This window comes from Gossypium hirsutum, chromosome A01, assembly GCF_007990345.1.
Source record: "Gossypium hirsutum isolate 1008001.06 chromosome A01, Gossypium_hirsutum_v2.1, whole genome shotgun sequence".
NCBI lineage: Eukaryota > Viridiplantae > Streptophyta > Magnoliopsida > Malvales > Malvaceae > Gossypium > Gossypium hirsutum.
Window position 1 is genome coordinate 8,242,134 of NC_053424.1, and position 72,089 is coordinate 8,314,222.

General features: G+C 30.3%; 6 protein-coding genes and 2 long non-coding RNA genes across 11 annotated transcripts; 5 read left to right on the top strand and 3 right to left on the bottom strand.

Moving 5' to 3' along the window:
• Positions 1-7,915: 7,915 nt before the first annotated feature.
• LOC107917951 (stem-specific protein TSJT1) lies at positions 7,916-9,255 on the top strand. Its single transcript, XM_016847392.2, has 3 exons — positions 7,916-8,296; positions 8,376-8,737; positions 8,835-9,255. Exons 1-3 carry the CDS (start codon positions 8,085-8,087, stop codon positions 9,026-9,028), a joined length of 768 nt encoding a protein of 255 aa, XP_016702881.1. The 5' UTR covers positions 7,916-8,084; the 3' UTR covers positions 9,029-9,255.
• Positions 9,256-10,006: 751 nt separating this feature from the next.
• On the top strand, positions 10,007-14,215 carry LOC107917814 (uncharacterized). Its single transcript, XM_016847148.2, has 4 exons — positions 10,007-10,667; positions 11,917-12,399; positions 13,059-13,559; positions 13,736-14,215. Exons 1-4 carry the CDS (start codon positions 10,122-10,124, stop codon positions 13,817-13,819), a joined length of 1,614 nt encoding a protein of 537 aa, XP_016702637.2. The 5' UTR covers positions 10,007-10,121; the 3' UTR covers positions 13,820-14,215.
• A 2,664-nt stretch (positions 14,216-16,879) lies between these two features.
• LOC107916953 (uncharacterized) lies at positions 16,880-18,256 on the top strand. The gene is made up of 2 exons (XR_001689651.2): positions 16,880-17,230; positions 17,636-18,256. It is a non-coding gene; the product is annotated as an uncharacterized lncRNA (long non-coding RNA).
• Positions 18,257-20,593: 2,337 nt separating this feature from the next.
• LOC107916874 (uncharacterized) lies at positions 20,594-21,871 on the top strand. Its single transcript, XR_001689627.2, has 2 exons — positions 20,594-21,290; positions 21,601-21,871. It is a non-coding gene; the product is annotated as an uncharacterized lncRNA (long non-coding RNA).
• Positions 21,872-26,943: 5,072 nt separating this feature from the next.
• LOC107917590 (norbelladine synthase) lies at positions 26,944-27,785 on the bottom strand. Its single transcript, XM_016846913.2, has 2 exons — positions 27,450-27,785; positions 26,944-27,354 (listed from the first exon to the last, which is right to left on the bottom strand). The coding sequence occupies exons 1-2, from the start codon at positions 27,697-27,699 to the stop codon at positions 27,071-27,073; spliced, it is 534 nt and encodes a 177-aa protein (XP_016702402.2). The 5' UTR covers positions 27,700-27,785; the 3' UTR covers positions 26,944-27,070.
• Positions 27,786-32,784: 4,999 nt separating this feature from the next.
• Positions 32,785-33,658, bottom strand: LOC107917608 (norbelladine synthase). Its single transcript, XM_016846929.2, has 2 exons — positions 33,333-33,658; positions 32,785-33,231 (listed from the first exon to the last, which is right to left on the bottom strand). The coding sequence occupies exons 1-2, from the start codon at positions 33,580-33,582 to the stop codon at positions 32,948-32,950; spliced, it is 534 nt and encodes a 177-aa protein (XP_016702418.1). The 5' UTR covers positions 33,583-33,658; the 3' UTR covers positions 32,785-32,947.
• Positions 33,659-45,018: 11,360 nt separating this feature from the next.
• On the top strand, positions 45,019-47,699 carry LOC107917762 (lanC-like protein GCR2). The gene is made up of 6 exons (XM_016847066.2): positions 45,019-45,364; positions 45,729-45,907; positions 46,381-46,492; positions 46,603-46,719; positions 46,821-47,135; positions 47,229-47,699. Exons 1-6 carry the CDS (start codon positions 45,203-45,205, stop codon positions 47,565-47,567), a joined length of 1,224 nt encoding a protein of 407 aa, XP_016702555.2. The 5' UTR covers positions 45,019-45,202; the 3' UTR covers positions 47,568-47,699.
• A 133-nt stretch (positions 47,700-47,832) lies between these two features.
• Positions 47,833-53,801, bottom strand: LOC107917763 (WD repeat-containing protein 44). 4 transcript variants are annotated; one of them, XR_005900033.1, is made up of 8 exons: positions 51,676-53,766; positions 50,180-50,270; positions 49,726-49,934; positions 49,592-49,643; positions 49,395-49,477; positions 49,165-49,258; positions 49,006-49,085; positions 48,776-48,823 (listed from the first exon to the last, which is right to left on the bottom strand). XR_005900033.1 is itself a non-coding variant. In XM_041075631.1 (7 exons), exons 1-7 carry the CDS (start codon positions 53,437-53,439, stop codon positions 48,225-48,227), a joined length of 2,841 nt encoding a protein of 946 aa, XP_040931565.1. In that variant the 5' UTR covers positions 53,440-53,801; the 3' UTR covers positions 47,833-48,224. The 4 variants fall into 4 exon arrangements, 3 of the variants coding, with proteins under 3 accessions (XP_040931565.1, XP_040931562.1, XP_040931568.1); XM_041075631.1 differs by lacking the exon at positions 49,006-49,085 and having other exon boundaries at positions 47,833-48,823; positions 49,726-49,883; positions 51,676-53,801; XM_041075628.1 differs by lacking the exon at positions 49,006-49,085 and having other exon boundaries at positions 47,833-48,823.
• Positions 53,802-72,089: the final 18,288 nt, after the last annotated feature.

Below are 72,089 nucleotides of genomic sequence, written 5' to 3' on the forward strand. Positions count from 1 at the left end.
TTTTTATAATTTAATCCCTAACTATAGTTATTAATCAATTCATGCTAATTCTACTAAATAATTTAATCTATCACTATCGCAGATGATATGTAAATATTTACTTTTCAATCGGGTTTTTTTAACACCATTGAAAATTGAATCGTTACAATGGATTAGTACTCATCGACAAGTAGAAGAATATACCTTAGAACCATGTCGATCTGACTATTAGTGTTAAAGATCGAAGAAGAAAATTATTTAGATTTTAGTTTATAGATTCGTGACATTCAAAGTTGTTTCATAAAAAAACTAAATAGTAGAAAAGAAGGGTAATAAGAGCTTTCGATTGACATATGACGACGACTTTAACAACCCAGTGTCCTAAATAAAAACTTGAGAATAATTCAATGATTATTTTGTAACTTTTTAAAATTAAATGACTAAAATATAAAACTTACATAATAATATAATGAGCTTAGATACAATTTACCCTAAACTCAATAATGAACAAAAACACAAAAAGTCGACAAGACAAGACAAGTAACAAGTGAGGAGTGACAAGCACACATGAAAATCCAGTGATAATTGAGCTGTCATGATCCGTACGTTTCACCATGTGACATATAAGTACACATATGTAACAACGACAAATACGATAAGACCTAACCCTTTTTTTCGAAATAAAAATGATAGGAAAGAAAGAAAAAGACATAGCATATTATTAGATTTTTATATAGTTTTAAATTAGATACAATTTGTATAGAAAGTAATATATTTGATAAAATTAGAGATTATGAAATGTGAACATACCCTTTATTTTTTCATACAATGTTTGGATTATACGGTTTTTTGTACTTTGTATTTGGTGAGAAAATTCAACATTTTCTGCGGAGATTATGGCAAAATTGATAGAAACCTTATACCCACTTTCTCTTTTATTTTATATATATATATATATATATATATTATTCCCTTTTATGTATCATGGGGAATCTCAACGACCATACATGAATATATATATTTTTTGAATAATTTAATTTTTTTTCTTCTCATTTAGTTTTAGTAAATGAAAAACATTGAAAAATTATATTAAAAAAATGGAGAAGGGATGATAACATAAGGAGAAGCAAATGAAAAAAATTAAAAAGAATATAAAAAAAATTAAATTGTTCAAAATGAAAAATATGTGGACTAACTGTATAATTTAACCTAAATTTTTTATTTAAAATGATGATTTAACATGTCTCGTCACATTAGCTTACCGTTACACCATTAACAACAATTAACGTCTCAGTGATTAAAATGTTACAACATATTTATGTAAATTGACGAAATGTAATATTTTAAACATAAGTGATTAAAATTTAACCAGAGGTAAACAAAAATGACTATTTTAATAATTTACTCTAAAAATTACAATTATAATTAATATATATCAAATATGCAGTCCCTCCTATGAATTAGGGGTGCTTGAATAACTATAACCGTACCAACCATTATAAATTATAATTAATTGAAATGAAATTAGATATAAAATTGAATATCATCAGCAGAAAATAAAATTTAAACTAAAATTTTATATAATTTATACGAATAAACTCGAATTTAAAATTTCTAAATTTTAAAAGTTTTAATTTTGTCATTAAATTAATTTACTTTTTATGATGATTTTGTTATAAGCATAATCACTGATTTAATATGTGAGAGTGCTCAAAAATAAAGTGAGCATGTAATTATAGTAATTAATATTTACCGATTGAGTTTTAATTTGATTGGTATGAATATTATTATTAATATAAAATAATATAAGTTTGAGCGCGTTGAAACATATTATTTTCTTTTATATATTAAATTGTGGCACATGTGATCGCTGTATTTTGTGTGAATTTTATGTTTTCAAATGGAATCTCGAATTTTCTTCATAACTTAATTTTTTTTTCTTCATTTACTTTTATGGGTATTTGGCAAAGCCCGATTGGTACTGATGATGGGCTAAAATTATTTACCGAATACTAGTTTAACTTGTGGGGTTTTTATGTACTTAATTTTTTAAAATTATCTTTGATTGTGTTTGTATCAATTATTAATCAGGTTTTAATTTAGTTGTAAAACAAAAATTATTATTTTATAAAATAAAATATATTATTTTGAATGTATTTTTATCATTTTTATCTTTTACATAAAAATAACAATATATACATAATAAAATTTGAATCCATACCTTTATAATTTTCAACAAAATTATTTTTCAGTTTAACCAAAGTTTAATTTATTATTTGTATAATTTTTTATGAATATATTTGTTCCATAATATTATTTTTTTACTCATAAGTATGCTATAATAATTATTATTCAAATTTGTAATTTGTATGTCTTTTGTTTGTATGAATATACTCTCAACAAATGAGCATGATCATCTTGTTTTGTACTCCATGCTTAGCAACTAGAAATCTTACAATTTATTATAAAAATATTGTATTTAAAAAAATATTTAGAAAAATATAATAATTTTTATTTATTTAAAAAAAATATAATATTTTTTTCTCTCTAAAAAAGTGATCCCATCATGTCAAACGATGGGTTCACTATACATGTGACATATACCACACTTTATATGGTTTTTTTAATACAAATGGTCAAATTTTCATGTGTCAACTTCTTGGCCAGATATTATTACTTTTAAAGTTTAAAGTGTGACATGTGTCACATGTATAATGAATTTACTATCGAGCATAACGAAATCACTTTTTGATGAGAAAAATTTATCATATTTTTTCAAATAATTAAAACTCACCTTATTATTCTAAATATATTTTTATAAACTACTCAAAATCTTAAAATGTTATTGCACTTAAAATTTCGGTTGTCTGATTCTATCATGAAGAAAAGTGTCTTAGAATCTAGATACTTTACGTTTGGCTATAGTCCATATGCATTTGATTGTTGTTTGACTATTGATTCATCTGCGTTGTTTATGTAAACTTTTATGTGTTTAGATTTTTTTTATCGTAATTAAGGTATTCACCATTAGTAATAGTTATTAAAGAAGTGAACGGTTGTTTATGAATGAATTTTATTATCATGAGTGGAGATCAAACACCTGACCATATGACTAAAGAATTAGGTGAGTAACCGTGACAAGTTGTTTGTCATGTTATGTTGCAAATTGTTTTGCTTTACCTGCTTTGGTCTTTGTTTGGCATGGATATGCATAAAAATTGAAGTCTTCAAACTTGATTATGGCATAAAAGTAGGAACTTTATATGAAATTCATGCATGGATTAAAAATGGATACTCTAAAAGCATGACAAATGTTGTTAAGTATGAAAATGAGTTTACTTGTAAAGGCTAAAGGTTTTAAATTAAGCATGAAAAATGTTTATACACTATGATGAACACGAGATTTCCATGCAAGGTATTTGAGTTTAATTTCTTTATTTCATTAATTTAGTTAGTGGGTATTTTGTGGATTGATTAATCTATGTATTTTATCAACTTAGTTGCTCTCTTCAACACGTGTGTATCTCTGTATGAATATGTGCATGAGTATGTATAATTATGGTTATGTGGTGTGTTTGTTGGACATAATTATATGTATGTGTTTTGAATTTGTATTATGTTTTTATGTGTGCTTTAGATTATGTCCTATGCCAATATATATCGCGTATGTGTGTGAGGGGAAATTATATTATGGATTTTTTTATTATATTATTTATGGATTATTTTTAATTATTTAATGATATTTCAGTAAATTTTTTTCTATGTTATTAATATATAACTTTGGAAATTTTTTTTACCCTTAACCTTAAACCTTAAACCTTAAACTTCAAACTCTGAATCCTAAATCATGAACTTGAACCCTAAACTTTGAACCTGAACTCTAAACCTTAAATTTTAAACTCTAAACTTGAATCTCAAACTTAGAAACCCTAAACCCCAAATCGAATCAAGTTTGAGTTCAGGATTCTGGTTTTGAGATTCGAGATTCAGGGTAAAAAATTTACCAAAATTATGAGTCAATGACATGAAAAAAATTATTGAAATGTCATTAAATAATTAAAAAAATTATAAATAATATGATAAGAATAGTCCATTAAATAATTTCTGATGTGAGGGTGCTTAAAATTTATGTGTTATGTTGTGATAATGTTGTAATTTAAATTTGTAGTTTTTTTTCATATTTTAGTTTAATTTCATATTACCATTGATATTAGTTTATTTAATTATATTATTGCTTTCATGCATGTTCATTAAAGGGTTTTAAGTAATTTTAAAAAATAAAGCAATATTTTAGCATTAGGGAGATTGTTGAGATCATTGCCTAATAATAATAATAATAATAATAATAATAATAATAATAATAATAATAATAATAATTATTGTGTTTAGAATCTTTTGCGCTTTAAAATTATATTCACTCGGATTAATAAAATTTGTGTTCATATTTTAATTTTATGAGATCATAATTAAAAGAAATTTAATAATTTGTTTTTAAAAAGAAAATTTATAAGTGATCAATTACACTTAGCCATTGTTAATAAAAAATGTTGTTTTAAAAAGTAAAAATTTTCATATATGCTCATGTTAATCAAGTTAATTTTCATTTAAAAATAATTTTAATGTCATAAAAAATGTATTTTAAAAAATTATGCAAAAAATTAATATGATTTTTAGTCGAAAAAGTAAAATTAAAATTTTGGGATTTTGAAGTATTCAATATTCAAAATATACAATTTATTTAGATTTTTAATTTGTTAAGTTTGATTAAATTGAAGGTTTTATCTATTTCCTATTGACTTTTTCTACTAAACATTATATTGGACCTTTAATAGATTTTGCAATGAAATTAAATTGCGAGATTTCGTTATTATTGGAGATATATATATTGGTAATATTTAAGAAGTGACTAATATCCTAGAAATCCTTAAACTAATATACATTATTCAATTAAGTCTTTCAGCTGTTTTTAATTAAATAAGCCTTTATTGATAAAAGTCCTGATTTTATTTAAGAGTATCTTTTGAAACATGAAAGTGTCTATATTATATTTAAGTATTTGTATTGTTTTGATAACTCAAAAATAATTTAGTCACATTATTAAGAATTAATTATATTTTTATTGCCAATAAATTTGTGAAATGTCTCGAACTAAAATAATAATAATAATAATAATAATAATAATAATAATAATAATAATAATCTTGATGTGTTGGTCCAAATCACAAAAAAAAAAGAAAAGAAAAGAAAAAAAAACTATTTTCCTGATTATTATTTAAATTCAACATACCAATTTTACCCGGCAATAGACCTATTTATCCCTATCTATTTAAAGGAATAAAAGTATAAAGGTTTTATTTTTATTATTATTAGAGTTTTCGACTAAATTAATATTATATGTTAACTGAATGTAACTCAATTGAGAGACAATAAAAATATATTTATAAACAAATTTAACATTCATATAAAATAGAGTCAGTGGCAGAAAATTTATTTTTGGAGAATCGAAATTAAATTATATATTTTTACGATAGTAAAAATATAATTTCATCATTTTAATAATTTATATCTTTGTAATTTTTTAAGAATTAAATCAATTTTTTTATTTTTTTAGGTCAAAGTGAAATTTACCATTATTAATTTAAAATTTTATAAATTATAAAAAGCCTAAATGGAAAAGTTTCCATTTTAGGGGGACCGACCCCCTGGCTCTAGGGGTGTTTAAACTTCAATTAAAACTGAATCAACTGACCAAACTGATCTAATTTGGTTAATCAATCGGTTAACCGATCTAGTTCGGTCAGAAGTCGGTTAAAAGTTTTTTGGAATTTAGGTTAATGGTTAATTTGGTTCAAAATTGGGTAATTAACCGAATTAACTGAATTAACCGAACTTAATAAATAATATTATATATTATATGTATTAAGCTATTACTAGTCTGATTAATTCGATTAATTTGGTCAAATGAACATTATAAAATTTTTTTGATATGTTTTATACTTGTTTTAACAAAAAAAAAAGTGAAACATATTGATTCAGTTAACTGATCGATTAACCCATTTAACACCCTGCCTGATTCCACGACTGAATAAGGAGTATAAATGTCATTAAAAAAATTTAAATATTTTTGTTAATTAAAATATAATTATTTTATTTATAAAAAACCACCCACTTCATATAAACAAATCTCTTTAACCTAAAATTTTATGAGAAAAGAAACTAAGATTGGGCCCAAACATATGTCTCTCCATGAACCTTGATTTAGTACATGTTTTGAACAAAGCTTAAAAAAAGCCCAACAATGGTTCTCCAAAACTCGATGGCCTTTTTATTATCCTTTCAAAACTAGAGGCCCATGTTTTATTATTGGACTATTTATTACGTCATTATAACCCAAAACCAACGGGACTAAAGACCACAGGGACACAGCAAATGGATGATGTCGTTTCTACTGTCAAGTCATACTTTTTTATTTCATTTCCTTGGACTTCTCAAAGTTACCCAACGTTTTAGTTAGCTTGTTCAAAGGTGTCATTCAGGGGAGGTGGCTTCCATCTAATTTAATCTGATTTATTATTTAACAATAAATTATTAATTAAATTTTAGATACATACATAAATGTTGGGTTTTTTTTTACATAATTTAATATTTTTTAAATAGTTAAATTGTTGACAGAAAATTGATTCATTCTCTGAGTCTGATAGTCGGAAAAATAGGAGAATGGGAGTTTAGTATGTTAGGATTTTGATAGGGGAGAAGAATCTTCATTCTATGTTGTATTTTGGAGGTATTTTAGTGACTTCTAGATGGTCCTCTCTCGAGGAGAATGCACCTATTAATAGTGGTAACCTAATAGAAGGTTTAACTGGATAGTAAAGGATGAATGGTCCCCCCCTCCCTCCTTTTCAATTAGTGACATGAGGCATGCGAGTAGTCGATTACTGAGTGATCATTATGACTATTTAAGGTGGAGGGTCATTCACAGTTGCCTCTTTGTCTGCTTCTCATGATGTTACGTGTCCCAATCAAGGTAGAAGTATAATAATTTTCTTCTTAATTGAGAGGTAGGTTATAAAGTGACATGGGTCGAGACCGTCTGTAGATTGTTTTTGTGAGTGGTAGCTATTGAAGATAAAGTATCAGGTGCCAGCTTGGAACGGTTCACCCTTACAAGGCGAAGAGCAAATGACCTAATTTTAATTTGATTTTTGAATTAAATAATTTGAAATTTAATGATAATTAAAATAATATATTTTTCTAAATCCATCTACTTAAATATCCAAGTATGATCATTAAAATTTTAAAATTAGATTAATGATTAAATTGATTATATTATATTCTTTAGTTTAATCGGTGTGATTAATTCAATTAAATAAATTATTAAAGATAAAAGAAACATGATAATACATAAATGAGTACCCACTATGTGTAAAAATAAAAGGAAAAGAGATAAGGTTTATTGTTTTTTCCACAGAATTAAACCAATGAAAAAAAAGTGAAATACAGTGTGCCATTAATGATTAATCCACAGATCACCATAAATAAATACATTTCTTTTTCCTAGCTGCAACATATGGTTTTACTAAGTCTTCCCTTGCCAAACCATGTCCTACTTTTCCCAATATTTTAACATTTTAATACATTAAATCTTGAAATTCATTGAAAAATGCAAGAATTAAGACACAAACAGAATGAAGGAAGGAACACAGTTTGAGCTCATCCACTTAAGGTGTTATTTTGCTTCTGGAAAATCAACAAAAAAATTTCTCAATAATAGAAGTTTAACATCAACTACTAGTCAAATTAGATAGAAAAGGACAAAAGAAGCCCTCAATGATGGCAGCTAGGAAAAGAAAGCAGCAGTTTTCCACATTCAGACAAAATATAATAATTGTTGTCAGTAAAACAACTAAAACTAGAGAAATTTCAGAACAAGATAAGAATACATTGGGGTCCGAGAATCCTTATCCATCACCAGTTTAACTTTTACCACTTCCATTTAATGTTCCCCACAAAGTGATGAGAATTCACACTATAAATTGTTATTCAACCCTTCAAACTCCCATCTCTACTTCCATTTCATCTGCCATCAATTTGCTTTGAAGATCATGTTGGCTATTTTTCACAAGGCATTTGCTAATCCACCAGAGGAGCTGAATAGTCCAGCTTCTCATAAATCTACTAAGAAGCCTAAACAGCCTGAAGAAACCCTAAATGATTTCCTATCTCATCACCCTCACAACACTTTCTCCATGAGCTTTGGCAACGCTGCTGTTTTGGCTTATGTCCGCCATGAACGTGCTGCTTCAGTTCATCAGAGGTAAAGTTTTGTATGGAAAATTAATTGCTGGTATTATTATGAAAGAAAAGATATCAATAGTTTACAGTTTTGTTTGCAGGTTGTTTTGTGGGTTTGATGACATATACTGCCTTTTCTTAGGGAGCTTGAACAATCTATTTATGCTGAATAGACAGTATGGTCTTTCCAAAGGGAGCAATGAGGCGATGTTTGTGATTGAAGCATATAGGACACTAAGGGATAGGGGTCCATACCCTGCTGATCAGGTTGTTAAGGATCTTGAAGGAAGCTTTGCCTTTGTGATCTATGACAGCAAGACTGGAACCGTGTTTGCTGCACTGGGGTCTGATGGTGGAGTGAAGCTGTATTGGGGGATTGCAGCTGATGGCTCTGTGGTCATATCTGATGATTTAGATGTCATTAAAGAAGGGTGTGCCAAATCCTTTGCTCCTTTCCCAACTGGTACTTCACAGGCTCTTTTTTTTTTTTTAATTTCTGTTTTGGTTGAATTTAGTTAACCTAAGAAAGGATTGATTGGGGATGTTTGTGTGGGTTGCAGGATTCATGTTCCACAGTGAAGGGGGGCTGATGAGCTTTGAGCATCCAATGAACAAAATCAGGGCAATGCCGAGGGTAGACAGTGAAGGAGTGATTTGTGGTGCTAATTTCAAGGTTGATGTTTACAGTAGAGTTAATAGCATTCCACGAGTGGGCAGTGCAACCAATTGGACTGATCACTGGGATTCCCATTAATTAGTATTTAAAAAGAGGAGAGAGAAGCAAAATTAAACATAAGAGAGATGCCATGAATATGCTCTAGACAAACACCGGGGTTTCTTCTGTTTTTCATCCTAGTTGTTGGTTTTTCTTTTGGTACTTTTCTATGTTATATGTTGGTTGTGTTGGTTTAATTTCTTTGGGATATTATAGTTTCAATCTTAATTCCAATTTATAAATGTTGTACCCAATATCCAAATCAATGCGTTTGTGATCCAAACTGTCCTTTGGTCCCAATACATATTATGATTTTCCAATTTAAACATTATCATTATTTCACATCACAATCAATTTCATTTAATCATTATCACACTTCCGACTTGTTTTTGATTTATGTACGTACCTTTAGCTTACCTCCATAAAATTGTTTATGACGTGTACCAAAAACAAAATTGTTCGTCGAGTGTCGAGTGGCTGTTCAATTTATCCACTGATCATGGGTTTAATTTCTGTCCATAGAATATATTTTATGACTAGTTAGTTGTAAAGGATATGTGATTTAAATCACCTTATTGTTAAGTTTTTTTTTTTTTAACTTTCGCCTAGGTAACTTCAATTAATGTTCGATGACCAGGACAGATTAGAATCTAATAATAAGTAGAATATAAATAAGTTAATTTAATAGTTAAGGTAAAAAATTAGAAAAAAAATTATTCGAATTTTAGTTTGTGATGATTAAGCTGTTTCATAGGAAAGAAATTAAATTGTAGAAAAGAATTGGTGTTTAGAGTGTGAACATAAATAGTCATATAATATTAATTTTAACAATTTAATAATTTAATTAAAAATTTTTAAATAGTTTGATAATTAAATTATAAATTTTTTAAATAAATGATTAAAATAAAAATTTACTCATAATTTAATATTAATAATATTTTAATTCACCCAAAAAAATGTAAAAATCTTTTTAAAATTAAGAAATATATATAAAATAAAAGTGAATCTTAAAAAGAAAATAAAAAAGAATCAAGGAAAAAAAAAACGCATGATTGGCAATGGGCCAGTAATACTATCTTTCAGCCCCCAATTCCTCACTCGCGCTTCGTTTCGGTTCTTGTAATTACCACCAATGCCCGGAAGTGACCCGATACCCGACCCGGAAACCCTACAACCCGGCAATGCCATTGATCTCGATGGTGAAGATTACGATGACGATGAAGACGATGCTATTGAAGAAGACGGTGAAGATGAAGATGAAGATGAAGACGAATACGAAGAAGACGAAGATGAAGATGAAAACGACGACGTCCTGTTTGAACCCGCCACTCCCCGCGCGGTGAAGCTGAAAATGGACACACTAGTCCGACGTATGTTGACCGGCCCCGTTCCGATTCACGTTCACAACGTGATCATCAAAGGGAACACGAAGACCAAAGGCTACATAATCGAAACCCAGGCGTCAGAGGCTTTGAAGAAAGCCACCACGATGCAGGACCTGTTGCGAGCATCGGACGCTGTGAATTCGAGGCTGAAATCCCTCGGTCTCTTCGATTCGGTTGCGATCACGCTCGATTCAGGTCCGCCGGAGATTCCCGGGAGCGTCAACGTTATTATTAAGGTCGAGGAAGCGAGGAATCGGGTATCTGGAGAGATTGGAGCTTATACGAATGCTGAGGTACATCTGCTTAGCTTTTCTTTTGCTGGTGATTGAGTTATTGTGAATATATTAATGTAATTGGGTAGAATTTTAGATGCATAAGGCGATAAAAATTATTAAAATTGTTTCTTGCCTTAGAAAAAAATGCTTGCCGTTGCATTTTAATTGGGATAAAAGAGCCAAATTTTGGTCTAAACTAAGGTAGAAGTAAGCTTAAGCTCTTAAATCTTAAAATTTAGGTCTTCTGAGTTTGGTGTTGAGATGTGTTACAGAGATAAAATGAGTGTTGCTGCGCCTAAGTATTACTCAAGAAAAACACCTCAGACTTATCCAGGCGAGGCTCTTTCAATCAGGCGTGTGCCTAGGTGTGCCTTTTTGTAAGGTGATAGGCGTGTAAAAAAGGCCCGGCTGATTGAATTCCTCTTTAAATCCTTTTATTTTTCACTGTTTTCATTTGATATTACGTTTACTAGTAAGAAAGGGATCATATCGAACTCTATACTTCTCAATGTATGAGCATTCAACAACAGACACTGACTAAAAGGATATCATGTATAGTGACCAATAGAAAAACTGCATGTTTCATAGATAAACTAAACCACACTTTAGAGTTTACTATATGTCTTAAGCTTTGTATATTATATATACACACAGACTTGTAAAAAGTAAACTCACGCATATATGTATTGCGCTCTACTTCACTCAGGCTAGCACTTTTTGTTGCACCTTGTGCCTGAGGCAATGTTAGAGTTCTGCTGCCTAGTGCGCTTTGTGGCCTTGACAACACTGTTCAACAGCAAACATTGACCATAAGGAAATCATGCATATTGACCCACAAAAAAATTGCATGTTTCATGGATAAACTAGATAACATTTTAGAGTTTACTATATATCTTAAGTTTTAAATATATACACGCACAGACTTGCAAAAACTCGTACATATACGTATTGTGCTTTACTCCACTCAGGCTAACGCCTTTTTTTTTTTTGTCTTGCACCTGAGGCAATATAAGGATTCTAGCACCTTGTGTGCGCCTTGTGCCGTTGACAACACTTGAATCTGGATTTCTGATTTAGTCTTATTGTTGAATTCTTACTTTGTGATATGCTCACTCTTTAGCATTTTCTTAGCCACTCTAGTTTGGGAATTCTTAGCTAATTTATATTTGCAGAAGGTTACGAATAAAAGAAACATATGTTATGGAATATATACATATATTGCTGTATTTCTGTTTTGTTGAATTATAATTGTCTGATCTTTTTGTAGGCTAAATCTTCCTCAGTTGAAGGATCCATTAAGTACAAGAATTTGTTAGGGTTTGGGGATCTATGGGATGGTTCAATTGCTTACGGTTTTGACCGCACAGCGGAGGTAAGTGCTGGTGTATATTTGCCCAGATTGAAAACGTTGGTAGCTCCTGTGACGGTTCGCGCATACTTGTTGACCCAAGATTTGCTGACCTTTTCTTCTTACAAAGAGCGTTCCATTGGACTTTCTCTTGGCTTATTTTCGAATAGATTTCACAACTTGGAGTACCACCTTGCATGGCGTAACTTGGTAGATCCATCTCAAATGTCCTCATCTGTAAAGATGCAGCTTGGACATGATTATCTTTCATCCTTGACGTATACATTAAAAATTGACAAGAGAAATTCTCCTGTGAGGCCAACTAAAGGATATGCTTTTATTGCTAAAACTCATATTGGTGGCCTTGCACCTGATAGTCAAAGCTTAAGATTCCTGCGCCAGGTTTGATACTAAGCATGGACTTCTTATTGCAGGTTAAGTTGAATGTATATTGTCATACTGTTATCAGTTTGGAGTTTAGACTTTGATGTAGAATAGCTTTTGTGTGCTATGTTTTCATGTGAAGTAGACGGAAGAGTGTTAGGCTTAGGAATTATTATCTATCCTTGTATATGCATGTTCTTTTATTTGTGTGCATGAATTCCATATTTTTATTCGAAACCTTCAGGAAGCTTATTTCCAGAAGTGTGAGCATTAATGGTGCAATTGACTGCTAGATGGAAGTTTAGTGCAATTGACTGCCAGATGGAAGTTTACGTATTGTGGGGCTTTTCTTCTTTAATGTGCTAAGTTAGTTTATTTTTATGAGGAAATAATGTCTTATTTTGTTTCCCTTGATGTGGAATACTGGCTTTGCCATTTAATCACAGGCATAAAAGCATCTTATCTAAACTCGGCTTATCTTTCTGGGTCTCTAGTATCTGAATTTTGTGTATGAATACAAATGACCATGTGAATTTGCCACTGTTTTTCATGATTATATTTGGTTTCTTTTTGTTGTAGACCTTTCATGTTATCATTGTTGTTATATAGACTAGCTGTTAGCTATTGTACAATTTTGCTGTCAATTTACTTCTACAACTCACCTGATTTTCTAACAGGAGTTCGATCTTCGATGTGCTATCCCACTTAGATTTTATCATGCAGCTCTTAATTTTGAGATTTGTAGTGGTGTTATTTTTCCATGGGGGAGTGGGTTCTTAAACAGGACTACATCCATACCAGAAAGATTCTTCTTAGGTGGCAATCTATCTCCAGTTTGTGCTTTAGGGGGGCCAAAAGCATCATGGGGATTTAAGACAAGGGCAACGAGTTCCTATGAACCTAAAAGTCAGATTGATGATGAGATCGCTGATGTTGCTAGTAGGGATTCTCTTGGAGGAAACTTTACTGTTACTGCTCTAGCAGACCTTTCATTTGACCTTCCAACTAGGTGGTTTAGAGAAAGGGGAATCCATGCACATGTCTTTGCTTATGCTGGAAATGTTGCCATGTTAACAGAGAATGAGTTCCGAAGTTTCTCCATGCAGAAGTTCATAGGCTCATTAAGAAGTTCAGCTGGAATTGGCATTGTCATTCCTACAAACCGATTTTGCATGGAGGTTAATTTTTTTGGCCCTTTTATTTAAAATTTTAAACCTAAGCAGCAGAGAATTGGATAGAAAGAATGGCTTAGAATTCAAAATGTGTACATTTCTATTAGCCAACTCTTTTGGGTTTTTGATTGTCATTTTTGACATGGTATATGTGCTGCTGACATTCTTGATTCATTTGCCAGCTTAATTATTGCTACATACTGAAGAAATTTGCTAATGACCATGCAAAGGCTGGCTTTTGGCTAACCTTCTCTCGGCCATCGTAGAACGTTGAACTTTTCTGCTAGGTTGGCATCTGGTAACATTGGTTGCACACGGTATTACACTGAAGCCTGCCATTTGAAGCAGTTAAGTTATTTGGAGACCTTGGCAGTTCTGCTTCTTCAACAGTTACTCGTGTTTCCCTTTTTTTCCTCAATAATGGGAGGGATTATAACTGCATTTCAGTGATAGAACTGATAGGTTTGCTTTGGTTACTGATGACATGGTTTTCTTTTGGGAGCATTACTCTTTTCTTTCCTCATTTGTCCAGATATCTTGTTTATCATTGTGTTATCTGACGTTTCGATGGCCGGTTTGTACGGCTTTGGATAATGATTTTATGTTGTTGAGCTGAAAACAAAGGAATAAATAGAAAGAATCCCTATTGTTTTTGCTGTAAAGGTTTTTTTTTTTTTTTTGAATACCATAATTTGATATTTATGCTGAAAATTGAAATGAGGTGAATCCATGTGAAGGTTCTTTAATGATAAACACCGCTCACAACATACACCATCTATACCATACAATTCACAATCATTAGATTAGATGAATTAACTGCTATTTAATAAATTGAAAATTTTACCTAACTTTTCTTGTTTCTTTTTTGAGTTAAATTTAACTCTTAAAAAGAATTCTATTTTTAATAAAAATATTAATTAAAACTTGAATTTTTAAACATGGTAATTCATGTTAATTTTTATACGACAAATAGTATTATGTCATTATGAAGTACATGTGAGTCATGAAAATTAATGTTTTAGTTAGCATTTCGGTTAAAATTATGATTCGACACTTTTTGAAAAGTTAATGATTAACTAAATTGACAAAAAATATAAACATCAAGGGATAAATTTATCATTATACTATTATTTTATTTTGTATAGTTTTAAATAAAAGTTAAATATAAAAATTTGGATATCTAATAATTTAGCAAATAAAGAAGAGATAATTGATTTCAAATATATTGTTTTAAATAAAATTAACTTAACATTTTTAACCTATAACAATCGGCCTACTTATTTTATTCAAAATATGAGAAAAAATATATATATCAATTAAAAAGCTAATGGAATTATAAGCACATTTTTAAAAAAATTAAATATTAAAAAATTTCATTAAATCAAATACACCCTAAATCTGTACAGGTTTAATTGGCAGCCATGAGGAGGATAGGCGTCAATTAATGTTTCATAAAAATGTGAGAAAGATTAAAATGCAAAAGAAAAGGAGAAAGGCAATCATCTCCTTCACAAGAAAGTTGGTTTTAATATTATGAATCAAGTGATTAGTTAATTAAGTAACAAAATACTTTTGTTTAATTAAAGTTTTAATTCACATAAGATTCAATTAAGTAACAAAATGTAATCCTGGATTTGATATTGTAAACAAATTCAACTTGAATTGGCTTTATATTATCCAACAAGCTTCCCATTTGGTCATGGCCATTAAAAGTGTCTGTCCCAAAGCAATAAAATTGCTTATTTAATCCATTAGATGACAAATGATTTCAAGGGAGATTTTTAATCTCTATTTTATAATTTAAAGGATTGATTGAATTATTATCCCTCACTTCAAATTTTGTTGTGAAATTATCATAAATTATTTAAAGTAAAATTTAAAAGGGACAAACAATGAAAAACATACGAAAGGACATTTGAAGTAAATACTCATTTTTATTATTGAAAATCCCTTTTCAATTTTTTTTTTCGATTTGCATGCCGTTATTTCATTGAGCACAGAGATTTTAAATAAATCTCTTTAATTTTTCTCGAAAATCAGGAACAATGATTAAAAATTTTATATTTTTATCAAAAATCTGAATAATTTTCAATAAAAATAGTACTTTATGGGTTTCAAGACCCTTGCACCAAAGAGGTCGTGCGTTTCCGAGTATTTGAAGGAAATGATGCAAGCAAAGGGGCATGATGACTTTCTTCCATTTCTTATTTTTTGGTAGGGTTTTATTTTTTAAAAAAGAGGGAGAACGAATGTTTTTGCTTGTTAGTTCCAGATATTAGGTGAAACCATAAGAATTGAGAGAACACGAAAGAAGAAATTAGGAAGAGTTGAAAGAAATATATATTTTTTTAAAATATTATTAAAAAATAAAATTTCAATTATGTAAGAATAAATTTATAATTAATTGAATAATAATTTTTAATCCAGTTTTTTTTTAAGATTAGAAATTATTATTTAATTAATTCATTAATTTATTGACACGTTTAGAAAAAAAATTATAAGAATTTATAATTAGTGAATAATTTTATAATTTTTATTAGAAAATTATCGAGGAAATAAACATAATACAACAAAACGTGATGCGCTAATATACAGTACATCAACATTTCTTTTTTGTCTTTCCTTGAAGTTGCCTTACGTTCTTTTTAACCTTTAATTATTGTTTATAAAGTATTTTAACCCATACCTAATACCTTTAATTAAAATGTCTCAAATTTTAATAATTCTAGCTACACATATTAGCTTTTATTGTCGTCCGCAAATATTTCTTGATACCAACATTTTTTAATATTGAGAAATTCTAGGATGTGTTTCGATTTGCTTTGTTTTAAGCTTTTCAATGTTTAAAAATTATTTTATTTAGGTAAAAGTTTTGAAATATTTCAAAATTTGTAAATTGTTTTAAAATGGGATTTCAGCAACTCAATTTCTTGGATGAATTTCATTTGTTTAATAGTTTTTTTTTACTTATACAAGTTATGACAAATCAAATCTGACTTATTATTCACTGTAACGTGTTTAGGTGAAAATTTATATTTGAATATGAAGTTTATAGCAAAACCCAAAACCCTAAAATGTAAATCATAAACCTTATGCTAAATCATATAACCTAGACTTCTTTAACCTTGCATCTTAAACAAGTAATCCAAACCTTTAAATTAGGAAAAAGAAGAAACCAAAATACAAAAAAACTTGTACAATTTGTAGATCAAACATGAATCACAAACCAACTTTTAAAATTTTAATATTTATATAAATTTATTGATAACAAAATTAATTACAAAATATGATTCAATTTAATTATGGCTCCCCACCGGATTTTTGGTCTAACTTTTGATCCCATTGAAGACATTGATACTAGGGCTCCTTTTGTTTGGTTGTAAAAGCTTTTCTGAAAAATATTTTTAACCTTTTCCACCATTTGTTTGGTGGAAAATAAATTCTCACCGTAAAAGCTTTTCCAAAACACGGGAAAATGATGCCTTCTTCTGGGAAAATGTTTTACACTTTTTTTTTTCCCGGTAAGACATTTTCCAATCGATTTTCCCTTCACATTCCAACACTCTGCTAAATCTTCTCCCCTTTCCTCTTCCCCTTCCCCTTCCCCTTCCCCTTCCCCTTTCCCTTTCCCTTTCCCTTTCCCTTCCCCTTGGGTTGCAAATCAGTGCCATTGTCAGGTACCCTCCTTTATATTCTCTCTAGTCTACCCATTTTTATCTCTTGGATGATTCTGATCTTTGTTATCTATCTTTCTTTTTTTTTTTCAATCTCTTAGCAAATTTGCATAACGATCCAAGAATTATTTGTCCTGTTTAAGCAGTACAACTAGTGCAGTAGGAATTTACAGATTGCGCCTATTATCACCCTCATTGATATGCACTTTTTTTGAGTTGATCTCCATTCTTGTTTTTGTTTTTATCTTTTAATTCTTTTTCTCGCTATTCTCATTTTACTGTAGTTGATTTGGGTAAATATTATGGTTAGGCTTGAGTGGTGTAATCCTTACCTAGAAATCAACATTTCCTGTAGTTCTTATATAATTGAGAAGCAGAAAGGAATGAGCAAAGCATCCTTGGTTTTAGTCTTGCAGATTCTTGTCAAATGCCCATTGACACGCTGCCATCCATGACCCAAAGTATGAGAGCAAGTAGGTCTTCCTTTAGCTCTAGCAATGGGCATGAAGAAGTTCATTTTCACAGTGTTGCTTCTATTTCAAATGGGGATGACTATGATATGTGAGCAAATAAACCTATGATATTTTCTGACCAATTGTGATTGTATAATATTTTCATGTGTGTTTTATCGTGCACTAATTGACTTGTAAGATTGGTTTATATGATGCAAAGTAATTGCACCTTTGTCTATTCAGTTGAAGTATAATATTTCACAGAAATGATGTATACAAGATGGCTGATTAGGTTGTGAAAAGTTATATTGACTTTGTTCACTTCTAATCTTGGTTTACAGGTTCATAGGTTGGAGAATTTGTATTATGAAACATAGGGTTTTGTGAGGAGTAATGTAATTTTGTTGTAGGCTATATTAATATAGATGTAATGTAATTTAGCTAATGACAAAGAAGATGGTTCAAATTTGAACTAGTTTTGCATATTCATTTTGATTTTATTAATATAGATGTAATGTAATTCAGTTGATGCCAGAGAAGATGGTTCAAATTTGAACTGGTTTTGCATCTTCATTTTGATTCTATTGGCAATAATAGATGGTCCCATTTACCTCCTTTTAAATAGAATGGAAGATTATTTGACCATTTTTCAACAAAATTTTATTTGTTCTCTAATTGACATGGAATCTTTTACTGTGTATTTTTAGAATAAAGAACAAACAGAGCCATTACCAAAGAAGCATAGGAGATACTAAGGCCATTGAAGTTTGGATTTTAAGTATACCATCTTTCATTGGTCACTAACAACAAGATGATAATGCTAATACAGGAATGCTCCTTTCCTTGTGGGCATAACCTGTGTATTAATGGATTTTTGTAATTTTTTTTACCTTTTCCTTGTGCAAGTGCCTTGTGTAACATGGTTATATTTATGTATGTATATGTACATGTAAAAAAATTGTGAATTCAGTCATAATGTTGTAGTTTGGTTTACACACTTTGTTTAGTGAACTTAGCTAAACAATTAAATGAAAAGAAAAACTCAAATATATGTTTGTTTCATTTAAAATAGTTTTTTTTAAATAGTTTTTTTTTTGAAATATTTTCAAGAAAGTGAATTTAGCTAAACAATTAACAGACAAGAAAAATTCAAATGTATGTTTGTTTCGTTTAAAATAGTTTTTTTAAAATAGTTTTTTTGAAATATTTTTAGGAAATCTACCAAACAATAGAAAATATTTTACATAGATTCAACCAAACACTAGAAAATATTAGCTTTTTCAGAAAAGAAAATTATTTTCTAGAAATTATTTTCCGGAAGCCATTTTCAGTCAAACAAACGGAGCCTAGGTGTGGTCTACATTTCTACATAATCCAATACATTTTGGTTGACTGATGTCCCTGAGGTTTGGTTGACTGATGTCCCTGAGGTCTATTTCATTGTGTATTCTAATTGGTTGAGATTGACTTTTTAAATCTTCACATTGTTTCAATTTTGACACAATTTGTAAATCTTATGTTGTTCTTAACACTCCTCATATCAATAAACTATGAATATAGAATCAAATTCTATAGAAATTATCAACATATTTTGTGCAATAGACGTGAACCTTATTTCGTGCATCAACAATAACAATGTATAGACATGGGTATTGTAGCAGTTAAAAGTGCCTACTATCGAAACCATTTTTTTTGAAAATGGGAGTCCGCTTTGTTTGAAAATGAAAATTAAAATGGGAGTCACCACTGATCTTTATTATTTAAGTGTGATCGAATCACCTAGAAATTTGGTTATTTTAATAAAATATTTGATTCACTAAAACAATGATTTTTGGTCTACAAAAATTAAGAAAATGGATTCGGGAGTCGGTTACGTGCGAGGAAGGATTAGCGCCCTCGTCACTCCCAAAATTGATACTTAGTCAATTAATTAATGTCTTAATGCCGAGAGTTGAAATTTTAAAAGAGTTTTAAAAAGCACAATCCCTTCTTTATTCACGTTCATACAAAATAGGCTTGAATTAAGTAGAAACGAGCATCAAAGGCATACTCGTCCCGAGATAGCAAGATGCCACATCCTGTAAGTTAGGATGTGACGTTTGAACCCTCGAGAACAAGTTTGCCTTTAATTTTTATCGCAACTTTGTATACTTTGAAATTTAAAAGGATATTTAGCTATTTAGGTTTAACAAGAAAATCGAAACCTCGTAAGTTAGAGTGCGATTTCTTGAATTCTCGAAACACGAAATATTGCCTTACTTTGAGGATTTTCCTTTTGAATAATAACGAGCATGACGTTTAACGATGTGCGTTTATTTTATTTGGAATAAAAATAAAACGGTCTATATTGGATAAATACATTTGAGTTTAATACGCGATATGATTTAAACGAAATAAAATAAAATGTAATATAGAGCATGGCAAAAATCACACAACACATATTATCTAGACACCAACAATAATAATTAAAGGAATGAAATAAATAACATTAAGCCATTTAAAATGAATAATGAAACAATTTTAAATAAGTAATACATAAAAAATGTTTAAAATGGATACTATAAAAAAGCAACTTAAAGGAAAGAGTATAAAACAACTAAAAATCATTAATTTACCAAATAATAAAATAATATATATATATGGCAACTTAAAATAAATAATTTAATAAACAATTTAAAATGTATAAAAAGTTTAACAAAACTAATATGTGAAAAATAAATTTAAAATAATATATATAAAAAATATATATAAAACAATTTAATATAAGTAATATATGAAATCTTAAAGTAAATAATAATAGAACGATTTAAAATAAGTAATATAAAAAACTTAGAATAAATAATAGTTACAAACAGTTTTATTAAAAAGAATGAATAAATAAATGAAAAAAAAGAGATTAGGGACTAGATTGAAATCAAACTCAAACTTAGGGTACAAATTGGAAATAAAAAAAACTAAAGAGGATCAAAATGAGATGCGCCGAAACAAGTGGGGGACAAATGGACAAATAGTCCAATTTTAGGACACGTGTCCCTTCCCCATAGCTTGGCGTACTCGAGACTAAATCGAACTATGCGAGAAATATTTGGGCAAAATTTAAAAGAAAATAAAAGGTAAGTAAAAGGACTAAATTACAGCGTACTGTGAAGGTAGAGGGAACAAAGGGACAAATATCCCAAAAGGGCAAAACGCGCGGATCCCCTCTGAAGAGGGTGGGTCGCGCGCGGGTATGCCAAAAACGACGCTGTTTCAACGTTGGTGTCCCAGGTGCAAAACAGCACCGTTTTGCCTTATTATTTACGTTAAAAAATTTCATTTTTTTTTTCATTTGCTTCTTTTTCTTTAAAAAAGAACAACAAACACCTCCTTTTCCCATTTCTCTCTTCGGCTAGGGTTTTGAAACCCATCATCGCCGCCGTCGTCACGGCGCCACCATGGGCGGTGGTTGAGGCAGTGCGAGACGGGCTTTCTGGCCCTTTTTTAAGACACCCCCGAAGGCCATGCCTTCTCAGTCCAAAAAGTGCGGAAGAAAAGGGTCTCTTCCCTCCCTATTTGATCCGATCCCGACGACGGAGGAGAGACCTCCAGCTACGTAACCACAGGCGATTCCGGTGAGATCCTCTTCTCTTTCCTTTTATTTATTTTATGCCTTTCTTTTTAGAAATAATTTTGTTCAAAAAATAAATAAAAATAAAAGGAAAACAGGAAATGAAAAGAACAACAAAAATAAAAAATCAACCTTGTTAAACTTCTGTTTTTTCTTTTTGATTTACTCGTGCGCGTAAAAAAGTACAAATGGGAAGAATCGAGCTCTTATAACCGATTAAGATGACTATTCACTTCATATTTTTGTTGTTTTTTGCTTGGTTTCTTCTACTGCTTGTGTATTGCTCTTTGTTTCACATTTACTTCTTGTTGCAGGTGTCAGAGAGGCGTGGGACGCGTGAAGGGGTGGCGTGCTTGGAGAAATGGTACTGGTCAGGGGCGTGGTGGCCGAGGGGAGGCCAAACATTCGGCGGCAGCATGCTTGGGTGCTAGGGCTACTACTGTTTTATTTTCTTTGTAATGGGTTAGGGTTAGCTTTTTAGGTTTTGGGCTGGTAGTTTGGTCTTGATTGGGCTGTGTTATTTGTTGTAATTGCACTCTTAATTTGGACATTTTATTTATAGGTTTGGGTTTTAATTTTGTTTTATTGACCTGAGTCAAAATTGGTTATTACACCTACATTCACATTGCTCCTTATTTAGATTAACTTTAAACGACCTTAGTGGTACTTATCATATTGGATCAACTAACTCTTCAACTATATATGTGTTATTCGAATGAGAGAATTCAATGTCAAGAAGGTATTGGTAGTGTTCATAAGATATTAAAGTATTGAGAATTTGAGTATCGAAGTTGAAGCCCATCTTACAAAAGATTATGTAGCAAGTTGTTAATAATTGATTATTTAGAGTAGGAAATTTGTCCATATATATATATATATATATATATTTTTTTTTTGGTTTTTAATTAAACTAGGAATTCGACTATTGGTTTTTATTATTATTTTAATATAAAAACATTTCTCTTATAATTCATTAATTATATTTTATAATTAAATATGCATGACTAGAACATGATTAAATCATGTCAAGAAACGGAAAACCGCGTGAAAGATTTATGATGGATATAAATATTCTTCAATATATACTATTATTATGCCTCGGTCAAATTAAATTTCGATAAAAAATTTAAAATGAGAAACCCAGTAAAATAAAATAAAATAAAAATTATTTTAGATAAATTTTAGATGAAAAATATAAAAAATACAATAAAAAATTAAACTCATAACTATTAAAATAATAAAATACTTACCTATAATTAAAAATGCAAGTTATTGAAAATAAATAAAACATGTAATGTAATACCCTGAAAATTTTTACAGTAAGATATTATCATTGATATAGTAAAATAAGGAAATAAAGTGACATAAAGGGAAACTTTGAGTTATGTCAATATTAAGAAGTATATTATGATATATTAATTCAAGAAAGGACTAAATTGTAAAAGAGAGAAAAGTTTTGTTGCACAAGAGTAAATACTCAAAATTTAAGGGGTTAAGTGTAAATATGAAAAAGTTGAAGGACCAATAGTGTAAATATTTTAAGAGTGGAATGATCTAGAAACTAAGGAAAATGGATGAATTAGGACCAAATTGAATAGGTGAAGAACTATGAGGGACTAAATTGCAATTTTACCAAAATTAAATGATGACTCAAGGATGGAATTTTAAAAGATAATAAAGGGCAAAATGGTCAATTGGAAGAGAGAGAAATCTAGAAAGTAATGATGATGTTGATGACATTTTATGATTATTTAATTAGATATATATTATTTTAATGAGATATTTTATTATTATTTTATTATTAATTATATAGTATAAAAGGAAGGAAAGATGAAGAATTTTCATCATCTTTCCATGCATGCAGCCAAAGTTAGAAGAGAAGGAAAAGAAAGAAATTTTCTTTTTTTTACAATTTGGTCCTTCCACCAAAAATTCACCATTTCCACCTAGAAATCAAAAGAATTTCCATTGCTACTAAGAGAGAGAAATGTTAAGGAGACCATGGGGAGTTAGAATATCAAGTTGAATTCAAGAAATAGAAGCTGGAGGAGAGAGAAAATAAGTTAAAGATTAGTATCAATAGAACGAGGTAAGTATATCAAGATTTCAATATGTTTTTAAGTTTGTTATTATTGATAAAACATGGAAATAATGTTATAGTAGAGTTTTCTTACATAAGGTCTTATGTTCTTGATATGTTAGTGAAGAGAAAATAAGAGAAAGTGATGAGAAATGGTGAAGAAAAAGAAAATAAGGATGTTATAACATGGTAATTAATATCTTGTATTAAAACAGTTTTGGACAGCAGCAGTAGTCTAAGTTTGAAAAATCATCAAATATTATAGAAATCTAATTATAGGATGAATAAAATATGAAATTAAATCTTATTAAGTCTAGTTTCTTATAGAAGAAATGATGTAAGCAATGGAATTGTAAATCATGAGATATGATGAATTTTGTGAGACAAGGTCAGAATGATTTCGGGTTTCCCTGTTCTGAATTTGTAAAATCATAAAAAATGGATAAAAATAATTAGTGGCTTAAATTTATATTTTTAGAATCCTGAATGAGTCTATTTTCAATAGAAACAAACATGAACATCATTCGAATTCTGTACGAGGAGATAATTAATTTTTAGTGAAGAAGGGTCAGAACTGTCAGACAGCAGAACAGGGGTAACTTTAAAGAATAAACTGTACTTATTGGCTGAACCAAAAATTCTGAAAATTTTATGGTAATAAGATATATGAGTCTAGTTTCAGGTAAAATTAGCGGATCTTAATTTTGAGTTCTATAGCTCCAGATATAAATAATTTAGTGACTATGACACAGATGGACAGCTTGAATATTCATAAAAGTAAATAATAAAAATTATGGATAATGTTACTTACAAGTGTGTTATCTACATTAAGGATGTGGAATGGAGAGGAGGAGGAGGAAAAATATGTATGAATATTCATCTAGCATGACTAATTTGCATATTTTAGGCTCAGGGACTAAATTGAATAAAAGTAAAACTTTATAGGCAATTTTGTAAAAATGTCAAAAATGACCAAATTGCATGAAATGCATTATTTTATTATTTAAATTACAAAATTGAATGAAATTATTAATTTAGTTCAAGATCGGGGGGAAAACATGTTTTAGGGATTAAATTGAAAAGTGTTGAAATTATGGAAAATTCTGATATTTTATAGAATTCATGGACTGTTATCAATATATATGAGAATAATAGCTGGAAATAAGGATTAAATTGCAAGAATTTTATTTTCCTGACCCTAAGGAAGAAATCGTCATTAATTAAAAGTTTAGGGGCAAAATGGTAATTTTACCTAGAGCATTAATTAAATGCATTAGAATATGAAATGAATGAAAATGATGATCAAATTTATTTATAAAGATCCGGACGACTCAAATATGAGATTTGATCGTGGAAAAGAAAAGATATCGGATTAATGAAATTATAAACACAAACAAGCAATGAGGTAAGTTTGTGTAACTTGAATTGTATTTTAAATACTTGAAATATGTGATTATGTGATGAAAATATGATTTGAATGTTCAATTCATGATATTTGATAAAATATTGATAATACTCGATATAAATTGAAAATAAATCCCGGTTGAATGAAAGGAAAATTCGATGGATCTCTGAAAAGGAATTGACGGTAAAAAGGATCTAGCCCGGACGGGTGATCCTATCCTGATATAGCCCTCCCGAAGAATACGTGTAAATGGATTTAGCCCGGACGGGTAATCCGAATTAGGGTCTAAATTTAGCCTGGACTGGTAATTCAGATCCAAGCTCATTAGAGTAATTGTCGTTGCAGGGGATTTAGCCTGGACTGGTAATCCTGACAATACTCTATGAGTTTATATTATAGGGGTTTAGCCTGGACTGGTAATCCCACTGTAAGGATGAGGTTCGCGGGAGTGTGCTCTCTGATATGAAATGTGTAAGACCATGGTTGAAAGATACCATGGCAACCTGATATGAAATGTGTAAGACCATGGTTGAAAGATACCATGGCAGCCTGATATGAAACGTGTAAAATCATGGTTGAAAGATACCATGGCAGCCTGATATGAAACGTGTAAGACCATGGTTGAAAGATACCATGGCAACATGACGGGAAATAAATAAGACCATGGTTGAAAGATACCATGGCAGCGTGACATGAAATGAATAAGACCATGATTGAAAGATACCATGGCAACATGACAGAAAATGAGTAAGACCATAGTTGAAAGACACTATGGCATCATGTCAAAGATAAATAAGACCGTGGATGGGAGACGCTATGACATCTGTTGAACAATTGATATTCAGGTAATATGTATCAGATGACGAATGGTTATATGAAATAATTATAAAGATAGATAAACGAAATAAGTATAAGTACATGGAATATAATTTATGTTAAGTTTGATATAAACTATTACCGGAATAAATATACATAAAATATATGGAAATGATAGAGCATGAAATATTGATATAATGAAATGAATGATATATGCTTATGAAGAAACGGTAAGTATTTAAATTTTTTTTTAGTGATCTATAAATGGTAGTAATTCTCCAAAACCCTGTTCTGGCAACGGATACGGGTTAGAGGTGTTACATGTAACATTCAAAGAAATTTAAAAACATGTAATATATATATCTATACTATATATAAAGTGACTGATTGAGTTAGTATCACGAGTTAATTCAACATTAATTTAGTTATGAAATTACTAAAATTTTGGACTCCAAAATTTATGATTTTTTTCGTTGAATACCTGCCTTTGCCTTGTACTTTTCTTAGTGTCCCCCTAAATTCCTCAAAATCAAACGTAATGAAAAAGAGGTTTTTTTTATTTTAAATGTATACAGGATTATTATTTTATCCATCCTTAGTTAAATAAAAAACCCTTCTCCAATTAGGTATAGGATAATATCATATATATTTTTAGAGTGTAATAATAAAAATACTTAGCACCACTCTCGTTTTATTTATGGAATTTTTTGTTCTACTGTGGTGAAAAGAATAATTATCCATACTAAATTATAGTCTACATTTATTCATACTAGATGATGGTGCATTTGAGTGAAAATATATGCATAAAAAATTATATAAAAATTAAATGAAATTAAGTAGAAAAAAATTTAGGATTGTGCCTTATATCCAAATTCTATTGTAATAATAATTTATATAAAATATAAAAATATTTAATATAAATACATTCAAATTAAGTAAACTTTTTTAATTTTTTTCAATAATTGACTCGTGGCATCAACTAATTTAGAAGCTTAAATAACAATATAAATACATTTATATATAAAGAAAAATCTCAAAACTATGAATGAACTTTGATCTAATGTATAATGTTTTCATAATTTTATACATGAAATTTTGGTTTAATTCAATTTTCACAATTCACTCACATAATTATTAATATAACATCATTTTAAGTTTATATATTATATAAACAAATACTTATATTTACCCAATATAATGAAATATATATTTTTTAAAATATGCTAGATTAAATCAAAATTAAAGTTATTATATATATATATGAACCACAATTAAATTTCATGTTTATCATTATATCAAATCAAAATTCATATATCCAAAGTTCATATGTATTTTTAAAATTTATCACTATGTATATGTTGAAAACTCATAATTTTTTTTAATATTTTTTTAATTATACATAGTGAGGGCAAAATTTTCTAGCACAATGAAAATTCAACCCTCCATCACCATCAGTCTGTTAAATTAAACTGATATTATAATCTTAAGCATCATTTTTTGAACTTTCTAGATATCTTTTAGCAATTTGTGCAGCAGCTGCTAAGAGTTGGATATTAGGCTTTGGATCATTAGCTTCAAACTCTTCCTTCACAGCATAACCGATGTCTGATCTGATAATGCATGAATCACTGGTTTTCTCAATGATGTCAAGTCGAACAATTTGAACCGAGCAACCAATTGCAAGACACCCTCCTTCCAATCCCTTTGCCACTTTCACCTTCTTTTCATCATCAATCTTAATGAATCTTTCAGTATAGCTTGAGTTGCCTGGTTAGATTGATATAAAAAATGGGTTTTAAAAAGACTTGATCATATACTAACTTAGGTAAAAAAGAAGGGAATTGGTAGAATATATAGAGTACCTGGAACAAAAGTGAGTTTGAGGATAGTTCCAACACCACCATCACCTTTCAAAACTTGAACACTTTGGATCACAGTTTTGAGCTCTCGAGCAGTAAGCATGGAAATCCCAAGGTGCCTATAAAGCTCCCAAACCCTACTTGCTGCCACATTTACTTCAAGTTCATTGGTAAGATGCTTCAAATCTTTGGACTCAACTCCCATATAACAAGAGAAAATAAGAAAGCAAATCAAAGAAACTTGCTTCAACATTTCTGCAAATCTGTGTTTACTTTTTATATATGGACTTTGGCTTGCCTTTCGAACCTTGGGTTAATAAGTTTTAACCCTGTAAGAATGATATTCAATGGGTGCAAGTAACGGGGTTTAAATAGAATTAGAGTGGAGATGAGGATGGGCCAAGCTAAATGCATTAAATGTGCATGGTTTGATTGACAAGTTGAAGTCATTGATGATAACATTAATGCAAACCCAATAAGGTCAGGTCTCCAGTGGAACAGGTCTTGGCCAATAATAACGGCTGCTGTCTGCCTATTACACTAAATTCATGAACCATTCTACCCAAATTAAGCAGATAGAATTCAAGAACCTTACGTTGTACAAGATCTCTCTTTTTGGATTCATCAAAGGGATTATGATATTCAAAACCCAGCTTTTTGACTAATTAATTCAAATGTTTGTTGGCATTTACCTAAAGTTATTTAGATGTTACGAAAAAACCAAATGAAATGGTTGATATTTGATGATTATATTCTGCGTGTAAATTGTTGACACCTTGAGAAGTTTGATAAGAAAATTTAAATCCAAGTTCTTTTTTCTCCACAAAACTTGTAATTTATTGAAAAGGTAAGAAGAATCTTAACCTAAGGCTTAATTAATTAAAAAGGATTGGATCAATAACCGTAGTCTAAACAAAGGTAAAAAAATCCATTAATTTTTAAATTGATATATGATTGAATTGGATTAAGAAATTGCTTAAATTAATTTTTATAATTTTTTAATAATTTATTTGTTTTGAATAAATGAATAAGTCAAATCAATTGAATTAAAAATCAATGGTCTAATTAATTTGACCATCAATTCTATCCCAAAACATTGGGTTTACCTCAAATGGGTATCAAGTTCATTTAATGCATTTATTAGATTTAGATTTTTTAAATGATTAAAATTTTAATTAAATAACTCGATTTCTACGGGTGTGAAGGTTTTTTTGTATTTATTTTTGGTGCATGGTCTTTTTGTATTTAGTAGGGTTAAAATCCTCAACAATTAAAATTAAATGCAAATAATCATATTAAATATGAGTATCAAGTTGATTTGAGTATGAGTCGAGCCGGGTTTGGGTCGAGTTGATACAAAATTTTAGGTCTGTTTTCTCAACATGGGCTTCAGTGAACTAAAAAATGGGCTTAAAATTTTGTTCAAGCTCGACCCAAATTACGAATGCTAAACTTGAGCCCAACCCACACTGTATTAATTCTTTATATTATTTTTTATATAAAAACAAATTTAAAAAATATAATATATCAAATACACTAAAAATATTAAAATAAATGTTCCTCAACAAATTGAAAATACATTAAAAAAATTTATACTTAAATAACATTAAAATAGTCGTAACTTAGCAAATAAATGCCTCTAAAATAGTAGCAAAATTAACAATAAAACAAGAGTTATACAATATCCAAACAATAACAACAAAATAGTAGCAATCTAATAGCAAAACTACAACAAAATTTTTTTTTAGGTTGATTCGGGTAGGCCTGTGCCAAGAAAATCTTACTCGATGCTCAGCCAGTTTATAAAGCGGACCTTATTTTTGTCAAAACCCATTTTTTGAACTTATATTTTTGCCCAAACCCTCCCACTTTTTGAGCGGACCTTTGGGCTTAGACAAATGACCCGACCCATGATCATGTCTAGTATCAATGTCCTCTTACATTAGTTACAATTTACACCATTAATTGTTTTAAAAAACCGAGCAGTAAGCTTGACACATGTGAGTGTTGAAATCTTTGAATTTGCACAAGATGCACTTTTTGTACTTATCAAGAATCTTAGGCTTAGAAAAAAATGACAACTATATTACTAATAATAGAACTCAAGCCATCTATGGTATTGAGATGTTCTTCTAAAAAAAATGTATTTTGATAGATAAATTTTAAAGATATTTATTTTGATAATTAATTAAAAGTTTCACTAGATTGAAAATAAAAGGAGCTATCGTTTGTATGTATATATAAAATATATTTTATTAAGAAGTGTTGAGGGGAGCTAGTTCTCAAATACTCAATGGAAGGTATTGCCCCACTCGAGGGAGGGGGTTATTCCTCACACTCTGAGGAAAGCCCAATCAGGTTCACGGAGTTTAAGGGTGCCTCGGTTAATGTTGATATGACTTGCAAGCTCACGGGAGAGGTGTCAGCTTTGTTAGAAATTAATATACCTGACTAGGAATGCTAAGATAAGGCATATGAGTGTACTTGCAAGGGATACCCTCCAAGTGGGACAATACTTTTCGTTGAGGTTCCAAGACTTAATTCCCCTTAACATAAAATGCGCAAATTGTTAGAAATTAATTATATAAAGTGCGCATGTGGGGGATCGAATCATCAACCAAGGCCATATATGCCTTACCTGGTTCCATTATTAATTTCTAATAATATTGACACCTCTCTTGTGAGCTTGTAGATCGTACCTACATCAATCGATGTGCTCCCTAAATTTCATGACTTGGTTGATCTCTCCTTAGAATGCGAGCGACAAAACTCCCCGAGTGGGACAATACCTTTCGTTGAGGGTCTGAGACTCAACTCCCTTTAACAAGAAGCTAGAAATCAATTATTATATTAAAATATTCTTAAGAAACATCGATAAACTTGAAACGAAACATCATAACTAACCCATACCATAAATATCGATATCAAAATTTTAAATATATTTTTGTAAATATATAATCATCCGTGATATTGACAATTTTAACCGTAGATATATTTTTTGGGGTTAATGACATAAATGACTCCTATACTTTAGGGTTTGTTCTAATGTAGTAATAAAATTAAACTACAAGTATTTAATTTAACATTTTAAAAGTGTAGGTATCACCTACAAATTAACAAAGTATAGGAGTCATTTATATCATTAACCCAATTTTTTTCATGATTTTTTTTAAAAGAATGAAGTGGGGCATTTTCTAGTATTATTAATAATTAATGAAACTGTAGAATGATTAAGGTTGTAGGCAGTGGTGGTTGACTCATTAAGCATTTGAAACAAAAGCTTGAATTGGTCCTTCAGAAACAAAATTAAAAAAAAAAAAGTTGACCACAATAATAGATTGCTTATTATTACATCATTTTTTATTCTTGAGAAATACTTTTCTTTCTTCATTTTCCAGATATCTTATTAATCATGATGTTATTTGATGTTACATCCATGTTTAACTTGGGTGGCTTATTATTACATAATGATTTTATGTTCTGGAATTGTTTGAATGCCTTAAATTTGATATTTATGCTGAAAATTATAATGAAGCGAATCCATGTGAAGGTTCTTCAATACTAAACACCTCTCACAACATACACCATCCATACCATACAATTCACAATCATTAGATTAGGTTAGATGTATCAACTAAGTATCCATGGGTTTAATAGCTAGAGTTGAAAGAAAATTGGAATGATAGAAATTTGAGGGTAGGATATTAAAAATATGAAAAATATAAATTTTCTTTTCACATGTGTGCTTAATAGGAAGGATGGAAGGATGGAAAGATGAAAAGAAAATGTTCATTGCTTGATAGAATTGAAAAAAAACATTTGAAAATTCATATTTTGAACTAACATACATCTTTTTCTCATTTTCTCTCCTCTCTTCGCTTCAATTTGGAATGATTGATTTTTATGCATTAAGATGAAAAATGCTCATTTATCCTATTTTATTTTCTAACACTTTTCTCCACAACCAAGCACACTCAAATTTTATTTTATTTCCACTTTTTCACTCCCTTCTCTCATCCATTCACTTTTCTACCCAACTAAACACACTCTTAATGTTTCATCTATATTTGAGCAAGATTAAAATGAAAGTCATTTTAGAAAGGGAAAAATTAATACCATTAAATAAAAGCAAAAGGTATAAAAGCTCGTAATAAAAAATAAAAAATTAATTGAGCTCTTATAGAAAAAGTGTATCTATTTTTTCATTAACAGAAATTATTAGTTGGCCTTTTTTTTTGTACTTTCCATTTCTATTTTACGAGTTATATTTAAAGTTTTTGATGTTAGTTGAATCGCTAATTAACTAATTTGACTATTAACAACATTGTTGTGATTAATGGAGCTAACAGATAACATGCCATGTGGGCAAATTACCTATGGGATGAATGAAAATCCTTTGCCCCTTTATTGTAACCTTTTGTGCCCCACCTATAATATTTCAACACACGTCTTTTTATTTAAAAAATAACCGATTAACATCTAAATTTTTATGTTGACCTGATGGTCAGATGTTTTTGGGTTTGAATCGTGCTGATCATGTTATTATTAGAGTTTTATCCTCATCTTTTAATTCAACAAAAAAAAATTATGTGTATTTTCTCTTTCATAAAAGCCTATCAGATTCCCTATTCATCTTCTTCCTCATGAATACCTCTTTTTCTTTGTAATCCATTATTATTATCGGTAATGTATGCAAATGAAAAAATACCAATATTACAGAAATGTAAAATTCCAAAATTAAATGTAGGCATTTTTAAAGAAGGTGACTTTTTATTTAGGTTTGAATAAATCTAAAGATTTACTTCTGAATTAAGGTTCTAAACAAACCTAATCTAATGTATCAAAAAATTTCTTTAAATAAATAAATAAAAAGAGTGTGAGTTGTTTATGAAGTATCAAAATAGAAGATAATTTTTTATCTTTAAACAATCAATCAAACATTATTTTTCAGTGTTATGAAAAATAACTTTGTTTGAAATTAAAGAGTGATGAATGCAAAGCTAAAGAAGACATGTGCAGCATATATCTTCAAGGGATTTCAGGGTTAACAACTTGGAAGAAAAACCAGAGTTTCCTTGGCCATTTCAAAAAAGTTTTGGCTGTGGTAGACTGGAAGATGTACGACAGAGGGCTTTTTACATCTATTTACCTGGCTTAAATAGACATTTTAAAATCATCTCCTTCGATAAGCTTCCAATGAGCATCTTCTTCGAAATGCCAGAATCAAGTAACTATTTTATAGGGTTGGATTTGATATTGTAAAGATATTCAACATGAATTTGATTATATTATACATAAGATTCCAAATTTTGTCAAAGTCATAAATAACAAGGAGATATATATATTTTTATGTATTAAAAACTCTTAAAGCTCTTATCTCAGTCTACTTTTCAAATTATACAAAGGTGAAGGCAATCTTTTCCAACACAAGAAAAGATTAAAAAGAGAAAATTCAACCCTCCGTCCCCATCAGTCTGTTAAATTAAACTGATATTATAATCTTAAGCATCATTTTTTGAACTTTCTAGATATCTTTTAGCAATTTGTGCACCAGCTGCTAAGATTTGGATATTAGGTTTTGGGTCATTAGCTTCAAACTCTTCCTTCACAGCATAAGCAATGTCTGATTTAATAATGCATGAATCATTGGTTTTTTCAACGATATCAAATCGAACAATTTGAACTGAGCAACCAATTGCTAGACATCCTCCTTCCAATCCCTTCGCCACTTTCACCTTCTTTTCATCATTAACCTCAATGAATCTTTCAGTATAGCTTAAATTGCCTGGTTCAATTGATATCAAAAATGGGTTTTAAAAGACTTGATTATATACTAAATTTAAAAGAAAAAAAAAGGAATTAGTAGAATATATATATATATAATACCTGGAGCAAAAGTGAATTTGAGCATAGTTCCAACACCACCATCACCTTCCAAAACTTGTACATTTTGGATCACATTTTTGAGTTGTTGAGCAGTAAGCGTTGAAATCCCAAGGTGCCTATAAAGCTTCCAAACCCTACTAGCTGCCACATTCACTTCAAGCTCATTGGTGAGATGCTTCAAATCTTGGGACTCAGCTCTCATATAAGAAGAGAAAATAAGAAAGAAAATCAAAGAAACTTGCTTCAACATTTCTGCAAATCTGGGTGTCTTTTTTATGAACTTTTGCTTGCCCTTTAAACCTTGGTTTTTTAAGTTTTAACTCTCTAAGAATGATATTCAATAGGTGCAGTTGTCACGGTTTATATAGAACTGGAGAGGAGGATGACACAAGATAACTGCATTAAATGCGCATGGTTTGATTAACGGTTTAAAGTCATAGATAACATTAATGCAACCCCCCAGTAAGGTTATCTTTGAAGTTGAACAAGTCTTGGCCAATAATCAACAGCTGCGATAACGACGTACTTAAACCTTTTTTTAATCAAAATTATACCTAAATTATACTTAATTATCCCAAATGGTACCTAAACTATATTTTGTTACCCAATTACCTTAACCATTATTGGGTACTTAAAAAAATCTCTTAAGGGATCATTTTGTGACACATGTCAATTTTTAACTAAAAGAAGTTAAATATTATCTCCTTAAGCATTTAAAAAAAATTATAAAACATATTCATTTCTTTTGTTCTTCACCCAAGAACGCCGGTGACAAAAAATTCAACAACCCGTTGAAAAACTCATCTAAACCCAATTTCTGATGACAAAACCTAAATTCCAGTAGTCTTTTCACCCTTATTCAAAAGTCATGTATTATTTTTCTTAAAAATAACTTTCTTCGTTCTTTTCTATATACTTTGCATAAAATAGTTAATATTGGGCGTGTAACAGCCTAATTTTCAGTGGTGTCGAAGATTGTGATTCGAGATCACTAAATCCAACGATTGAGTTTAAAAACATAATAAATTAATATGTGTTAGTTAAGTGTGGTTTTAGAAATATGCTTGGATTAGCGAATTTTGTGATTTAAAAGAATTTATTAGGTAAATTGGGTAGAAAACGAAGTATCGAGACTCGATTTCATAAACCGAGTCGTAAATATTTTTATAAACATTTATGGAGTGCTATTGAGTTAGTGTTAAAGTTTCATTAGATAATTTTAACGTTTTGATTGTTAATTAATTAAAAAGGACTAAATTGAAAAATATGCAAAACTTGCTAAAATGACTAAATAGCTCAAGTTTTAAATGAAAGAGGACTTAAAAGAAAAATTAGCCTAAAGTGAATGGCTAAAACGGTGAAGGCAGAAAAAAACAAAGAATTTGGGTGAAATAAGGGTAAAATTGGAAATTTTGCAAAATAAACAAATAAAACAAAGACTTAATTGAAAATCTAGACAATTCTTCATTTTTCTTCAGCCAAAAACACCATAGGAGGTTTCTTAAGCTGGTTTTTCATATTTTTGCACCATGTAAGTTCAATTCTTGCTCTTTTCTTGAAATTTTTGTGTTTTTGAGACTTTTACAACTAGGTCCAACTATTGAATTCATTAGTTTTTTGATTTTATGAGTGATTTTGAAAGTTTTCATGAATGAGTGATGGAATTTTATGATGAATAAGCATGGATTTGAAGTTCTAATTTTGTTATGTGATGATTTTATTAAGTGATTTCAATATAAATTGATTTTTAGGACCTAATTGTGAAAAAGTCAAGAATTAGGATTTAGTGTTGAAATTTTTTATTTTCAAAGATTGTGTAGTATTTTAAAATGATGGAATAAAGTGTTAATTGAGAAAAATAAGCTCAATCGATAAGTTAATTGATTAGGGACTGAAGTGTAAAAAAATGTAAATTTTAGGGTAAATGCTTAATTTAAAAAATTAAAGGGTATAAATTTTGAATTGGAATGAGGCTGAAATATATGTTCTATTTAATGAATAAATTTTATATTATAGATCAAGAGTCCAAAGAGAATCAAGGAAAAGAGAAATTATCCGAATAGTTCCTCAGCTACAACAAATTTTACAAACTAGTCCAGGTAAGTTTGTATGGTTAAATTTTAGTGTTATTTATTTAACTAATGATTAGTATTTATGCTTAATGTTGAAAGTAAAATTATTGCTAAACTGTATGTATTAAAGTGAAAGTACGAAGAGATCGGGACACAGGATTGAGTACATTCGTTCAGTGCAAGAAAAAAATTGACAGCAAAACTACCCAAGTAAACCGTGGTTCAGAATTTGTTGCGAACTTCTGTGTTTGCTTTCCGTTTAGCTCACATGAGCTTCAGTTAACTTGTATGAGTTTCAGTTTAACCCTATTGGGTTTCCGTTCAGCTCTTATGAGCTTCCGTTTAACCCTTACGGGTTTCTATTTAGCACTTATGTCTTTAGTGCAGCCTTCGTACTCAAATCCATAAGTCGTTCTTTGATTTACAAGAAGTGGTAAGTGCTATATGGAATTAATGTGGAAAATTTAAGTTAATGATATCAAGTTCAAATAAGTGAATTCATCGATTGAAGTTGTGTTTGGCAGGAATAATATATTGTATGAATTACTTAAATGAGTTGTTTTAGTATGTTACGTAAGATTTATGTTTACAGCCAACAAAATTTCTAAGCTTCATTAAGCTTACTTTAGTTGTTCAATGCTCTCTGTAGATTTTTAAGAAGTTTGGAGGATCGGATCAACACATCGGTTCACACTATCCAGGTAACTCCGGTAGATTTTGTCATACAACTTAAGGTTTATATGGCATATATAGGATAAACTTAAAAGAAGTAAACTTGTAATATGGTTGAGAATAGCACATATATACATATATGTATGTTTGTATGTTTATACTTAGTAATAGTTTATAGTAATCAATGAATGGAGTTTATATGGTAAGTTAATGAAAATGAGTTGTTTGATGACATAATAAGTCTAAAACTTGACTTATGGCTTGAATTGGTTGTTTGGTTGGGTTGTAATGGAATATGAGAGTGTTGTATGCAGGTTGTTTGTAAAAAGGGTGAGAAAAGTGGCCTTTAAATGGTCTATTTTTGTCCACACGGGCGTGTGTCTCAGTCGTGTGTGACATATGGCCATGCACATGGACGTGTAGTCTGGCCGTGTGTCCCCCACATCTCAAAATTTAGAAACAGAATGCTCAGAATTGAGCACACGGCCTAGCACACGGGTGTGTGGCTTTGCCGTGTAAAAACTGCACCTAATTTTGGGAAAATAAATTGGCCACACGGCCTAGCACACGGGCGTGTGAACTGGCTGTGTGACCTAAGTTAGGGAGTTACACGGGGTAAGACACGGCCTAAAGCACGGGCATGTCATGGGACCACACGGGCGTGTCCATTAGCCACACGGGTGTGACGACGAATATAGGTTAGGAGTATTACAGGGCGATCCTTTATAACGAAAAAGGAAAACCCAATTAAATAATGAAATCTAAATATTAAGAAGAAGTTGAGTAAAAGAAAATAGTAAGAGGATTAAAAAAAAGTTATGTAATAGTTAAAAAATATGCATTAAAAAAGAAGAAAGAATCGTGAAGAAAGAGAAGAAGGAGAGAGCGTAAACAAATTGAAAGTTTAAATTCAATTTTTTTTTTTATAATTTAATGTCATTCTATTCTTTTAATTTAAAAATGTCACATGTCATAAAATGATTGACTAAGTGATATTTTTTTCACAATTGGGATAATTTAATTTAGATATTACTTTAGTTTAAATAATGTAATTTAAATACTACTTATGTCAAAAAAGAAAAAATCAAATACCAACTTAAAAGAATATAATTTAAATATCATTATGTGATTTAAGTTTTCTTTTTTTAATATTTTTCTTATAACATATATACTCATCCATTTTACCGTCCCAATCATTCTAGGATTACGGGATTGAAAATCCGTATTTTTTGACTAAATCATTCCAATGTTTGCATGCATTTACGTAAAGTTGTTTAGATGTTAGGAAAGAAAACAAAATGATAATGATAGATGTTTGCCAATAATATTATGTGTGTAAATTGTTGACCCCAGCATAACTTTTGCCCTCTCTTAGCTGTTAATATGCGTAATACATTCCCCCTTTTCAAGACAAAGAGATGCGAGGACAGCGTAATTACCCCAAATATCTTAACTTATTAAAGTGTGATACAACATTTTCATTATTCACATTATAAAAAAAAAAAATTATTTTTACCAGCATTTATAAGAGCCGGTAAAAGATAAGATAATCGCCGGTTGACTGCTGGCCAGGCAGATGCCAGTGAAAAGTTTCCGACGGACTGACTACAGGTGCCGGTAAAGTGTGAACATGTTTCGGTTAAAGTTTTTCCGACACTTTAAACTCCATTATAAGTAAGATACTTTTTAAGGCAACTTAAAAGATGTACAAAAGTCATGTTTATATTCAAATTTGAAATTTCAATTTAAAATTTTTGAAGTGTTTATAAGTGACGGTGAAATTCATATTCACATTCTATTTAAAAATTCAAAACTATTATTAATTGCTTTAGCCCAAATTCATAAAAAGCACATCAAAGCTATAAGAAAAACCTTTCATCCTTATTTGCTCGTATGAACCGATGTGAACTTGATGCATCTGAAACCTGCATGATAAAAAACATCAAGCAAGCAAATTAAAAATTAGACAATTACACTCTACACAAGTAGAATAGTAATACATTTGCTACATGCAAGATGACTACTGTAACGATTCGATTTTCGTCGGTGTCGAAAAACTCGATTCAGAGTTGATTTTAATCAAATTGATTTGAAATGTGTCAATTGCGAAATTTTGGGGTCAATTAATTAAATTTGAATTTGATTAGTAAAGGGATTAAATTAAGGAGTGTGGATAAAATAGAAGAATTTGATTAAAAGAAATTAAAAGGGGCTTAATGTGTAATTTTATTAAGGACCTTAGAGTAATTAAACTATTTATAATTTATGTTAGTGTTAAGTGCAAGCTACATCATCATTTTCTACAGCCCATTATTAATATTAGACTTCAATTAATCATTAGATTAGTGAACTAAGTTAATTAAGTTAAACATTATGTTAATTATTCTTATAAATATGAAAGGTAGTGGAATGAAAAAGAAAATTTATTTCTCTTCTTCATCGTTCGGTTTAGCCAAACAAAAGAAAATAAAATTCCCTCAAACTTTTCACCATTGCCGTAGCTTGAATAAGGAATTTGGCAAGTTTTCTTTATAAAATTTTGATGAATTATTAGTTAAGTTTAGATCTTTTAATCCCAGTTTATGGTTTGTAGAATTAATGAAAATATGACTCAATTTCCATTGTAGAAAGTTTAAGAATTTTAGATGTTTAGAGATTAAATTTATGCATGTTTAATATTAGATAAAATCATGGCAATAATAGATTAAAAATGTGATAAAAAGTGTTGATTGAAGTTTGAATTGTGTTGAGAAGTTTAGCTAATTATGTGTTAATGGGGACCTAATTGTAATGAATAATAATTTTGAGGTTGAATAGTGAATAATGGTAGAATAAGGTCCATGTAATATATTTATGTAGTCAAAATTAGATTTGATTGAGTAAATCATAAGATACAAACATTACAAACATTAAGAATTCAAGGAATCAAATTGGAATAAATATATTCATGTGTAAATTATTGTAACCTATGTTCACAATGTTTAACTAATTAATTTTTCGTATTCGAATTTACTTTACACAGCTAAAAACAACATGGGTATAGGGGCAATCCTTGGAAGTCAATTACCACCACCACAATTGTAAGATAATAAGGTAGTCATTTATTTCAATGTTCCCCACATTACACATCTTGTAGGCATACCAAAATCACAAACCCTAACTATATGTTCCAACTACTTTGAAATTATTATTGTCAATTCACTACAAGTGAGATGAAACATAAGAGATTCATCTCCATTGTTCAACTAGAACAAAGATGAAGGACAAAACAAAAATAAAATTCTCAATTTAGTTGGTATGATAGAAATTAACATTTCTTAAGTGAATAATGATCCCATTGTCAGGCCAATTAATTTTCATATTATTGTGAGCTTGAGCAACTAGATAATACTTTAATGTTGTTGCATTATAACCTACATGTCCTTCTTCAAACCCCCAAAAAGGGGTAGCCACTATGGAGAAAAATGGGGAATTTGGACTTAGAAACACTTAAGTATGTAGGATGGTATATAATGTAAAGGTTTTAAGATTAAAGTTGTTTCAGTGTTTTTCCATGGAACTCAAAAACCATGGGTATCGACCTTAATTTAAATAATTGTTTTGATCTCAATGGGGTGCGAAAAAATTTGGTGTTGCAATCGATGTAATAAACCTGAAAAAATAATTTTTTTACTCAATTTTTAAAAAAAAAACTATTATAATAAATAATAAATAATTTTACAATAACGAAGTAAAAAATTATGTCTATAAGCATTTAGTAATTAGATCTTTACCCAAAAAAATTAAGACTATAATAATTAAGGGTATTAAATGTTATTAATAATTAAAGACATTGCGAAATAAATATATGATTGACTAAGGTTTTTTGGGTGAAGGTATTATTGGTAATTAGTTTGATTTTTCCTTCAAAAGTTGACCGCAAGAATGGAACCCATAAATATGAAAGAGATTTTTTTTTCATTGATTTATTTGACCCAATCAAATACAGACCTTAATCTAGCATGCAAAACAAAACAAACTTCTAAACAAAGCTACAATTAAGGTCACAAAAGGCGCCGATTAATTCTTAATTCGGTTGGTATGGACATTATTATTAATGCAGGAGGATATGAATTAGATTGCATTAGAGCGAATTATCCTCCTATTTATGAGTTAATGAGAAGATATTGATATTTTTACACATTGTGTTAAAAAAACAGATATAATTAGAATGTATAATAAAATTATGCAAAAGGATGAACTATCTAGATCGAATCTTGTACAAACTTTTTAATAATTTTGATTGACCTGAATATTTAAGCTTAATTACAAAATATATAATATATATTTTTGTTACATAATTCATTAATATATGAGTTATGGAACCTAACTTGGGTTTGGGTATAGATTTCAAAGATTTTTGGGCTGCAACCAATTAAACCTATAATCACATACTTATTAATTTCAAAGATTATACAATTAGTCTTAACAACCACAGCCAACTAAATATATGCAATTAATTATATAATTAATTAGCTTGACTTTGTCCTTCAAAAGCAATTATCCTTTTTTTTTTTTTTGAAAAAGAAAGTTGACCACAAGAATTGAAGCAGTCACAAGTACCTTCATCAATTACATAGAAAATGAAATTAAAAAAAAAAAGTTTTTCATGGATTTTGATGGACTCAATTAGATTGAAACCTTATCCAAAACTAGAAAAGCAAAATAAAGTTGTAAGATATCCACAAGTTTGACATAATGCAAATTATTCACTCTGACAATTAAATTATATTGACAAAACTTACTATTTTCCTCTAAATCAGGTATATTCATGAATCTTGAATTTGATCCCAGTGGAGGAAAATTTTCATTTTATGGCTATGAATTTGGAAGAGTTGAAGTTCATCTTTACATGTTGTTTTTATCGAAGAGATGACAAAGCTAATCCATTGTCCTATAGGAAGGTAGAGCAATTAACAAAAGGTCTCCCAATTTACTCTCAACAAAATCTAAGTAATTTATTGATATACATCTTGATAGGGTTAAAGTATAATCTAAATTTAATTGAAGTTAATGACTTATTATCGATCATAATGTAATAAATCATAATATTTGTGATCAATGATTAAAACATAAATTTACACAAAATTTAAAAATAATTTGATCTATCTTGAAATAAATTAAATAATTTAATCCCTATCCCGATAGAAAATGAGAAAAAAGAAATATAGTGTTAACTATTTTCTAAAATAAACTATTAAGATAAGGAGAACTATAATGAAATTATATGGGACAATTTTAGTCTAAGTTAGTAAGGGCAACACTGATTATTTCCATTGATAAAAGTTTATATTATCTTGATTTGCATGCGTATTGATTAAAATTTTTGTCAAACATTTATCTAATATGAGTTCAATCAGTATGATCTTCATCCCTATCATTAATATTATATAAAAAAATAAAAATATAACTACAATAATGATAAAAAAAAAAGCTAAATGCATAATTGGTTGAACTCCAAAAATTTAATAAAAATAAAAAATTATTAAATATTCTAAACATATAATAGGAAAATTTTTAAAGAGTGTTTTTTTAAACATTATAAGAATTCAAATTTTAGAGAAAGATAAATTCTCTTTTAAAATTAGAAAAATTTCTTTAAAGAGTTATAAAAGAATGTTGTAATTTTTGTTCAATATATATATATTTCAAAATTTATATATTTAGAATTTTATAATTTTTAGAATACCATATTTTTTTGTATTTTTTTTAATTTTTAAAATTCAACCAACTAAGGATGAACTAGTATAAATGTTTTTTGTCGAAACTATTTTTTTGAAAAGAAAAAGGGTTGACTTTTGTTTTGAAAACAAAAAATTGGAGTCGCCACTAATCCTTTTTTATGAGGTGTGATCGGGTCACCTTGTGATTGATCGTTTTAATAAAACATTTTGATTTACTAAAACAACAGTTTTGGTCTACAAAATTCGAGAAAACGGGTTCGGGAGTCGGTTACGCACGAGAAAGGATTAGCACCCTCGTAACACCCAAAATTGATACCTAATTGATTAATTAATGTCTTAACATCGAAAGTTGAAAACCCGAAAAGAATTTAAAATACGATCCTCTCTTTTTTATTAATGTTAATTTTACAAAAAATATTTGGATAAATCGAAGCGGATGCTAAAGACCTTTTTGTCCCAAAATAATAAAATGTCACATCCAGTACGTTAGGACACGACATTTTAAACCTTCGAGAATAAGCTTGTCTTTTGATTTTCAAAACTCATGCATTTTAATTTTAAAAGGACATTCGGTCATTTGAGTCAAACGAGAAAAATCGAAACTCAGTACGTTAGGGCACGATCTCTTGAGTTTTCAAATACGGAACATTGCCTTATTTTGAAATTTTTCTTTTTATGAAATAATAGCAAATATGAAATTTAAAACGATGTGTATTTGTTTTGTTTGAAGTATAATAAAACAGCACATTATGAATAAATACGTTAGGACCTGATTCTCGATATGATTTGAACGAAACAAACTAAAATGGCAATATGAATATGGGATAATAATGTACGAATAAAATGCTATGTTAATGAATGTCTATAATATGGAAATACTAGCAAATCCTAGTATACATAATGCAATAACCGCATACTATCACTTTAATACCAACACGAACAATCGAAGGGAAATAAGGTAAAATAAACAACAAATAATTTCAATGATAACAAAAATAAAATAGACACTGAACAAGACAAAACCGATTTTTATGGTACAATAAGGACTAGTGAATACATAAATAGATATACAAACAGATATTGAAGAAAGTAGTTTGTAAAATATTAAAAATAGAAGAGTAAATTAAAATATAAAATAAAATTAAGGGAGCAATTTGTGAATAAATATACTATAAATAATAATAATAGAAAATAATAATAGTACTAATAGTAATAATAATGATGATAATAATATATAATATATAAAAAAAATAAAAAATAATGATATTAATACATAAATATAATAATAATAATAATAATAATAGTAGTAAAAGTTTTAAAATTATATAAGAGGACATAAATAAATAAATAACCACACGATATAAATAAATAAATAAAATGTTAATAACAAGAGTAAAAAAACATATATAAGAAAAATAATAATGAAAATAATATTAGTATATAAATAGAAATAGAAATATAATAATAGTAGAAATAAAAATAGATAAATAAAAATTAGATAAATAATAATAGTATTAGAATAACAAAATAAATATAAATAGAAACATAATAATAATAGCAATAATATATTAAATTAGTTAATTTGATAATAAAATAGCGAAAATAAAAAAAGGATTAAATCGAACCTTAAAGCAAAATTTGGGGCAAATAAAAAATAAATAAAAGGAAATGAATCAATTTGAATGTGCGAATAACAAGGAGGGACCAAAAGGGAAATAATCCCTTCCCTCCAAAACGCACAGCTTTAAGGAGGACCAAAATGAAGTAAAAAAATTTAAGGGCCAAAATTAAAAATAATAAAAACTTAATTGCAAAACAATAAAAAAACGGAAGGGCTAAAAGCAATTGGACGAATTTAAAAAAAATAAAGAAATTGAAATGAAATGGACAAAATTCACACGTCAAATTGAAAGAGAAAATAAAATAATTCAATTCCAATAAAAATAGGAAAAGTGAGAATAATTCAATTTCAAATTGAAGTAGGAATACAAAAGTAATTGCTTTTCAAAGAACAAAATACCCATATTTATATACATGGTGTTTATTAAAAATAGCCTAATTAATTTAATAAATTAAAATAAAATAAAAATAAAATAATATCTTCCTATTTTTAGCTTTTTACAATGTTAGTAAAATTTGATAACTCATTGGCTTTCTCCATCTTTTTTATTTGACCTCAATTTAGTGATTGTCTTTCAATTTGGTCCTTTTTAGCTTGTTTTCGACCGGTTACATATTTATTCGGTTATTATTTTTCTTTTTCAGGCCCAGACTAAAATTGGCCTATTACATTTTTATTTTTAATTTTTCCACCATATAAACTTTTAAAAATGTAAATAGTTAAATAATTTGCTTGATTTTAATAAGCAAGTAGTTTCTTATTTTTCTTTTGTTTCTTGAGAATATGATAAAAACCCCTGAGTTGTTTAAGCACTCCCTTAGTCCCTTTCTCAACTCAATGACTAATTTATCAATTTTCTCATTTCCGATTACATCAATTCTCTTAATATCGCCATCTTTTTAAAATTATAATAAAGTTGTTAAATAATTCCTTAACATATAATTTAATATTAATATTTTAAAGTTTGTAAGTTCAAGTCCCATCATACATGAAACCCTTTAACAATAATAGTTTTAGTTGTTCATGTATCGAAATAAAACTTTGAGAATGTGCTGCTCTTAAATGATAAATTTTCAATGCAATGACACTTAAAAAAAAAACAATTCTTAGCTTTGTATGATGTTTTGCACACTAAACCACCACTTCTAATCCATTGTCTTATTTAAAATACTAAAGTGTATTCATATTAATGTTTTAACTCATAATTAATTTTAGATGTTGGAAAATTATTTAAATAATATTTTAGTGCAATTAGTAATATTGAGATAAGCATGGTTAATTTTATAACACACGCATTGGTAATACAATAATGAAATATATATTTATAACTTTAAATTTTAACTTATAATTAAATTATCAGTTATATTTTTTAAAACTGTTGCATTAAATTAGTTAATTAAAATTTTATTATAAGTATTCTAGTTTTAATACAAATATAGATAAAAATAAAATAATTAAATATTATATAATTAAATTTTGTTGATATTATGCTTAACTTGCAGAGGAAAATAGTGATATTCAATTATTTTATCATTTTTATAAGAATTATTAAATTAATTTGATAATTATAAAAAAGATTATTTAAAATTATCAAAGATGTATGGGAAAAAAGGAGAATCGAACATTTTGATGTGATGAATGATTCAGGTGGATTTTTAAACGACACTTGTATTTGGAACCTGCTCGAAAGGTTCTTTCTTGCTCTTCCTTTTATATTATTCCTGGGAATTCAGTGAAACAGGTTTTATTCACAAAGACGAAGCTTGCAAGACGGGAAAAGAAATGGCTGATCGTTTCTTTCCAAATGAAATGCCTACTTTTGTGGCGGAATCAACTGTCTCTACAGGAACTGCCGGCGGTGACTCACTCACCACCTTCCTTTCTTTACCTTACAAATCTCTCTCTGATCACCTCAAATCCGCTGCTTTGGCCCTCAAAGAAACCGTATTCTCTCTTCAAAACTCTGTTTTTGATTTATTCAAATTTCCTTTTTTTTTAGCTTCATTTCATGCATAAATCTGTGGGATTCTGCATAGAGAAATAAATTTGGTAACTTTGCTGTATTTTTTATGTTCTGGGTATGTTGAGATTTTCTAATTTAACACCCCCTCCCCTTTTTGCTTCATTGATGTATTTGCATGTTAATTATGCGTATAGGCATTGCAATTGGCGACTTTAATGTATATTCTGTTCTGGGTTTGTTGAGATTTTATGAAATAACCAACTTTTACTTTAAGAAAAGGGGAAAACTTTTTTTTTTATCTTTCTTTCGTTTACTAAGTTTGGGAATTGTTTGGTCTGGAGTCAGGTGGTGAGGGAGACTTGGGGTTTGAGTGGAAAGAGAGTGCAAGATTATACTTTGTACACAGGAGCTCTTGGGACTGCTTATTTGGTCTTTAAAGCATACCAAGTTACCAAGAATGACAATGATCTTAAATTATGCTCTGACATTGTTAAAGCTTGTGATTCTGCTTCTAAAGACTCTGGGTAATCTCTTTTTCTTTATCTTTACAACAAGTACTGTCATATGCATTTATGTGTTTAATTTTGGACTGGATAAGTTGCTAGGTTTATCTGAGATTGTTTCAATTTGATGGATGGACTGCATAAACTTTGTTGGAGTTTGTAGATGAATATGTTTAGCTTACAATTCAAGTAATTTAGTTATTTGATTCTTGCAATAGCCAAAAAGTTTAGTTCTTGAATGCTTATGTTATTCTTAATGATAGTCTATTGCTAAAACAAGCAAGGTTTTGGAATCATTGATCTGAGTTTTGTTAATGAGAATTTTAACTTGATTAGTTTTCTGTTTTCTACTCCAAAGTGACCAACCTTGTCAGAATGGTAGCTTTCACACCGACGGGAACTCGTGAATCAGTATGGTGGACATAAGATTGCATTGGAAGTGAGTATTTCAAACTTGACCCGACCTCATATGTGATGAGATTGCATGGGTGCAGGCGTGTGACGTTCATTTGTGGACGGGCTGGTGTTTATGCTCTTGGTGCTGTCATAGCAAAGCAGTCCGGTGATACAAGTTTAGAACAGCGCTACTTGGCAAAATTCAATGAGGTGGTTCATTTTTGCTTTTCGTCTTTTAACTTTTAATTATCTTTGTTTTATTTTCTGTGTTCACTGTTCCAGTGGGTTATGTTCTGATATTAGTTTGGCTCTGAGAGCAGATCAGATTCCCCAGCGACTTGCCACATGAATTATTATATGGGAGAGCAGGGTTCTTGTGGGCCTGTTCATTCTTAAATAAGCATATTGGCAAAGACACGATATCTACCGCTCACATTGTAAGACATGTTTTTCATCTTCTCAGCCTGAATTTTCTTGTTTAAGAGAATAAAACACAATCAATTGTATTTATTTGTGCTTGGACTTGGAAATTGCGCAGCGAGCAGTTGTAGATGAAATTATTGAGTCCGGTAAACGGCTGGCGGGCAAGGGAAGATGTCCATTGATGTATGAATGGCATGGGAAGAAGTACTGGGGAGCTGCACATGGACTGGCAGGAATTATGCATGTTTTGATGGACACAGAATTGAAACCGGATGAGGTGGAGTATGTCAAGGGTACTCTTCGCTACATGATCAAAAACCGTTTCCCCAGTGGGAATTATCCATCAAGTGAGGGAAGTGAATCTGATCGTCTTGTACATTGGTGCCATGGTGCTCCTGGCATCACACTCACCCTTGCAAAAGCAGCCGAGGTACTCCACGTCACCGTACTTTTTTTTCCCCCTGCAAATTGCTTGGAAAAGAATTGCTGTATCTGAAAACCCTTATTTGCTGTAAATCAACAGGTGTTTGGGGACAAGGAATTTCTACAAGCAGCATTGGATGCCGGAGAGATAGTTTGGAAGCGAGGTCTGCTTAAGCGAGTTGGAATCTGTCATGGTATAAGCGGGAATGCGTATGTATTCCTTTCACTGTACCGATTGACTGGCAATGTGGAGTACTTATATAGAGCCAAAGCATTTGCTTCCTTCTTGTCCGATAGAGCAGAGAAACTTATATCTCAAGGAAAGATGCATGGAGGTGATCGTCCGTATTCCCTCTTTGAAGGTATTGGGGGAATGGCGCATCTCTTTCTGGACATGGTCAAAGCGTCTGAGGCCAGATTCCCTGCTTATGAAATTTAATAAGTTATGTGATAAACTTAGAATGTTATATGACATTAGCAAGTGGACCTTATGAAATCCATTCAGCATTAGAATGTTATATGACATTAGCAAGTGGACCTTATGAAATCCATTCAGCATGATTGGTGGTGAGTTTGTGGCTCCCAGCTTAAGTAAATGAGTGGTTTATATTTATTTATTTTACGTAAAATTGAATCCAAACCTTACGAAAGAGCTAAAAAACCATAAATTACATATGATGATGTTCAAGAACGTAAGAAATGAGTGAAGAAAACGAATAGTAAAAGAATTTCATTTTCAATTCAATAGGCTTTTCGCCCTATCATCTTAACTCTACAATTTCCGACATCAGAAAATACATCGGTATCTAAATTCATGGTGTAGTTCTTTTTTCTTTTTTTTTTCTCTGAACAAATCTATACTTTCCTCAATGCTCAAATGGAGTGGCTTTCCATTGCCCCCCACATCCAATGGGCAGAGGAACAAAGAAAGAAATGAAACTCAGCTAATATTACAAATCTCAACCAATATCTCACTCTCTGTACACAATTTTAACCAAAGGGAGGGAAAGGATTGTATTGACACATTATCAACTCATTCCCCCTCCCCAACCCCCAACCCTTTGATGCTACCTACCATTTTCTTTTTTTTGGTTCATCAAATTCGAACCGGTAATCCAAAATTTTGGTAAGTTCTGATCTCACCTCGTAGGCCAGCAGTCACGATCACCATACCCCAGGCTGAAATGTTTGGATTAACCCCTGAGGTATAGTCCAAACTGATCCTGGGGCTCCTGGTCCGAGTTGCCAAAAGAAGTTTTTCCTCTGGCCATGTAGGTGAGATTCTGTCAAAGAAGTAGCTATTGGTTGCACTGGAAATGGTTCCGTGGAGAGGGCTATTGGTGCACCCGGATGCTAATAAAGAACCCTCGTTTCCACTGTAATCCTCATCAGGTGTAGGAGGATGATTGGCTGTTGAAACTTCATCGATAGTGTCATCAAAACAATTTTGATCATTCAATTGCGTATCTCTTACTCCCCATGTGTCACACATGCCCGGCCAAGGGATGGCCACAGATACATCTTTACAATGGAAATGCTCATAAGAGTATGTTACAGTGACTCCTTTGTTTCTGCTAGGCCGCGATTCTGCTTCTTGTTTCCACACGTAAACATAGGAGTCCTCACTGGCAGAGACGACATATTTTCCATTTGTCGTAACAGAAGCTGAGATTTGGCTGTTTGTGTTCCGAAATCCTGTCAAAATTAACAATAGCAACTTCAGCTGAATCAGCACAACTCCAGAATTTTATATCGAGAGATACTAAACGACAACTCTGCAACTTTTTGTCATGCAACCAGGAAATTTAGGATCCAAATCTAAAACCAGAACACCAACTTTAAGAGTTGAACTCGGACCATGATACACCAGTACATACCATCACTTAGTTGAGGTAAGTGGAATATGAAGAAGAGTCAGCTTCAGTCTCCCTTACTTCCTAACTCTCAGCAAAAATCACTATCATCTATGGTCAATCCTTTCAAAATCCAACCAACCCTGTATTTTATGTTTATATCATGCAAATATGAAGAATTACCTTTAAACTTGTGAATTAAATCAGACTCATCAACAAGCCGAATTCGTGAATCTGCAGATGTGATGAGTACTTCTGATGAACTTCCAGGTGCAAACTGTTTTAAGAAAGCAACCAACGGGGGAAGAATAAAGTGAATACATGGCAGGCAAGAAATATGCAATAGGTTCCAAGTAAGGAATATCAAATTCAACTAGAACAAGGATTTATGCTTTCCTTTCCATATGGATTACCTGGAAACCTGTAATTTTCTTTTGATGAGCTTTCTTCTTTTTATTCTGCAAATTGATTTGACTTTTCGGTTGTAACTTGTTCTCTGGAGAAAGTGTAAAAATGCAAAAGTTTAACAAAAATTTCTGTGGCAAATAAATTATATAATATAGCATGAATATGCAGACACAAGGTAGAGAGAGAATGAGTAAACTTGTACCAGAAGTATCGTATAAATGGCAGCTTCCTTTGTAAGAGCCAACAAGTGCACCCTTCAAAACAATCAAAACTTCCATGAGCTAGAAAGACTTCATATATCATATAGAATGAACTCGAAATTGACCATTGCCTAACCTGGCCATCAGGTGTATAACAAGCAGCAGTGACCATTTCATGCAGATCATTCCAATCGACAACTTTACGATCAGGAATGCTCCATATGCGAACTTTAGCATCTAGGGACCCACTAATGAAGTATTTATCATCAACTGGATTAAACTGGATGCAAGTCACTGTGTCAAGGCAGATCCACAAGAATAATGCATGATTAGCAATACGTAAACCTATTTCAAGAAACAAAAAATGATATATATAAATATATTACTTTTATGTTGGATCTTTGAATTAGCGATCCCATTGAATCTAAACCAAGCACACTCAAAGACACTTTAATGTTATTTTAACTGATATGCAGCTTATTACGACTATGAAGACAGAAGGAAATTTAATAACATTCACCAATTCTAGAGAGAACGGTTACTATTTTATCAAAAAAAAAATGAAGACATGAAATTTACGATTTACTTACCATAATCACTGTGTGAAAATATTCTCAAACAAGTCTTGCTAATCAAGTCCCAAAGCCTCACTGTTTTGTCCATTGAAGATGAGAGCAATTGCTGAAAAGAACAAATAGAAAAATCTTACCAAAATATCCTCCAGCAATTTATGGGTTCATGATTCTAAAAGAGGCTAGCAGTGAAGCTGGAAATGAACATTCATTTCTAACAATAACATTCATGAGCGCCTTGAAAAAACTGGTGGTGGTAGAGAAAAAAAAAAAATTCTAATCTTTTAACTCAATGTGCACACTCAAAGTTGGTCCTATGATGATCTGAAAGACTATCATCAGGAACGGTAACATGAATGAGCGCTTTATATAAGGTACATTAAGGGCATCATCGGGAACCTTGACCAAAATCCCTGGCAAGGAAGAAGGCGTCAAAGAAACATCAAAGACAGTAACAAAACCATCGAAAAGGAATAAAGACACATCCAATAGAAAGATCAAGCTTCTCACCCGATAACTCACTCTTTGAACAAATAGAAAGCTATATGTAAGTTAACAATAATGTGAAAGTACTTTTCACTAATACTCATGTTGCACGTGGCAAAATAAATGCACGTTGAACTTGTTAGATCATTTCCTTCATGAGCCAAGATACAGCCTACTCAAATTGATTATGTTTACTAGATTCTCTAAGGCCTTGCAAAATTCCTTTACTGTTTGCTGTCCTGTTGCATCAGAATGCATGCAGGTCATTTAGCAGCCGTCTCTAGACCTAAATAGGCAATGCCAAATTAAAGAACTGGCAATAAATCACCTACAGTTTGGGAAATCAAACCTAAAAATATTTAAAATTTCACCACTAAGATCCACCAATTTCTACTTCTTGTTTGCCAACCAATTTAGAAGAATATTTACTTCATTTTTGCATTTCATAGATCCTTTGCAGCTGAAGATGACAAATATACAATTTTGCCAAGCATGGAGACAAGTGCATCGCATGCTGCGATGACAATGGTTATTATATTTTGATTAAATTTAGATTTACTTGTATCAATTATGCCTGCATTTCGTTGAATGCATTGCAGGCAGGCACCCTCTCTCTTCGTTCTCTTCAAAGTGAAACATAGTTCCATAACAAAATTCAGTTCTTCCAAAAAATCGATAAAATGTTATACAACTCTGAACTTCATCTTGCCACTAAAAACTTGATAAAAAAAGCATCTCATAGAGCACAATTTAGAAGAGTAGAAATAAAAATGCATTCCTTTGCCTACTTTGGGCTAGCAGAAAAATATAACATAAACCCTCAGTATAAGAAAAATCAACAGATCAATTTAACAGTTCAACTAAATGAAAGTAAATAGACAACAACAATATGTCTGGAGATTATGTGTTAAAAGTATTCCAAAGGTTAAGAAAAGAAAAAATGGAACACTCAATGATGATCAAACTAATAACTCTATATTTTTACATAATTCTCAAATACCTGACAGGATTGAAGAATGATGACTAACCTGAGATTTGGACCATGAGAGGTCAAGCACATCATCCGAATGTCCTTGAAAAGAACAAAAAGGTTTATCTGAAAGTGCAAAAACAGTATCTGGCACCACAATGGGGTCCAGGCTCAATGACTTGCGGCTTAGGGAAGACCTTCCTCTTCTCTTCTTCTCAGGATGGTGATCTGCAATTGGGGACAACATAGTTGTTTCTGGAGATCCATTAGCGACAAGCAAGAAGTTCAAATTCCCATCATCAACCTTTTCCATCAACTCCCCTCTCTTCTCCGAGGCAACTACCTTCCATACATGAATTTCACAATCCTCACCTGCACTAGCAAGGTATTTTCCATCCAAACTGAACTTAATACTCCAAATGGACCCATTGTGCGCTTGAATCTCTTGGCTCTTGTAAAGAGCAGTGAGTTCTTTACAAGATTTTCCATACTGCTTCACCCTCACACGCTCCGGCCCATGAAAAGAAACATCCTGGCTATCATCCGTGGCAGAACTCGATCTCCTTCCACCCTTCTCAGATGAGGTATCCCTTTCTTCGCTACTTCGCCTTTCCTTATGACCCTTTACAGTGACACTACTCGCAACGCTCTTTATGCTCTTAAACCAACTCCCTTTCTTCTTAAACTTCGAAACATCACCACCACCACCACTGCCATTGGCATCCAAATCTGCACTATCCTTATCACCCTCTTCCACATTCTGTCTCCTCATCAGTTCGTGAACAATCGGAGAATGCCCAACGCACATCTCGAACTCCTCCATGGTCAACTGCCTCCCAGTCCCAACTTCCTTCAACTTGTTCCACATCCCATCTTCTCTAATCTCTTTTACTACAAACTCTTTCCCATTATCAAGGTTCTTAATGGTACATACCTGTTCACTAGAATCCACCTCATTCCCCGCCGCATCGTCTCCACCATCAAATGATTTAGACCCAAGTTCCCCATTCACACTCTTGCTACTCCGCCCAGTGGGCGGCTTATTACAAGTAGATCCATTGCTTTCGCAGGTTCTTAAGTTAGGAGCCGCAACATTAATACGATCGCATTCGGTATTATTATTGTTATTTACAAAAGATAAACCAACAGAAAGAATCGAAGAGGAATTCGGACAGACAGATAAACAAGGAGAAGAAGAAACAGCAAGCACATTACAATCACCGTTTGATTTCGATCGTACAATTCCAGAGGAACTACTTCCCTTTTCAACTCCACGATCTTGCTCCTCTGACTCTCTTTTTACCAACCGATCCGAAGAAACTGATCTTCTCTCAAGCTGCACTCCTCTTCCTCCAGCATCACCGGCACCCATTTCCCGTCCCAGACCCAGTTCCGTTTCTGAGCCGGGTATTGACCGGGAAAGACCGGGGTCGCGGCTAAGACCCATTTCACGGTGCAGCCGAGTTCTTCTCTCGGAAACGGAGGCGGGTTCTGAGATCCAGATGTCGAACTTGGAAACGGCCATGGGGAATTTCGGGACGGGAAATGGGTGGCGGGCATTGCTGGAACGGGTAACTGGGTCGGAATCCGAGTCAGACGAAGGAGTAGTTGAGTTGGAACAAGAACAAGAATTAGAAGAAGCAATGCGATCAAGGGATTCGTAAAAGTACTCTTCTTCTTCTTCTTTTTCTTCCTCTTCTTCTTCTTCGACTACTTGAACAACTACTTGCCCTTGACCTTTGTTTCCTTCTGTCCCCTCTTCTCCTTGGGTCGAATCCTCGTCTTTCTGGTTGTTGCTTCTATCAATGGGGTTTTTGCTCATGCTTTCTTTATGAGCATTCCCATTTCAAATTGGACAAATGAACCATCAAAACCAAGCCAAACAAAATCTGGGTTTGGATTGGATCAAAGGATGGGAAGGGGGAAAACAGTGTTTGGAGGGAAGGAAACGGAGAGAAAATCAGATCCAAAGGAAAGAAAAAGAAGGCATGGGTTAGGGGAAGGAAGGAAAGAGAGTTGGGGTTTGGTGATGTCTTTGTGTGGGAGATGGTTTTGTTGGTTTTTGGTTTTTTGGGGGATGGGGCTCTATTGAAATGTGAAAGGTGAAAGGTGAAAGGTGAATGGATCATTTCTCTCTTCCAAATAAAATATTCCTACTAATCAAACAAATGGAAACATTTTGAGAGCTTAAAGAAAAGTATTTTATAGATATATATACATTTGCTTTCTTTAATGAAATTCCATTTTCCTTCTCTCTTTTTTTCACTTTCCTTCCTCATAAAACATCCCATTTCCATTTTTTTAATTATTTTTTAGTAAATTACAATAATAAATAAAACTCGAACAGTAAATATAATAAATATAATTAATACGATTTGAATCTAGACTACACTTAAAACGATAAACACTTTTAATCATATGAGATTTATTTTTATTTTTAATTATTATTACATCAAAATTAATATATTTGAATAAAATTCACATATGATATATCCGTAAATTAAATAGACAAAAAGTCTATTCTATAAGATGCCGTGGTCAATTCAAAAGTTGGAAAAGAAAAAGGAAACAAAGGTGTATCACTATCAACTATGAAGCAAAAGTTCATATATTTAACAAAATATATATTTATTTTTATTATAAAAATATTTTTTTCATAACTAAGACATAATTTAGTATTTAACAAATAAAATAAAATTAGAAGATAAAAAATTTTATATACCAATTCAAGAATCATGTAAAATTTTTTTTTATAATATGTTGATGTATTTTTAAAATATTTATTTGATCTCTTTTGATATCATTAACATATTCTTAGTTGAAAGAAGAAAGCAAATTGGGCCTAAAGCTAAAACCATGAAAGCCCAAAAAATTGGCATTTGTTGACTTGTTAGAAAAAGAAGAGCTAAATGTAAGCAACTACCAACTGTTTGTACATGGTACCCAGCCCATTACTATTAAGTGAAGATGACATCCCATAGCTTAAATTTCAACCACTTTTTGGGACCATTTTTATTAATATTTCTCACATTCTCTTTTTTGGGGGGTTTCAAAATTTCACCTTTTTTGCTTTTATAGTAAGCTAAGATGATGATGTTTTTTTCAACATGTAGGTGGATATTTTTTTTCTTTCTTTATTTCTGCTAGATTTCATGTGGTAGAAACATTAATAAGTATGAAGGGTCATTATCTATGCTTTGATAACCCCAAAACAAAACATATATATGTACTAACAATCTTTTGACTTCTCTCACCTTAAAATTTAAATAACACACAAAATTAAATAGCATTTTTCAATAAATAAAGTTGATTTTTAGTACTTTCTACTAAGTTTGATGTAGTGGAAGTTCACCTAGTCTTTTAATTGCGCCATCAGAATCTGATGTCTGCTCATGAGAATGAAATACATTTCATGATTAATTGTTTATCTTTTCGGAGAGCTTCCATGACGAAGGGATTAATAATTATGACGATAATGAGTATCATAATTTCAATAAAATAAAATTTTCTACTATATGATAATGTTAGGTTACATTTTACTATATTTTAATTCACTATAAAATTTGGGTAAACTACACCATTAGTCATTAAATTATTGATAAATTTTTATTTTAGTCAATTAAAAAAATTGCAATTTTATCATTGAATTATTCAAAAGTTTTTTATTTGAGTTAATGGGTTGTTACGTTTTTTTTGTTTAAATTCTGCCAACGAGCTCCGAGCAACTATTTGACAATCGATACAATTGATCAGTACCCATCGACGAGTAGAAGAACATACATTGACCCAAGTCGATTTGACGGTCAATGTCAATATTGGAGAAAATAGTTGTTTAAATTATGGTTTACAAATTCGTGACATCTAAAGTTGTTTCACAAAAAAAACTGAATTATAGAAGAGAAAGAGAGCTTTCGATTGGTGCATGCAGGGCAAACAGAGAAATCCATATAACATTAATTTTAATAGCACAATAACTTAAATGAAAACTTTTGAATAGTTCAAAGACCAAAATGAAAACTTATCCATAATTTAATGACTAACTGTGTAAGTCGACCTTTAAAATTTTAGAACTTTCTAGTAAGGTAGCATTGTGTTTTGGCCATTTAGGCATGAGAGAATGAATGGCAAATGCTAAAGAGAAGAGGCTTGCTATAATTTGAGCATAGGAGTGTTTTAGGTATACATAAATTTGAGGGTGTTAATGGGGGTGGTGGAGTAGTCTTAGAGACCTAAGCCGTAGGGTGTGGGGATTATGTTTGTCAACACAACACATTGAAGAAAAAAGATAGGGCAAGTCAAAGACAGAAAAAGGTTTCCTTTTCTTGATTTTAATCATCATATAATACCTTTAATCACGTGTTACTTGTAAATGCCTTTGGTTTCCACTCCAACCCCAACCATGCCTATATTGCTAGACTTATTCAATATATACATGAATTTTGAAATGCAATTTTAAAGTTTATAATCCTTATTTTATCTTCAAGTTGGGAAGTAGTTAATGTTTTTGGATAATGTCAATAACAAGGGACATAAATTTATGAATGCGAAGTTGAGTTATCTTAAAAGCATAATAAATTAACCATTTAATCTCGATATTAATAATCTTTTTCATATTCGAAAAATGAGGTGTTGTTTGTAAAAAAAGGGTTAATGTAATTTTTGGTCCCTAAATTTTGTACATTAACTTAAGTGAGTTCATTTTAGTTTCCAAATTTGAAAAAACAAATATAAAAGTTTAATGATCTAATATTTTAATATTGTGCCACATCATCACGTAAAAAAAGTTGACCTAATGACATGGTACAATCCCATAATATAAGATTATCAAACTTGTACGTTTTTTCAAGTTCAGGCATTAAAGATTTAGATACTAAAGTGAATAAAAAAATATAAATATCAAAGTAAACCTAATTGTAAAATTTAAAAATAAAAAATTGCATTAACCCTAAAAAAATAAATTTTTAAATTACAAAATTCAATTTAGTATTGTGTATTTTTTTGAATTATTAGATGTAAATATAGAGTTTTAAAATATTTTTTCCATGAAAAATGGGGTGACTTTTGAAACCTAATTAACAACTTGCAAAACAAAATTAAAGAAATGATTCATTACCGAAACAATAATAGAGGACTACATGTATGTATATATATACACATATGACCTTGAAAAATGAACCCCCAAACACATACAAACATGCTTAGGACTAATATTGTTTTTAAACCTACATAACATAGCTATCAAAATCCCATTTTTTTTTTAAAAAACCCTATAAAGAAGAAATGTCTTATCTTTTACCCCTTTCAAATCTTCAGCAAAAAGGGTACAATTACAACTCATTGTTGAACATTAAGCATGAGGAGCTCGTGCATGAATTTTTATAATATAATTATTAGCCAAATGAGAAGAACCCTAGAAGCTAAACCCTAAAAAGCCTTTAGATCATCAGTCGGTGGATTTAGCCTATATCCACCTAATTAACTATTAAATAATTGTCTGAGAATTAATCACAAGGAAATTAACCATCTATGGGGGGTGGTACTGTTTTGTTTTGTTTTTATATATATATATAATTGCATGTGCAAAACAACATAGAAGGAGTCAAGTATGGCAGGTGAGTTCAAAATGAAAATTATATGCATCCATTTCCAGGAGTTTTACAGTTTTTTTTTAACATATATGTGACAATTTTGTTTATATTATAACAACAAAAGCGTTAAAAATATATTATCCTCTTATTTATAGACTGAGAATAAATTATGAGTAATTTTAATTATGTCAAGAAAAATAAATATAATTAAAATTTATAATAAAATTGTTAAAATATATATATATAACTTTCTCCCTCAAATATGTTTAGAGTCCTTATAATTAAAAAATATATGTTTTTACATGCAAATTAAAAAAGTTTCAATAAAAAACAATAACCTGAGACAATAAAAAGAAAATGCAAGAAAATGAAGAATGAAACATAGGATAGTGGGAGAAGTGTAAGAAAAAAATAAAGAAGGAAGAAGGTGGAAGCCAACTAAGCATATAAGGGAATGGAATGGATGGTCCAAAATACAAAGGCAAGTGGGGGGTGACATAGATTGCAGCTAAGGCTTCGGCAACCAACTTAAACCAAAGTCATATCATTGACTTTCATTTTTCTATTATTTATTTTATATTTCTACCCTAACGAAATTGTCAGTCTCAGACAACCAATCACCTTCACTCAGTCCTAATGCAATGCAACAAACCAAACTACACTTAGTCTTGTCAAACTATCTAACTCCTTTTCAGCTAAAAACAATATCTTTTGATAGCTACATCTATTATACGGATATTTTATTATTAAATTAGTTAATTTAATTTATATATTATTACAAAAATTAAATAATGTCAAATTATATTAGTTTTAATATTTATTATTTTAAAAAAATATTGTTTACTATTTAATAAAATTAATAATTTTAAAATTTTTATAGTTTTGTAAATATAATCTTTTGTTTGAAATATTTTCAGGACATTTTTTTATACAATAAATGTTTATTACAATTTGGACTTGATTCTTTTTAGTAGTATAATGACAAAATTAATCTATTTAATAATAAATTAATTAATTTGATCTAATTCCTATAATATAGGGACCTCTTAATTATTTTAACTAAAAACAAAAAAAAAATTTCCATAAATTTGAGTCAAATGGTACACATTTTCTAATAAGTATTCAGATGTTATTAATTAATAAAATACATATTTGGTTTAATTGTTGAATCTGTAATAATGATTAAAGGTTAAAAGTTTAAGTCTTTATCATGTTCACTTGTTTTAAATCCATTCAATTTTTTTTGTTGATTTATTATTGGTTGAATTGAATTTTTTGTGTTTAAATTTTGCTAACTTTTTGTACTTTTCGATTTAGTTCATGTATTTTTATTTTTAGAAATTTATTCTCTTTATTTTTTAGATTTTAAAATTATGTCTCAATTGTTACTGTTAGTATTGTTTTGTTAAATTCAAGTTCATCACAACATCATTTTTTTAGGTACATTGCTACCAAGTGAATTTTTTTTTCAAAATTTCACACCAACAAATCTAACCCCCTAAAAAACTTAAAAAGTGTTAACAATTAGATCTTAATTTTAAAATCTAAAAAGTAAAAACACTAATTTTCTAAAAATAAAAATACAAAAACTAAATTTTAAATTTATAAAAAATACAACAACCTGTGATATATATTTTAAACTTTTTTATCCATTCATTGGATTTCTAACTTTTTAGATCTATATATATATTTTTATTTTATAATAGCTATAATCATACTAATAGATAATTAGAAATATTGTATATCATAATTATTAAAGAGATGTTAATCATTGCAAAGCACAAATCCAACCTAATAAATTAATATAACTCTAGACAAGATCTCAAGATATAATGAAACTTGAGTAAAAAATAAATCCAGACAAAGCGCATAAATACTTTACATAAAAATGTAAAGTTTTTTTAAATATATCATTAAAATTTAAAAAAAATAAATATATATTAAAAATAGAAAAAACAAATTTAATCATAGCTTCAATTAATCTTTTAAACTGGTTCAATTAGTTTCAAACTATTTATAAATCAATTAATTTAACTATTTCTTTTGGATAAATATTTCAAACAATTCTCAATTTGGACAAAATCAAATTTTAAAAAGTTCTGAAGAGGCAGTCTAATCTAATTATCTCAACATAGCTTAATAAGAAAAATAAAAGGAAAAACCCAAAAGAAAACAAAAAAAAAATCCACCCCGAAAAGAAGTGAAAAAGTAAAACCCTAAAATAGGTGATGCACCCATTTCGTTGCACAGCACATTCTTCGAGTTTTGAGGAAATCAAAGATGGTAACAAGTTTTCAATTCTGATCATAAAAGCTTTTGGGGCTAAGAATTGTCATCTCAGAATCAGCATCTTCCAGTGTTTAGGGTGGTGCATTGCAATGCTTTCGCCTTCCCTACTGCCTGGCCTTACACAATTGTATATATATAGGTGGATATTTGATACCCATCTGTAAATTTTTCATTTGTAATATATCTAATAATTTTATGTATATAAAACAAACAAAAAAAAAAGTCTTTGATGCTGGTATAGCAGTGGTTATGTGATTGTTTATTTTATGATTCATGTTTGAAAATTATGTTGTTCTTTTTAATATTGTATTTTAAAATAGAGTGCTCATGTTTAAAATTTAAAAATAATATTGTTAAAAAAAGGACGATCACATATTTCGAATAAATTAATTTTTATGAATCGTAAAACGAACATGAAGGCCACATTAATTACACAAAAAAATTACAATAATATTTGGAGTTAATTTAACATCGCTTTGGAAACCTGTCGTGGAAAAACATTTTTGAAAATTTTTATTTAAGATTTAAATGTTTAGTATTGTTGTTAAAGAAACAATTTTGAAAAGATAAATTTTTAATTTTAGATATTTTTTGTAAAATAAAAATATATGTTTAAATGATATTAAAATTCATTAATATTATCATGTTTCAATAAAAAATTATAATATTTTGATATATGAAATATAAATTTTAAATGCTTTAAGTAATTAATATAAATTATTTGTGAAATTTAAGTTGAATATATAAACAATAATTTAGATATTAAAATATAACATTACAAAATTAAATATATAATGTTATATATATTTAAAATAAATTTTAATATTGAAAAATTGTATACTTAATATAAATATTATATAAAATATATTAGGGAGATAAAACAAAAAGAAATAAAAGAAGTAATTGATGTCAACTTCAGATAAATTTTCTAAATTAAGAAAATTCATATTCATTGAGAAAATTTTATCAAGATATTGAGAAGCTTTGAAAATTTTGCACCCCACAATGATTTTCATTTCTAACAGAGGACACTAGTAAATGGCTTGTCATACGATTTGACAAGAACAAGAGTTCAATTTTATTCTCAAATCAAATCTTTGAGATGTTGCATTTAATCTTCCATTCCTACCTCTTGATGGACCATTTGCCCACCCATAATTTTTTTTTTTAAAAATATACATTTTTCTCATCACTGCTCGAATTAGAATTGAAGCAAGGATCTTTTGTATTTTTAATGACTACATAAATTTTTTATTTCAAAAAATTCGATTTTGTGTCGGAATTGGTTATACGAGAGGTTTTTGAGAATGAATATCGAGTTGATTTTATAATTCTTTATTAGTGGGTAATAATTGGAAATTAACATTAAACTGGTTAGTATTAAGAAAATTAGAATTTGAGAGATGGAGTATTTTGCAAGAAAAATAAAATCGGTGAGGCAAATGTCATAAAGTTAGAAACTTGGATTAGTATTAGTAGGAGGCTTTAAGAGGAAAATAGCCCAAGGGCATTAGAGCAAATAGACCAAGAGGCAAATTTTAGTTGGAGGGAACAATTTTTGCTACTTCTTTCATGCACACTAAAATCTATTACACAAAATTCTCTTGATTTTCCCTCAAATTCTCTCCAATCCAGTTCCGTCAAATTCAATTTGGTAGGTAAATTTCTCCATTGATTTTTTCATTATCTCTATTAAAGAATATCTAATATTTGTATAGAAGATTTATAAAAGATTACGTAGCAGATTTGTAGGGATTTATATTTGATTAGATTTTATTTCTTTCCTTGGAGAACAAGCACTACATGTATATATGTATTCTTTGATAGAGTAAAGCACACAATAATTCTATTCTCTCCTTCTTTCTTTCGTTTCTTCTTTCACTATGTAATTTCATTTCATGTATCAGGTTTTTTTACTCAACTTAGTGAGTTTGTGTTTCATTATTTCGAACTTGGAATGTTTGGATATTTTGTGGATTTCGCTTCCAGTGTTGACCTTAGATTTCGATCTATCCCATAGGTTCAGGTGTTTGATAGGCAACGACTTCAAATTTCATTTGGTGTTTTTGGATGATTCGGGTACTATTCATGGGCACTGTTCATGATACTATTTTTTGTCTGTCTTTTGGGTTGTTTGACTTGATTTGGGCTACTGTAGTACTGGCTTTCGATTTCTTTAATTCGTGTAATACTTGGTATTGTTTGATTCATATATGATGATTGACACGAAAGTAGCTGCAAGTGAGATGATTCAAGTGATGTCCAAAATTACGCAACACAAAACTCAATGGATCCAATTATCTTGATTGGAGTAAGACGGCCTAGATTTACTTAAGAAATATTGACAATGATGATCACTTGGTCAACACCCAACTGATGAGACCTAGTAGGCTTGGCTAAAAAACGATGTATGATTACTTTTGTAGATCGAAAACTCTATTGACAATAAGGTAACTGCCTTGATTAATCATTGTGAATGCGTTAAGAAATTAATGGATTATTTAGTTTTCTGTATTATGGGAAAAGGAAATATTTCTCGTATGCATGAGGTGTGTCGAGCGTTTTATAGTCCAAAAATGAAGACAGGCCTCTCACAACAAATTTTATGGACTTTAAGAAAATGTACAAAGAACTCAATGTTTTATTACCATTTAGTTCGAATGTGAAAGTACAACAAACCCAACAGGAGCAAATGGCTATTATGAGTTTTCTCTATGGTTTTCTTTTAGAACTTGAGGCTGTTAAATCCCAATTTCTTTCAAGTTCTGAAGTTTCATCATTACAAGATGCCTTTCATGAGAATACTGCGGACCGAAAACTCATATTCTATTTAAACTCATAGTAATGCACTGGTGAGCCATGGTAATAAGACACGAGGACCAGCCGGTCATGATAAGGGTAGTGCTAGTCATAGCTAGGAGACAATGGGAAATGTTTGCTATTATTGTTATAAGTCTACCCGTACGAACGTTATTGCCAAAAGCTTTAATACAAAACGAGGAGACCACAGTTAACACATGTTGCAACAACAAGTACCAAGACCATTCCACCATTTGAAAAAGCCACTTGTAACACCCCTTACCCGTATTCGATGTCGAACAGGGTACGAGGCATTACCGGACTTAAACACAAACAAACATACATTTCCGAGTCACAAATTTTCGTCCAAATTAAAACTATTCATATACAATTACAATGTCCCTAATATGAGCTTACGAGGCCCAAAACATACTTTAGAGGCTGTTCAAGACTAAACCGAGAACTTTAGAAAATTTCACATCACTTAAAAAATTTTCGACTAAATAGAGGTCATACGCCTGTGCGGATATGGGACACGCCCGTGTCCCAACCTCATGTAACTCTTTGTTTGTCACCCAATAACAATTTGAAGATAGAATGCCAAGTCACACGCCCGTGTGTTAGGCCGTGTGGTCGATTTAAAATTTATAATTTTCATAAAATAGGTGCAGACTTCACACGTCTGTGCTTGAGGTCGTATCATACACATGGCTGAGACACACGCCCGTGTCTCTGTCTGTGTGCTCAATCCTGAGCATTCTGTTTTGCAAAAATTAGGGTGCAGAGGACACGACCTAACACATGCCTGTGGGGCAAACCGTGTGTCACACACGGCCTAGACACACGCCCGTGTGGACAAAAATAAGGCTAATTACCAAGCCATTTTGCCACCCTTTGATGCACACACCTACACAACACAACATAGCACCAATTCAAGCATTTACATACAGCCAAATCAGCCACAATCAAGACATCCACACATCAATTACATGCTAGCATCTATTATACACAAACATCACATACTCATCAACTCAAATCATGCAAGTTTCCACATTCATGAAGGACATCATCATATAAATTGATCATACCAATAGTAGCCAATTTCAAATGGCCTTATACAAACTGAACTTTCACCCAATATAAGCCAATACATTTGGCCAAATCAATTATGACACATAACAAAATAACCAAGTCCTCTATACATGCCATAACTCAAAATGTTGAGATCATTGGTACCAAAATAATTGATGATAGTGTGAGTGGATCTCCGACAGTCTCCTATCCCCTAGCTAGCTTGGTGACACTATAAGACAAGGGAAAGGAAAGGGGAGTAAGATTTAAAGCTTAGTAAGTTCTTATGCAAATAATAGGCATCATAACCACATAATAACCATACAATTAACATGATGAAATATGGCATGAATGTCATTAAAATCTTATAGTCATATCTTATTGAATCACAATCTTACCAATGGTTCATCACATATCGAGCTCATTACAAATGAGTTTTACGTACATACCTTTACCAACTCGCAACATAACCATAGTCTTTCTCAACTTTGACATTCCCGTTGAACACTCGGAATATTAACATATACTCAAAAAACTTGCACATAAGTACCACATATGTAGCCAAAGCTACCACATATCTCATAGTACATATAGACTCGTTTTTGAGCTACTCACAGGCCTGCTCACACAAGCTGTCAGTCAAGACGTAGCTACACAATGCTACTCACACAAGCTGTCAGCTATCTGTAACTCATGCCGGACTACCCAGCCACTGGTAGGACGTAGAAGACCAACACCCAGATCACATAAACACATCGGTTCCTAGTGACATGTCACTTGTATCCTATTCTATTCCTAAGGCTTAATCGGGAATTCTTACTTATCGAAACTTTGTCGAATACGTCCAAAGAGTCAATCACAATTCAAACAATATTAAAGCATTTAAAACATAAATATAACAATTCATTATTTACATACGAACTTACCTCGGTACAAAAATACTACAATTTGACATAATCGTCAAACACTTTATTTTTCCCCCGATCTAGGTCCGAACCTCATTTATCTTGATCTATAATAACAAATTTAACTTATTTAATACACATATTGTTCAATTCAGTCCAAAAATCATATTATTAAAAAATTATACTTTTCCCCTAATATTTCACATTTTTACAATTTAGTCCCTAGGATCGAAATTGAAATGTATTCAATTTCTTCAAAACCCAAGCCTAGCCGAACTATTTTCATACTTATACCAGCCCAAATTTTCCACTTAATCATACTTTTACTACTCATTTTATAACTTTTACAAATAGGTCATCTTTGACATTTTTACCGAAAATCACTTAGCAAAAGTTGATTTTCTAACATCAAACATGCATTTTATACCATTAGTCATCAAAATACACACATGTCTAACATAGGTCAAACCCTAGGCCTTAATCATCCCTCAAATTAGTGCTAGAAATAGGTAGATCGAGTTACAACGACTTTAAAAATGTAAAGAGTATTAAAAATGGGGCTAGAACAGACTTACAATTGAGCTTGGAAGCTTGAAAAACCCTAGCTATGTCTTCCTCTTGTAAATTTCGGCCAAGGGGTAGAAGATGAGCAAAAGTTGGCTTTTATTTTGCTTATTAATTCATTTAATTACCAAATGACCAAAATGACCTTTTTTTAAAACACTAAAATTTCTCTTACTTCATGTCCATTTTTGTCCACTAACTTAAAAATGGTCTAATTACCAACTAAGGACCTTAAATTTAAAAAATTCACAGCAATTAGACACCTCTAGCTTCTAGAACTCAAGTTTTGCACTTTTTGCAATTTAGTGCTTTTACTAAATTGAGTGCTCAAGCGTCAAAATTTTCGAACAAAATTTTCACAGAATCATTCCATTAAAATTTAGTTCTACGTCAAATTTGTGGTCCCGAAACTACTGTTCCGACTAAACCTAAAATCGGGCTGTTACACCACTCCTATCACTGCTATTTCTAAGTTAGGTAACCCCACTAGGTGCCTCATTTTTTCATCATCCAACTAGGTAATTGACTCTGGTGCTACAAATCACATAGTAGGTAATCCAAATATTTTCTTTACTTTTAAACAAGATACGAGTACTCCTAAAGTTGTTTTAATAGATGGGTCAAACTCTTATGCCATTGGATCTGAAATCGTTAACCTTACATCATCTATTAATCTAAACTTTTTCTTAAGCCTCCTTGATTTCTCTTTTGACCTATTGCTTATTAGTAAGCTAACTTATGCTCTAAACTGATCTATCTCATTCTTTTCCAAGCATTGTCTCTTTCTAGATCTTATGTTGAAGTAGATTATCGGTAGGGGTCACAAATTTGGAGGTCTTTATGTTCTTGATACAAAGTATCGAGATATGTTACTTACTCTGGTATGCAGTCACCTTTTAAGGTACATTGTTGGTTGGGTTATCCTTCCTTGCATTTCTTGAATAAATTGTGTTCTCATTTTCAAAATTTGTTATCATTAGATTATGGGTCATGTCAATTTGCTAAGCATCGTCCTCTTTCTTCAGTTCTTAGAGCCAATAAAATAGTTGAGTTTCCATTTGAGTTAGTTCATTATGATGTTTGGGGTCTGTGTCCTATTATTTCAAAGTTTAGGTCTCATTATTTTATTACTTTTATGAAAGATTATTCACATGTGACTTGGTTATATTTAATGAAAAACTTTTTTGAGTTATTTTCTATCTTTTTTGCCTTTTGTGTTGAAATAAAAAATCTGTTTAATGTTTAAGTTCGTATTTTACGAAGTGATAATGCAAAAAAAATACATTTCTGATGCCTTCAAAACTTATATGACTCAAAATGATATTATTTATCAATCTTCATGTGTACTTCTCAAAACAATATAGCTGAACGAAAAAATTAGTCACATTCTCAAAGTAGCTAGATCCCTCATTTTTCAATTGAATGGAGATAATGATCTATTTGAAGACCTTGAAAGGTGTAGAATACTAATTAGGAAACTAAATTATCTCATAATTTCTCATCCAAACGTTGTATATTCTGTAAGTGTTATGAGTCAGTTTTTGTCTTCATCAACAAGTAAACATTGGGAAGCATTGGAACAAATATTGTGTTATTTAAAATGAGTTTTAAAACATGGTCTTTTATATAAGAATTATAAGAACACAAACATTGAGTTCTTTACAGATGTAGACAGGGTAGGATCTAAGATGGATATTAAGTTCACTACAGGATACTGTGTCTTTTTTGGAAGGAATCTAATCTCTTGGAAAAGTAAGAAGCAAAATGTAGTATTGTGATCAAGCAAATAATTAGAATACGGAGCTAAAACACAATTTGTGTGTGAGATTATGTGGTTTCAACAATTATTGAATGAACTAGGCTTCCGAGAGTCATTGCCAACAAAGCTATGGTGTGATAACCAAGCCTTCATATATCTTCCAATTCAGTGTTTTATGAATGAACCAAGCATATTGAAGTTGATTATCATTTTATTTGTGAGAAGATTCAACAAAAACTTGTATCAACAGGCTATGTCAAAACAAGAGATCAATTGGGAGATATATTTGCAAAAGCATTAAATGGACCGCGAATCATTATATTTATAACAAGCTGGCATAATCAATCGATTATATGTGGTTAAAGAATATCTAATATTTATAAAAGATTACGTAGTAGATTTGTAGGGATTTAAATTTGATTAGATTTTATTTTTTTCTTTAGAGAACTAACACTAACATCTATGTTGCGATAAACTCGGTTAAGTAACAAACAAGTAAAATAATAAAGAAATTGAAAAGATAGAACACAAACATTTTATGTGTAACACCCCCTACCCATATCTAGCATCGAAACAGGGTACGAGACATTACCGGAGCTTATCGAATCATTATTAATTAGGGGAAAAAGTAAAACAAAGTAAACATATAATATTTAATAAATTCGTATAACATGGTAATTAACTTACCGCTTCTCTATATTCAACATAATTATGCAAAACATAATTATTCAATTTGCTCATGAGCCCTAATACCTATTCTTATCACATTGTTAGTCATATAATTCATATAAATATCAAGAAACATGTATGGGCTCAACTTTCATTAAATTTCTCATATGCATATACTTTTACATATCATTTATTCACATAACTTATAACAATCATATCTATGTATTTTAAATACGCTTTCATAACAAGTTGTCTTGATTTCAGACTATCTCACATTGGAGCTTTACTCATCAAATCATTTGAAATACTATCTTTATACAAATAGTACATTTGAGTTGCACAATTCTATAATTATGAACGAACACATTTATAAAATATATTCCATGTTCATATACCATAGTATCATGTCTCCATATATCAAATATATAACCATCATTTTCTTGTGTTTCAGATAAATACATGTAACCATATACAAGCATGCCAATCACTATTTCTTCCCGTCTATCACAATTTCAAATGACAGATTCATGTGAATGAGCTCAACAATAACCATGAAAATACTTACCACATTCTTTCACACATATTCCACTTATAACATATTTTTTTTATATTTGGCTTGACATTTACTATGCAATATCGGATATTCATTTATTAAGCAATATCAAATGTTCAAATTATTTTTTAACATATATAACATTTAATTCAAATATAAATTTATAACATTTTTCATTTTAACAAAGTTTAACATTTACCAAATATAATCGAGCATGTGATCAATTTATGCATAAGTCATTCACATATTTTCCTCCTCCTCCTCTCCATTCCACATCCTTAATGTATATAACACACTTGTAAGTAACATTATCTATAATTTTTACTATTTACATATATGAATATTCAAGCTGTCCATCTGCATTATTATTTTTATCTTGAGCTACAGAATCCGAATTAAGATCCGCTAATTTTTTCTAAAACTAGACTCACGTATCTTCTTACCATAAAATTTTCAGAATTTTTGGTTTAACCAATAAGTACAGTTTATTCTTTAAAGTCACCCCTATTCTGCTGTCTGCAGTTTCGACCCTTATTCACTAAAAATTAATTATCTCCTTGTACGGGATTCGAATAATGTTCCTGTTTGTTTTTCTTGAAAATATACTCATTCAAGATTCTAAAAATATAAATTTAAGCCCATAATTATTTTTATTCAATTTTTGATGATTTTCCAAAGTCAGAACAGAGGAACCTGAAATCATTCTGACATTGTGTCATAAAATTTATTATATCTCATGATTTACAATTCCATTACTTACATTGTTTCTTCTATAAGAAATTAGACTCAATAACCTGTAATTTCATATTTTATTCATCCTCTAATCCTATATTTACAATTTTTGGTGATTTTTCAAATTTAGACTACTGCTGCTGTCCAAAATAGTTTTAATGCAAAATGTAGATTTCCATTTTACCCTAAATTTCACAGTTCATACAATTCAGTCCTTGCTCAATTAACCCCATAATTGAGCTAATTTTTCTCAATTAATACTTTAGTGTATCATTTTAAACTACTTCATAACCTCTGAAAATTAAAAATTTAGCACTAGACCTTAATTCCAAACTCTTTTATAATTAGGTCCTAAAATCAATTTCCATCAATTTTACTTGATAAAATCATCATAAATCAAAATTAAAGCTTCAGTTCTATATTTATTCATCATATGATTCCAGCACTCATCCATGGAAACTTTAAAAATTAGCCATGGAATCAAAAACTAATGACATAGTAAGTTGGACCCAATTGTAAAAGTTCAAAATCTTAGAAATTTCAAGGAGAAAGCAAGAATTAAACTTACATGAAGCTAGAGTATGAAAACCAGCTAGAACCCTCTTCCATGGCTGTTTTTCAGCTGATGAAAATGAAGAGAAATGAAGAGAATTCTAGATATTCCATTCTAGTCACCTTTTTATTTAATAAATTTTGTTATTTTCCCATTTTGCCCTTATTTCCTCAATTTTTTTGATTTTTCTCTGCTTGTGCCGCCCAAAGCATCTCCTTTAGGCTTATTTGCACTTTAGGTCCTTCCTCATTTGACAATTGAGCTATTTAATCCTTCTAGCAACTTTTACATATTTTTCAATTTAGTCCTTTTTATTTAATTAATCACCCAAACGTCAAAATTTTCTAACGAAATTTTAATACTACCTTATGAACACTATGTAAATATTTATAAAAATATTTATGGCTCGGTTTATAACACTGAGATCTCGATACTTTTTTTCTTATTTTCTTGACCAAATAAATCTTTATAAAACACAATTTACTATTTCAAAAATCTTTTAAAAGCTACATTTGGCTCATAAATATTAAATAATATAATCTACGAGTTCATTTTTTGGATTTGGTGGTCTCGAATCACTATTTCTGACATCGCTGAAATTTGGGCTATTACATTACGTGGAAAAATCCCTCCGAAGAGGATAAAAAAACACGAGCAAAAATAATTTCACTAAAACAAAAAAATGAATAGTACAAAAGATGGAGATAAAATTAAATCCCGAAACCTAAAATACGAACCTTCAAAACATAAACATAAAATTCACTGAAAACTTGTAGAAGTTAATACTTAAATGTGCAATGAATTATTTTTCTAGGGTGGAAAAGTATTTATAGGCTAAATTCGTAGGTCAAATAATATTAAAATAACCTACACTAATAAGAGTTTAAGTGCGAAACTAAAAATATAGTTTAAGTAGGAGAAGGAAAGCCAAAAAATACAAGGCATAACTCCACAAATCTCTACCTTGACTCGTATTTCCACAACGCCTTCTTTGCCAAAGCTTGCCACGGGATTATCTTGAACTATGCGGGATATTAACTGCGTCGAAGTTGTGTTTAGAAGCTGGAAGTCTTCTAGTCTTCGACTTGTGCACTGCCAAATCAAAACTGACCCGAGTCTAATTTCCACGAATGCAATGTCCTATCTTTTCAAAACCTGCACCCAAAAGAGAACCTCTCTTATACGAAACAATCATACATTTTTCCCTCCTATGACCAAGTTGTCTCTATTTCAAACGAGTTGACTTCAACTTCTAGACAAACAAGTGACGTCTTGTTTCATTGGTCACTGTTGATCCTTCTAAAACATAAAGACTTCTAATCTTTTTGCCTTTCATCAAAATGAGAGCTCCACAGGATACATTAATGTTGTTGGACTCGATGTTAATTCTACAACCCTTCGAGTCCAAAATTCCGAATGAGGTGATATTTTGCTTTAACTCAAGCACATGCTTGACATCTGACAATTTCCTAATTGTCTCGTTGTGCATCTTAATTTTAACAGTACCAATATCAATTACATTACTAGGTAAACCATTCCCCATGTGCACAACTCCACCTTCAACTAAATTGTATATGGAGAATCAGTCCCTGTTGGGATACATGTGAAAAGAACACATTGGATTCAGAATCTACTTGGACGTAAGCTTATAGCTTTCATTTGTTGACGCCAATAAGAAATTATCACCCTTGTTATTGGCCAAATTTGCACCAACTAAATCTTCATCGTTGCTCTCAACAACCCTTTTGTTTCGCAGTTTGTAACAATCTACCTTAACGTGACCTAACTTCTTACAATAGCGATGCCTCTTGTCTCGCTACCTTGATGCTACCAAAACCGAGGCTTGCCTATCTAACTTGCTATCTGAACCAAACTCATTGTCAAGTTTGTATTTACTCAACAAATGATTCTTCATATCCTCAAATGAGAGATTATCTCTTGCAATACCCCGAAAAATTTTACAGTAAGATATTATCATTGATATAGTAAAATAAGAAAATAAAGTGACAAAAAGGGAAATTTTGAGTTATGTCAATATTGGGAAGTATATTATGATATATTAGTTCAAGAAAGGACTAAATTGTAAAAAAAAGAAAAGTTTTGTTGTACAAGAGTAAATACTCAAATTTTGAGGGGTTAAAGTGTAAATATGAAAAATTTGAAGGACCAACAGTGTAAATATTTTAAAGGTGGAATGATCTAGAAACTAAGGAAAATGGATGAATTAGGACCGAATTGAATAGGTGAAGAACTATGAGGGACTAAATTACAATTTTACCAAATTAAATGATGACTCAAGGGTGAAATTTTAAAAAATAATAAAGGGCAAAATGGTCAATTGGAAGAGAGAGAAATCTAGAAAATAATAATGATGCTAGAGATATTTTGATATTTTATAATTATTTAATTAGATAAATATTATTTTATTAATATTTTAATAAGATATTTTATTATTTTATTAGTATATAAAGAAAGAAAGACGAGGAATTCTCATCCATTTTTCCCATGCAAAACCAACGTGAGAAGAAGAAGAAGAAAAAAAAGTTTTCATTTCTTTACAATTTGGTCCTTTTACCAAAAATTCACCATTTTCACCTAAAAATCAAAAAAAATTTCATAGCTACCAAGAGAGAAAAATGTTAAGGAGACTATGGAAAGTTAGAATATCAAGTTGGATTCAAGAAATGGAAGCTGAAAGAGAGATAAAATCAAGATGAAGATTGAAATCAATAGAACAAGGTAAGAACATCATGATTTCAATATATTTTTAAGTTTGATATTATTGAAAAAGCATGGAATTAATGTTAATGTCGAGTTTCCTTACATATGGTTTTATGTTCTTGATATGTTAATGAAGAGAAAATAAGAGAAAGTGATGAGAAATAGTGTAGAAAAAGAAAATAAGGGTGTTATAAACATGGTAATTAATATCTTGCACTAAAACAGTTTTGGAAAGCAGCAGTAGTCTAAATTTGAAAAATCACCAAAAT

Coding starts and splice junctions, on each gene's coding strand:
- LOC107917951 (XM_016847392.2), top strand. CDS start 8,085: ATGTTGGCTATTTTTCACAAGGCATTTGCTAATCCACCAGAGGAGCTG. Junction 8,297..8,375: donor GCTGCTTCAGTTCATCAGAG/GTAAAGTTTTGT, acceptor TTTTGTTTGCAG/GTTGTTTTGTGGGTTTGATG. Junction 8,738..8,834: donor CTTTGCTCCTTTCCCAACTG/GTACTTCACAGG, acceptor TGTGGGTTGCAG/GATTCATGTTCCACAGTGAA.
- LOC107917762 (XM_016847066.2), top strand. CDS start 45,203: ATGGCTGATCGTTTCTTTCCAAATGAAATGCCTACTTTTGTGGCGGAA. Junction 46,720..46,820: donor CGATATCTACCGCTCACATT/GTAAGACATGTT, acceptor GAAATTGCGCAG/CGAGCAGTTGTAGATGAAAT. Junction 47,136..47,228: donor CCCTTGCAAAAGCAGCCGAG/GTACTCCACGTC, acceptor GTAAATCAACAG/GTGTTTGGGGACAAGGAATT.
- LOC107917608 (XM_016846929.2), bottom strand. CDS start 33,582: ATGTTGAAGCAAGTTTCTTTGATTTTCTTTCTTATTTTCTCTTCTTAT. Junction 33,232..33,332: donor CAAATTCACTTTTGCTCCAG/GTATTATATATA, acceptor CAATTGAACCAG/GCAATTTAAGCTATACTGAA.
- LOC107917590 (XM_016846913.2), bottom strand. CDS start 27,699: ATGTTGAAGCAAGTTTCTTTGATTTGCTTTCTTATTTTCTCTTGTTAT. Junction 27,355..27,449: donor CAAACTCACTTTTGTTCCAG/GTACTCTATATA, acceptor CAATCTAACCAG/GCAACTCAAGCTATACTGAA.
- LOC107917814 (XM_016847148.2), top strand. CDS start 10,122: ATGCCCGGAAGTGACCCGATACCCGACCCGGAAACCCTACAACCCGGC. Junction 10,668..11,916: donor GAGCTTATACGAATGCTGAG/GTACATCTGCTT, acceptor ATCTTTTTGTAG/GCTAAATCTTCCTCAGTTGA. Junction 13,560..13,735: donor CAAACCGATTTTGCATGGAG/GTTAATTTTTTT, acceptor TTCATTTGCCAG/CTTAATTATTGCTACATACT.
- LOC107917763 (XM_041075628.1), bottom strand. CDS start 53,439: ATGAGCAAAAACCCCATTGATAGAAGCAACAACCAGAAAGACGAGGAT. Junction 50,271..51,675: donor TCTCATGGTCCAAATCTCAG/GTTAGTCATCAT, acceptor TGTTCTTTTCAG/CAATTGCTCTCATCTTCAAT. Junction 49,478..49,591: donor CCATTTATACGATACTTCTG/GTACAAGTTTAC, acceptor CACTTTCTCCAG/AGAACAAGTTACAACCGAAA.